Below are 60,948 nucleotides of genomic sequence, written 5' to 3' on the forward strand. Positions count from 1 at the left end.
GGAGCTCTCTTGATGGGATTAGTGCACTAATTAGTAGAGACACCAGAGAGCTTTCTCTCCCTCTCTCTGTCTCTCCCTGTGATATAAGGACAAAACGACTAGGCCTGCAAGCCAGTAAGAGAGGCCTCACAAGATGCTGACCATGCTGGCACCCTGATCTTGGACTTCCAGCCTCCAGAACAGTGAGAAAATAAGTTTCAGTTTTTTAAGCCACCCAGTTTTATGGTATTTTGTTATGGCCGCCAAAGCTGAGTGAGACACTGATGCAAAACCAGATCCACTCAATAAAATTTTGCATTAAAATAGTATTTCCAAATAACCAAGCAATGCAGATATCAGGGCCCAATGTCCATTCTATATGAATGATAGTGAGGAAAAGTGGTCCACAGACTTGTCAGGGGTGCAGAAGACAGAGGATTTTGCCCTCTCATCATGAATACAGTGACCTGGCAATATATTCCCCCACCATGCAGAAAATCTGGAGCAAAATCATTGGTAATCCTTGTAGAGAATGACTTTGTAATAATAATGACAAAAATGTACATAGCACTTACTGTGAACCAGGCACATTCTAAGCACTTTACGAATCTTAGCAGCTCTATGAAGTAGGTACTATAATTCCTCCCATTTTATAAATGAGGAAATTGAGACACAGGGAGAGAGATTAAATAACTTTCTCTGGTTGCAGCAAGGAAGTAATAAAAACCAAGTCCATGCTCTTAATCATTTTTCTATGCTGCCATATAGTAAAGTTTCGTATTCAAGAATCAAAGTACTAATCTCTAAGCAATAATGTTTTTCCTCAGCAATATAATTCTTTTTTATAGTAATACAAATATTCTGGTGTATATTATCTAGAGCATTTTGTGTGTGTGTGTGTGTGTGTGTGTGTGTGTGTGTGTCTGTCAGAAGTCCAATGGCCAAAAAAACATGTCACCAGAAATCATCATAATTCAAACAAATGCTCTGAAACATATCCAATTCACGCAGTATTAATTTCCCGATAGCTTCCTTATATTATTCTTTGGACTTTGATGTGTTGCACAGGGTTATGAACACACCCACTTCCCTTTAAAAACAAAGGTTAGAGGAATAATTAAGTTAGAGCCATATCCCCAACATTTGACAAAAGAAGATTGCTGTAAATATCTTTAAGTTAGAGTTCATGTTCTATTACAAACAGTTATGGATTATTCACATTAAACAAACATTTTAGGGTAGGTCTTTTTCATTAGTGTAATTGACTTAAGGCTTATTACTAGATGATGTAAAAATCTAAGAATTGACAACTGAACCCATCGGAAGCACAGAGTGATAAATTTTTCATATACGCTTTGAAATATTAAGCAGAAAATTTGCCTTTATTTCTTTTTCTAGTAATTTAACAGTGATTACATTGTACTATATAGGTATGCTATTCATGCTATTTAACTACTGAACTATCGACAATGTCTCTATGTATGAGCCGATATATATGTAAATATGTGTATATTTATAAACATATATGTGTGTGTGTATATATATATGTACACGCAGAGATTTGCATACACACATATTTATGAACATTTGTGTTCCTCTTTGAAAAGGCAGAGTTGTGCACACAGTTTCAAGAAGGAATACAGTTGGTGGAGTAATTAGTATCTCTCTTGGGGACTGACATAAACAATCTCACCTCAATGCGCTGCCTGCAAAGACACGTTAAGTGTCTGAAAGAGATAGTACTACAGTCCCTGCTGAGTAGAGACCAGACCAAGAGAAAGTTCCTTGAATCTGCAAAATAGAACACACTGATTTAATATTAATAATATTTAAATCCACTATATTGCCTATGAGTGGTTTTCTTATTATACTATATAGTATCCATTTTGAAGTTTAGGATTCCTGAGAGACATTTAAAGTTATCTCAGCATTCTGTGTGAATGTTTCCAGGATTCTTGCCATTCTGTGTTGAGAGTTCTTCTGCCCAATCCTGACTCCCGGCCTTCTCCAGTATCTACTCTGCCTCTGACGCAGCTCCAAACACCACAGACTTCCAGATGGCAAACTTTAATTCAATTCAGCAAGTATTTATGGACTGCATACTACATGCTCAGCTCTGTGGTAAGTGTTAAGAATATAAACATAAGTAAAATTAGGGACTTACCAATGTGAATTAACCACAGAGCACTCCTCTCGGTTAAGTGAACAAATTGATGTGCTGTGTAGCTTCATTCAACATTGAACACTTACAAATTAGAAAACTACTGCTTTAGATTTTTTGTTAAGTTGTAGAGTTTTTTTGTTTTTTGTTTTTTTTTACAGTTAATGATGATCCCCTTATCTGGCTGATACTAGAAAATTTGTCTTGCAACACTGTGGTTGATTCGTGACAATAGAATTTTGTCAATGTCTACAAGGAAGGACACTCTCATTTGCTATTTGAAGAGAGAAGGTAAATGTTTCTTTCTTGTCATCCAAAAGTGATCCCAAACTATTAACATATACTTTAAAGGAAGTGGCACTGAGATGCATTGTTCATAACCACACTTAAAATAATGTGGTCTGTCAAGAGGCCATTCTGTCCACCCTAGATCTTCAGATGGGACTAGCAGGTAATCTGCTGAAAACATTAATAATGAGAAATCCATGTCACATTCATTTATTCTTGGCCCAGTTGGCTCCTGCTCACCAAATCAAAGTCTGAAGAAAGATGGATAAAAGTGGAAAAAAGTTTTAATTTGCTTTGATATATTTCTTCATGAGATAAAAGAGGTTATAGCTAAATACTCAATAGTAAAATAATTATACCTGAAATCACCATGCTTTTCCTGAAAGGTATTGAATCTGCATTTACAAAGAAGAATGTTGACCTCTGGTTTGGCAGGTCTATCTAGCAACCTATCAGTCTGTTTCCATGAGAATATATAGAGGTTTGATTGATTGTGTAGACCCGCAGTGTCTCATCATTAGCCACTAGGTACATGTGGCTACTAAGCTCTTGAAATGTGGCTAGTCCAAACTCAGATGTGCTCTGAGTGTAAAATGCACACCAGATATTGAAAACCTGTATGAAAAAAAGAATGTAAAATACCTCAATATTTTGTTATATTGATTACATGATAAAATGATAATATTTTGGATATCTTGGTTAAATAAAATATATTTTAAAAATTAATTTCATATGTTTCTTTTTACTTCACTGGAATATTTCATGTTACATTTGTGGCTTGCATTATATTTCTGTTGAACAACACTGTGATCTATAACCTACTTGCAAATACTTTGGGCTGACTGGTTAGCTCAGTTGGTTAGAGTGCAGCCTTATAACACTAAAGTCATAGGGTTTGGATCTCCATAACGGCCAGCCACACACACACACATAATAATAATAATAACAACACCTTCTTCATAGGATTACTATAAGGATTAATAACATGTAAAGTCTTTAGAAAACTGCCAACACACAGTAAGCACTAAAATAAATATTCCTTTCTTAAAAATAAAATAAAATACTGGGCCGGCCCCGTGGCTTACTCGGGAGAGTGCGGCACTGGTAGCGCCAAGGCCGTGGGTTCGGATCCTATATAGGGGTGGCCAGTGCGCTCACTGGCTGAGTGTGGTGCTGACCACACCATGCTGAGGGTTGCGATCCCCTTACTGGTCAAAAATAAATAAATAAATAAAATACTTCCGTACAGCCAGTGTGATACATATGTACGTTTGTCAGTTTTAAGCTTCACTCAAAAAATGGATGTTTGAAAGCCAACATTCTGAAGATTAATCTAACAAACATTTCAAATATCTTCATCTCCAATCATCCCGACAAGGCTTATGAGGTAGACTGTATTATTGTTCCAAATATGTGCAGCAATATTTGCAGACCCTCATTGGAGAACTATTCTCCCACACCATTGGCTTCAGGCTTAGTCATGTGGCTTGCTTTGGCCAATGAAATGTAAGAGGCAATGACGTAAACCACTCTGAGCAGATGCTTTAAAAGCCATCATGTGGTCTGTCAACTTTCCTTTCTCTGTGCCACAAGACCACGTGTCCTGTACAGAACAGATCCTTTAGCCTGGGTACCAGAATGAAGACAACATGGAGCAGAGCCTTTGTTGACCTTTGAAGGGCATGTAATCTGAGTGAGAAGAAAATCTTTCCCAAGAGGGTGCCCAAAAACTGGAAAAAGGAGAAGAGGGGAATTAGCATGTCATCTGCTTTCCCTCTAGACCCAAAACCAAGTTTAAGCTCCTTCAGTTCTGTAGGTAAGGGCCAGAAGTTGATGCAACTCAGGAGAGACTCTGTGGAACTCCAGATAGAAGTTCTATGAGGCAGTCTGAGTCTGATTTGCTCACTGCAGTGTTCCCAGCAAGAATAGGAGTTCAACAAATATTTGCCGAATAAATAAATGAAGACCAAAGGCAGATGCAGATTTTGAGGGTCCTGAAGCTCATACGTATTTGAGGACATTCTTTAAGAAAAATCTGCCACATTATTAATACAAAGTTAGTTTACAAATATGAAAATTTATTTAGAATTAGAAAAAAAAACCTCAAAATTTTACCAGGTTTTAGGACTAACAAATACTATAAATATCATAAAAATCTAGGAAAACAGCGTAGTATGTTTTTTAATTAATTGCCTAACTCCCTTTAATACTTTTTCCCCTACATGTTTTGGCTGCAAACTCTTCGATCTCCTCTTCACAAGACAACAGTTTTACAATCCTATTTTCTATAAAGGGATTAGAAAGATCATTCAGTCTTTCCTTTAGCATAATTAATTTTCAAAAATTATTATTGATAATTTAGAAAATTTCCTTTTAGATTTACATGACATTATTGGTAATTAAATTTTTAGAACTATTGTCAAATTTGGAAAAGCCTCAGCCAAGTTTCTTTTATGTATGAAGTGTAATATTTCAGGGCCATTCAAATAAGTATTCTTATGTGGTAAATACATAATTTTTGAATTGATGAGACTTGTGGTAGTTGAACATTATGAGTTTCATGTTATCTTCATTGATGTCAGTAATACACATCTAAGCAACAAGAAATTTAATGTAAATATTTTTCCAAAGTATTCATATATTTACTTCTCTTCATTAACTAGTTTATCAAATAATTCATGATGGTACATTTTTAATCAATATGCTGCTTTATCAAGTACAATGCTGACTGGAGAGAAATTCCATTTTGACTAGATCTTAACGAAAACCCAATTATCCGCTTACAGTTTTATATATCTGATGACTGGAAAAATTTTCCATAGACCAGCTTCTAGTTCCACACATTTTAAACCTTCTTTCACTGCTAGGTGCTGTAGGTCATGTTCACATCGCCTCTGGTCTTACACCTTCATGTCAAGACACAGGTAAGTCCACACAGCGTATTGCAGAAATATTCTTGGAAGTCATTCCTACACCTGAATGTCTTAATATAACTAAATAACATACCTATACATAACAGTGACTAGGGACCACCTAACTACATCCCACTAAACCTAAACTAAGTGTATTTGCAAATCAACTTCCTTTTTGCTGGATTCCAAAAATTGCTACGGCCACTACAGCTCCTTGACATGAGAGGAAGCATGGTGGAGAGGAAGCTAGAGTAGAAAGATACAGCAGTCTTAATTGGAAAGACACCTTGCAAGCACTTACCAGGGTCTTGGAAAAAACTCATGCAAGTAAAGGAAACTGAAGCTTAATTTTTATTAACTTCACAGTAAATCCATCTCTGATGAAGACAGAGCTGCTTTGCAAAGCTTAGTAACCACATGTGGTCTGAAGTGGGCCCTTTTCCCCCACCTCTGTTCATAGCAGAGCACTGTCTGGCATGTGAGCACTGAAAGGTTTGGGGAGAACTGGAGGTTTGGATGGACAATGTCCTTTGGCACAGACTTCAAAGTCTCTTTGTATTAGAGGTAGTGGCCGGGATGAGGCTTTATCAAAGGGCTCTCAGGCAGAGGATTTGGATGAGGGGCAGCTGCTGTCAGCCAGGAATCCATCCCTGTGATGAATGAAGCTGATAGACTACTTTAATAATAAGACTAAAGATAATAGATATTATTTGAGTGTTTATTTTTATTTTATCCTTGGCAGACAAGGATACCCAGTCCTAGAGCAACTACTACAAGTGAGGTACCCCTCAGAGCACTTTTAGACATAACTGGTGGACCTATTAAGAGCAGGATTTTTAGGATACATGTAACACATATGCATAGAATAAAATTCTAGAAAAATAAATACAGATTGTAGACAGGGATTATCTCTGGATAGATTATGGTAGCTTTAATAACAATTATTATTGCTTATCTATACATGCTGACATTTTTTATATAACATGTACCCTTTTGTATATTTTTATGTTATTTTCAAAAACATGCTAATTGTTGCATATCTCAGAAGAAAGGCATAGGTTTTCCCAAAAAGCATTAGGAAGTGACTATGGAAAGCTGTGGAGCCTTGTGGAAGGCTGAACTGGGAGATGTACCCAGAAATAGCAGGATTACCCTTACTGCAATGTGTGGGAAGATCCAGACCAGAGACCTAAGATCTGCACCTCTAGGATCCGCACTAGATGGCTTTCTACACTAAGCCATCTAGACTTTGTTAAAACAATACCGTTAGCTTTCAGCTTCCTGGAGCAGCTCAGCCAAAACACAGGGGCATTAGACTTAAGAGGAGCTGCTAAACCAGTTTGGGGCCAAGGCATGTACAGGTGATCCTTCCCAAGCCTAATGTAGGACAAGGTGAGACTATGGACCAAAAGAATTTAAGTAGGTTTCCTTTTCCTTCAGCAAAATTTCATTTCCCAAGAGGAGATGTTCTTATTAGTCTACAAGCTGTCCAGAAAAATAGATTTCCCAGGTTTCTGGCTATTAACAAAAATGTTAATGCCCCAGGAAAGGTAATTTGAAAGCTTTGTACTAGGAATGTCTTGGATTTAAGTATTATCTGGTTCCTTCTCTCTCCCACACATGCGTCAGGCCTGTATTTTCAGCTTTTTTTTTTTTTTTAAAGATGACCAGCAAGGGGATCTGAACTCTTGACTCGGTGTCGTCAGCACCATGCTCTCCCAAGTGAGCCATGGGTCGGCCCTCTGTATTTTCAGCTTTAGCTCATGTTCTTCCTCTACACATACCCAACACTAGCCAGGGAACTGCTGCTAGTTGCCACGCATGCCCACAATATGCCCTCAGCCTAGAATGGCCTCCTACCTCATAACCATAAGTCCAAATTCTAAGTATTCCTCAAGTGCTTGCTTAAATGCCATGTATGAAATCCTCCCTGATCTGTCATTTCTTTGAACCTTTCAAAAGCACTTCCCTTGTAATTTCTTATAGCATGTGTTCCTTTCTTGTTTTAATTTCTATGTCACTCTTTGCCTATTAGACTGAAAGGAAGGTTTAGTATTTTTTTATTGCCCCACAGTACCTAATTCTGTATACATATTAGGTGCTCAGTAAATACCATTTGAGGAGCAAAGACTTAAACATAAGAGCTAAAATTGTATAACTCTTAGAAGAAACATGGGAAAAAGTTTCATGGCATTGGATTTGGCAATGATTTGTTGGATATGACACAAAAAGCACAGGCAACAAAAGAAAAAAAGAGATAAATTGGCCTTTATCAAAATTTAAAACTTTTGTGCATTGAAGGACATTATCAACAGATTGAGCAGGCAACCCACAGAATGGGATAAAATATTTTAAAATCATTAATATACACAACATATAAAGAATTCCTACAATTCAACAACCAAAAACAAACAATCCAACTGAAAAATAGACAGAGGACTTGAACAGACGTTCCTCCAAAGAAGGTATACAAATGGCCAATAAGCATTAATCACTGGGGAAATGCAAATCAAAACCACAATGAGATACCACTTCATACCCACTAGGACGTCTATTAGCAAAAACCAAAACAAACCCCAGTGTTGGTGAGGAAGTGGAGAAATTGGAACCTATGAGCATTGCTGGTGGGAAAACAGTGCGGAGGTTCCTCAAAAAACTAAACATAGAGTTACCATATGATCCAGCAATTCCACTTCAGAGTATATATCCAAAAGAATTGAAAGCAGGAACTCTACACCAGTGTTTATAGCAGCATTATTCACCATAGCCAAAAGGTGAAAACAACCTAAATATCCCTGGATGAATGAATGGATAAAGAAAACGTGGTATATACATACAGTGGAATATTACTCAGCCTTAAAAAGGAATGAAATTCTGACATGTGTTAAAACAGATGAATCTTGAAGACATGATGGTAAGTGGAATAAGTCAAATACAAAAGGACAAATATTGTACGATTCCATTCATATGAGGGGCCTAGTGTAGTCAAATTCATAGAGACAGAAAGAAGAATGGTGGACTGGGGAAAGTAGGAATAGGGGAGTTATTGTTTAATTTAATAGGCATAGAGTTTCTGCTTGGGAAGATGAAGTTCTGGAGACAGATGGTGGTGATGGTTGCACAACAACGTGAATATACTTAATGCCACTCTAATGTACACTTAAAAATGGCTTAAATGGCAAATTTCATGTTATGTATATTTTACCACAATAAGAAAAGAAACCATTTGGTTAGACAGAATCACGGAACCATAGGTCCTTGGAGAGAGCCTCTGTAATTCACATGCGGCACTTTCAGGCAGAGTACACCTAAGCCATCCTTAAAAACCAGGATTTATCGAGTTCGAGAAAACATGCCAGAAATAATTTACTTTTGTTAACCCAGGACATTCTTCCTGAGAGCTAACTTACATTCTTCACAGTTTCCTTCATTTCCTCTTTCCTTTTTCTTTCTTTCAAAACGTATTTGCTGAGGACCTCTATTGCGTACGGTACTGTGTATGTGTATGGAGATATCACGGAGAAAAAAAATAGGGGCGTTATAGATAGAAATTAAACACACAGACTCTGGACTTAAATGCCGACTTTGTCCCCTGTTATCTATGGGCTTGTTTCTTACCCTCTCTGTAGCTCAATTTTCACGTCTATAAAATGAGCACAATAATACTGCCCATCTCATAGGGTTTGTGCTGAATAGCCTGTTCGCCTCTACAGATGCATTCTCTACACTTCTCCACCCCGTTCTCAACCCTGGGAATTTGACCTGCTTGGGCTGCATCAATGGACCCACTTGCTCTACAGCTTCAATTTGGATTTGGCCAATGGGGATCCCTGGTAGGAGATCAGAGGGAGATAGGAATAAAAAGGTTGGGTTTTGGGGTTTTTTTTCTTTTGTAATCCCTGGCTTCCTCCCTGTGGGATTGCTGCAGATTGGCCTCCCTGACCAAAGGTTACAGCTGCCTTTTTCTGAGGTTTCATACACATTCCCTCCCTTTACAACATCAGTCCTAGGGTGGTCATGCTTGCACTAACTAGCTACCATGTAGGAACACAAGTGCTGAGAGAGGAGCAGTGCCTACCATAACTCCGCATGTGGTTTTCTTCACTAATGGTAGATTATAGAAAAGTAAGGGTAAAAATTATTTCTCTGGACTTTAATCAAAAGTATAAATACATTTAAATACCACTCAGCACCAAAATTGACTTTTTCAGGTTTCCAACAAGCCTGCAAATTTCATTATGTGATACTCATATTCTTCTTCTTTATTATTACTTATTCACATTTTTATTTTACTAATATTTTGTTATGATTAAAGCACAGCTAGATTGCCACAATTTTGAATTACAGAGCTGCTCTTCAGCTTCTCTGTGACAAAGTAACAAAAAAGATTTGGGATTGGTAACATAGAAGTGTCAAGTTCACTGTCTCCTATTTCCTTGTTGTTCTAGACTAATGGCAATTTGTATTTATTTGGTAGTTGTGTTTTGATAGGTAGGGTAAAGTTTGTAGCAAGTTATTCTGTCAGGGTGAGTTGAGGTATTTGAGGTGGAAGAGAACAGAGCTAGGGTCATGCTAGATCTCCTTTCCAATGTCCTTCTGAAGAGTAACTGGATACTTAACATTTTTAAGTAGAAGCACTTAAAAAATTTCATTTAATCTTGCAAAATACTATTTGTTTGTCAATGATTAAAGGGAGTAAGGTAGCTACTTTTCAGCTTTCTTTTTAAGAAGTAGATTGTAAAATTTCTCTAGGATCCAGTTAAAGTAATGAACAGGTGATTTTAAACAATTCTCTTAAATCGATTGTGGCACAAAGTTGAGTTTCAAGTGTTAGGGAGAAGTAACCTGACCCTCTGACTTTCAACCAGTAGCCATTTACAGTTCCAGCCAGGTTCATCTCCTGTGCATGTTGAAGTTTATAAAAAGATGGAAGAGAGTCGGGGATAACCTCAATTTCTAGAGATTATCCTAGGATATAGAAGCCTTAGAATATACCCATAGTGTATATATATATTTTCTATCTCTAGTAGCTAAGTCCCTGATAACTTTTTTAAAAAGTAAAATTATAAATATATAGTATACATACGTAATATTTATAAAATTAAAAGCATTTTTATATTATATGCAAAATAAATGCATGTCAAAGATTTTATATAGAGCATTAACTAGTGAAGGAACTGAGAAAGTTGTTAAAACTGGTTCAAGGGAGAAATCAAAAACTACAAATTTATATGGAGTGAAGGAATACTGAAGTGAATTTACAAATGGAAGCAAAACTTGATTTTCATACAGGAGTACGTAGGTAGAAAAGTGAAGTCAGCCTTCAGCAGGCAGAATTTATTTGCATGTCTATAGATATGGTAAGCAGAATAATGCTGCCTCCCCCCCCCACCACCCCAAGAAGTCTACATCCTAAGGGGAATTAAGATTGCTCATCAATTGACTTTATCATAAGGAGTTTATCCTGGATTATCTAGGTGGGCCCAATGTAATCACAAAGGTTCTTAAAAGTGGAAGAGGGTGGCAGAAGAGAGGCAGATGTAGCTGTGACTATGGAAGAATGGTCAGAAAGATGCAACATAGCCGGCCAAAAAGATGGAAGGGGTCCAAGAATGAAAGAATAGGGTGGCCTCTAAAAGCTGGAAATGGCAAGGAAATGAATTCTCCCCTTGAGCCTCCAGAAAGGAATGAAGTCCTGCAGATAGCTTGATCTTAGCCCAGTGACACTTGTGTGTAACTTCTGATCTCCAGAACTCTAAGATAATAAATTTGTGTTTTTTTAAGCTACCAGATTTGTGGCAATTTGTTACAGGAGCAATAGAAAACTAACATAATAGACAAGAATTAGTTGTATTCCTTTCAATTATCTACAATTCACAGAGTTTTAAAAAGTAGCCTAGTCAAAGATAGAGGCTCATATATACAGGATCAGATAATCCCCAGAGTCTTCAGCATTCCATTGGAAGTATGCTCATTCCAAAGTCTTGCATTTTCCCTTACATTACCAAATTTGAAAAGTAATGATGCTTTATTTCTTAATTAAGACCTCATACTCAAGCCATATCTGCAGAGCTTATAGGGCTTACTTTTTAAGCAGCAAATAAAAGTAGAAATGTACTCCTAATGAGATGAATGACTCAGCACTTTACAATTCCAAAGATGCCCTGTCCAACCACAAGATTATTCATCACTGATGGAAGTAGAAATGAGCAAATTCATGACTTGATGGTTCAGTAGCATCCCCTTGAAAACTGGGGAGAGCCAAGTCATCAATGACTCTGGAGTCAATTCTTGCTTTATCAGCCAATTTCTAGCCAAGGTAGTAATGACCTCTTGGTAGCCAACTGCGTCAGCTTGAGGTCTGTTGTTACATCACAATTTTCTTACCTTCAGTTTAAATGAGTTGGATAACACTTAGGAATTGACCCTGACCCTATGGAAATTCTCACAAGTAGAAATTAATTGACAAGCACTTAAAAAAAATACAAAAATATAAAAAATATCAGTTAAAAAGTGATAATTGTAGTAGAATTACATTGTTTTCTTTTCCCTGGCATCCATACCTTATTCTCATCTTATTCTCATAACAATGTGCTTACGTGTCAGATGAGGCTAATTCCACAAACAGTACCCTCAGTAATCCCCATCCAAAGAAGAGTGGGCGAATGACGCAAGCCTGGCCTATCTGTCTCTTGAACCAAATGATTGGTTTAAAAAATTTTATTTGACCAAATTTGATCCAATGAGAATCAAGCCTGGATCACTATTTGAAAGTATTGGGAGGCTGGCCCATTAGAGTCCTGTGTTATAACACTAAGGTCAAGGGTTCTCATCCCTGTGCTGGCCAGCTGCCAAAAAAAGAAGGAAAGTATTGGGCAAGGGGCACTTTCTACAGGACTGGTTTTGCTAACCTGATAGAGTATGGACAAAAGTTGAGGGAGAATCAGCTTGACAATAGAGCCAACTCAGAGGGAAGCAGAGATGAGAACACAGATTTCTTCGATGGCATTTGTACTCTTGAATCCAGTCATGCCTATTAAAAGATCATCTATCTGTGGTCTTTTCACAGTAGTCAAATTACGTTGCCTTTTATTCCCCACAAGACTGTTTGGGCTTAATTTCTGTTACTTGCAATCAAGAAAATCTTGACTGAAACAACAATGTTTATTTGAGAAATTATCTTACTACCAAACAGAATGATCAAGAAAGTAAAGAAATATGCTAGGAAAAAAAGAAGACAAATTCCAACTGTTAAAAAATAAAAATGAAGCAGGAGATTCAAATAACTTCATACATTAAATATAACACAAACATAACATGAAACATAAATCTATTCATGATACTTTTTGCAGAGGAAAAATAATAGATGTTACTGCATTCAATAGTTGAAACTAACTACTGAAATCTCTTAGCAGAACCAAACATTTTGGCAAAGTGGCTTCAACTTCTTCCACTACTGCCTCAGTATATTTCACATTGTCCCTAAATTGCCTGAAGCACTGTCCTGTAATCTACATCAGCATTTATTGTTTTGTTTGAAGACTGAAGGAATGACACAGAAATGGAGAAAATATATTCTGCCTCTGAGATGTGATGCTCTACAGGGAGACAACAAAAAAAGAAAATCTAACTGGTACTAAAAGTGAGCACTGTTTGTAAGAATAAGTATAGTACAAATCTGATAAGCTATCCTCTGATTTTTATCCATTCAAAACAAATAATTTCTTCATAGAAGCCTCTCTAGAGGCTTAATTGTAGGTCTACATCTGTGGGGTTTTTTTGTCTATATTCAGACATCTGAGAATGGAGAAGTAAAGAGTGAAATCTAAAGAACTCAATTATTAGATTAATCCAATAAAGTTGGTTCAGTCAGTAAAAATAAGTCAACCTATTAAAAAGAGTTTTAGTGAGGAGTATCATCTTTCATAAATCATGCAAGGAAATCATGAACCATTTGGAAAGCAACCTGGTTTGTGCCCCGTTTTCATTTATCTTAATTTAGCAGCTTCACAGAGCCATGGCCTAGCCCTTTCTAGTTCAGCCTGGGGTCTAAGGTTGCAGGACAGATTGTTCCTCCATCCTTCATTTAGTATTTTTATTTAGCTTTGAAAAGGAAGGAAAATTTTCAACTCATATAGCAAAGGACTAATATCAAAACTTAATTTTAACAAAAATTTGTAAAATTCCAATAAATCAATAATAATGGGTAATAATAAAAGACAAACAAGCCCAAAGAAAAAGACAACAGAAGAGAAAAACTGAGTGGCCAATAAAGTTGTGAAAAGATGGTCAACCTCATTACTATTTGGAAAATGCGAATTGAAACAATAATGGCACCATTTTAGACACCTAAGATTGGTAAAAACTAAATATAACCAATACTGGCAGGGATTAGGGCTAGTCTCATACACTAAGCACAACCATTTAAGACAGTAAATTTGCAATGATTTTGTTGGGAAAATAGAATAATTTAACCAGGCCCCCTCACCATAGGTCTGGTTGGGGTGGTGCAGCACATTCTGTGTAAGCAAATTGTGTGTGTGTGGGGGGTGGAGTTAGTGCACATGCATGGCGCTGCAACCTGGCTGGCATTGATTGCCTCAGACATCTGCCCCACACAGCCATGCTCTCCGATGGCTTCCAAGGACCTGTTTGCCTGTTACCTAGCTCATAGACCTGCATGTGAGGGGTCTGGTCACCCAGCCTGGAGTGTGAGGAGTCTGGGGACCCAGCCTGGCATGTGAAGGGTTTGTGACCTAGTCTGGACAATGGACTTGAGGGGTCTGTGAGCTCCAGACTCAGCCCTAGCCTGACAATTGGTCCAGTCAGCAGGATTACGGGCAGGTAAAAGAGCTTGACAGATTTTAATACACAAAGTTGAAGATACCCTGTGGCCTACCCATTCCACTTCTAAATACTTACTTTATCATGCATAGCAGTTCATTGCAGAATTGATTTTAAAGGTGAAAAACTAAATGTCCATTGTTAAGATAATGAATAAATTCATTTTGGTAATTCATAAATAGAATTGTTAGAATAAATAAACTGAACCTATGTGTGCTAACCTGGATACATCTTGAAGACACAATGGTGACTGAAAAAAGCAGGTTGCAAGACAATACATAAAGTATAATACCATCTATTAAAAATGCAAAAGGATACAAGACTATACTGTATGTTGCTTATTGTACATGTATATAAGTATGTAATAAAAGTATTAAAACATGAATAGGAAGAATACAGTAACTTCAGTGAGTGGTAGCTCTAGATAGTAAAATGGAATGGGGATGAGTTTCAACGGTTTATGTATTATTTTATGTATAAAAAAAATCTAAAGCAAATATAGTACGTCTGTGACACAAGTACCCCTGGGAGTATAAAAAGATTTCCTAAAAGATGTACTGGCATTGATATTTTTAATGGAATGAAACAACAAATAACTCCCCTGTATTTGCATTCCTAAAAGTTAACTATTTGAGAATTTGTCACACTGGTTCTTTCCCACATACTTTTTCACATTTTGAAAGGAATCTCTCTCAATCTTCTAACTCTTTGTGGCTGTCAAAATATCCAGGGTGCCAAAACAGAGACCATTTGAAATATCAGTTTAGATGCTGGGAAAAAATATGACTCTAAAAACTGTGTAACAAATCATTTTGCAATCTTGGCAACTTTTAATTGTTTTCAACAACATCGGAGGACCAGAAGAGGGTGACAGTTAGGAACACAGGCCCTGGCACCCCCTACACCCCTGCACCAGCCGTGTGACCTTGAACAGTTCTCTTGGCTCCTGGAAGTCAGTTTCCCCATCTCTACCAGAGGGAAGCCTCAAGGCAAGGATGCAGGTGAAGAGTGCAGCTCAGTGCCCAGCGCTCATGACAGTTATGGCAGTGGTGACTCTGGAGCACAGACTTGTTGCTACAACTTTCTGCCATGCAAACAGTGGCCCTGGCCGTGTCCCATGTCCCTGCCTCTGATCCCCTTCCCTTGCTCCTGCCTTCAGCATTCAGTCTCAGAACCATCCTGGGCACAAAGTGGCATCCTAAGGAAAGCAGAAGCAGAGAGGCAGAACCAGAAAGAGCAAATAATGAGCGGACAGTGGTCGGGAGAGCATGGAGGCAATGGGCAGCTCGTGGGGAGGGAGGGCTGAGTGTCTGGCGGCTCAGGCATGGAACAACCTACAGTTGAGGGATGTATTAGTCCATTTCTGTTGCTTATAACAAAATACATGGAACTGGGTGATTTATAAGAAAACGAAATTTATTGCTTACAGTTTCTGAGGCTGGGAAGACAAAAGTCCAGGGAACATAGCTGGTAGTGGCAACAGTGACCCCTCACATTGCAAGATGGTTGAAGCAGAGAGAGCAGAGAGACTAACCTCCTCATTGGCTCTCCTTTTAGAGCCCTCAGAGCCATGCCGATGGTCACCATTTTTAATCCATTCATTATGGCACTGTTCTGCAATCTAATCACCTCTTCAAGGCCCCACCTTGCAATTACCATAACAGGATTTCCCACCCTCTTAACACTATCACAGTGGGGACTAAGTTTTGGGGGGACATTCAACCCAAGGCAGGGGGCAAGCAGGGAGGGGCCAGCAAAACCCACCAGTCCTGACTCAGCTGAGCCCTGACTACTAAAGGGTATTTACAGATGAGGGAGCTACATGAGGGGATGGGCTGGCCTCCCTCCTGAGGCACCCAGGAATGGCTGTGGGAGTGGACAACAGGCTGACCCAGAAACTCCTTTGGGTGAAGCAGAGAGATTAACCAGGAGAGGATATGGGAAACCTGGTGCTCAGGTTCCCTGGATTCCTGCCCCAGCTCTGCTGTATGACCTTGAGCAGGCCCCCTCCTCTCTTTGACCCTCAACCTCTGCAGGCCAGGTTAAATTACTGTCCCACGGATGCTCAATCCAGGGACCCCTGGAGTCAGTACCTGACTCAAGGACATGGAGCCACATCATTGGAAGGGTCTTAACCACCCTAGGACCCCTCACTGCCTTCCTGGTGTGTAGGAGATGCTGCCACATGTCTGCTGAGCTGATGAGTATCAGGGACCAAAAACGACCCCAGAACTCTCTGGAAAACTCTAGAACCATACCAGGAAGGCAAAGACACCAAGTCTAGGACAGGGAAACCAAGCCCCAGACCACAGACCTTGGTGGCTGTAGACATCTGAGGCTCCCCAGCATGGCCTCCACAGGGCAGAAAGGAGCATTTAAAATCTACCACCAGGAGGAAAGGAGGTTTGTCCAGGAGAGAGCATGAGGTAGGCATGGACTTTGTGTTTGCTGGACTGAATCTTGATTTTATAAGCTAATGGGGGTGTGGGGTGGGAAGCAGAGATGCAAAGCCTCCTTGTCTCCAGCCTCAGTTTCCCCTTATGTAAAGTACACCTGTATTCTGACTTCTCAGAGCCCCTCCAGCTAAAACCGTCTCAAGTTTCAGGACTCTAAGTGGCCCCACAAGAGCTAGGATGCCTGGTTTTGCCCACTGCTGTATTCCACAGGCCCAGGGCTTCAGCTCCCTGAATAAGGCTGAGTTGATCAGAAACTGGAGATCCAAGCACCTTGGGCCTGGCTTTTAAGGCCATTCTCTCCTTGACTCTTTGCTCCTCCCTCCCAGCACTGCTCACGCCTCCCCACTGTGGAGTTTTGATGACATCCACATGGAATTGCATCCCTGGGCAAGCACTGGAGTTCTGGACACGGGCAGGAGCCTGGATGGCTGAGAGGAAGCAGCCCAGCCTAAGCTGAAATGTCTAAATACGGATTCAAAGGCTAAGAGGAGCAGCACAGGCCCAGAAAGTGCTGCCCAATGAGGACTGCTCTCAGGAAGAGGACTGCTCTCAGGAAGAGGACTGCTCTCAGGAAGAGGCATGCTGGTTATGCCTTCGCCGCTGGGGGGTGCCAGGCAGGCGCCCTCCCTTCTCCAGGCTTGGCATCTCCTACTGGCAGAAGTCCCGTGATTTTCATTATGCTGCATTGTGGGCAAGGCCCAGGGCCGGCAGATGGTCGTGAACTGTCGGTCAATCAAATGCTCTGGCCAGGCGCTCTGCTCTGAGACCCGCACTTGCTCTGCTGCCAAGACCAGGAAGGGTTTGGAGAAACAGAAGGCCCGGCGGGGTCTGGCTGGGCCACAGTTGCTGGCCAGGCCCAGCTAGGCAGACTCCCACCCTGCAGGGGAGTCCGGCCCATTTTTTTTATATAGATACATATAAAAAGATGACCGATAAGGGGATCTTAACCCTTCACTTGGTGTTGTCAGCACCACGCTCAGCCAGTGAACTAAACGGCCATCCCTATATAGGATCCCAACCTGTGGCTTTGGTGTTATCAGCACCACACTCTCCCTAGTGAGCCACGGGCCGGCCCTCTGCCCTTTTCTTTTTAATCTGGAAGAGAAATAATACTTGTCGAGCACAGAAGTCAATGGCAATCTGGCCTGGCCCGCGATGACTTTCTGGTCACACTCCTGCAGCTCTCGCAGCTGCTGGTTGTGCTGGCGCTGGCCTTGTTCACCGACGGGAAGTCACTGAGGATCAGGAACCACCTGAGGCCGGACACAAGCTTCAGCAGGGACTCAGTGGCTGGGATGATGCTCGTGCCTCTCGTAATTGTCCTGTTGACCCTGAGTGGCCCGCAACACCCACATCTCGTCCTCAGTCTTGGCGGTCTTGATGATCTCGGTGAAGTTGTCTATGATGGCCTGATGTCATCCCTGAGCTGCTTGTACAACTGCAGAGCATCTCCTTGCTCTGGGGAGGGCTCTCTGTGGGGCCACGGCAGGACCTAACAGCACAGGGGTGGAGATCGGTGCCTCTCTCCGCCCTGGACCAAGCCCTCCCCACCTCACCGCTGTCTGCAAAACTCCATCTTATTTCTTAACAAAAATATCAAGCGATATTCATAGAATTATACTCATTCATCAATTGCAACTGTATGTGCCATGGATTCAAGAGTTCAGCAAACATAAACAACAAAAAAATTCTGTGAGCATTTGCATTAGAGAACATTTAATATTTTTGTAATAAGAGGATCCTTTAAATCAGTAAAACTTATACAAGAGTATTTTTTAAAGTTTGAGGAAAAATAGAATTAAAATATGATACCAAAACCTCCTGTGAATTTTTTTTGTGTATTGCTATGGACTGAACTGTGTTCCTCCAAAATTCCTACTTTGAAGCCCTAACCCCTAATGTGACGGCATTTGGAGATAGGGTCTTCAGGAAGTTATCAAGGTTAAATGAAGTTTAAGAGTGGGGTCCTAATCCAATAGGACTGGTGGCCTTATAAGAAGGGAAAGAAAAATATCAAATTATTCCCCTCATCCCCCCACACAGCAAAAATGGCATCTGCCTACAAGCCAAGAGGAGAGGCCTCAGAATGAAACCTATCTTGCTGACACCTTGATCCTGAACTTCCTAGCCTCCAGAATTGTGAGAAAATAAATCTGTGTTTAAGCTACCCAGTCTATGGTATTTGGTTATGGCAGCCCAAACTCAGATACACACACACACACATATACACACACACACACACACACACACACACACACACACACACGCAGGTAGAAGCACAGAGGCGGTGGCTTTTTAGCTCAGTTAGGAGGATAGGTAACCCAGGCTGGAGATCTTGAGGACCTGAATTAAGGTGGTGGCCAGAAAGAGAGAATTTTACACCATTTCAAGAGAGCACCACTTGACTTCTCTGCTGCAGCTGACTAGCACCCGGACTGCCCATGGATACTGGAAGATAACCATACATCGGAGATAGAAGGAGCATTACAGGTTCATGGTTTTCCAAATGGGGTACCAGTTGTCCTCTAGGTCTCCAGTCAGCTCCCTCTCCCCAACTCCTTCATATTTGATTCTCAATCCACTGGTCTTCTAACTCATTCTTCTCTACACCTCTTCTCTAGGTCTCAGCAGATGACCTTCCCTCTTCCCTCTCCTGCACACCTATACCTGGGCAGTCACCAAATCTTAGAAGCCACCCCCAAGTCATCCTCTTCTCTTCCTCCACAACACTGCCTCAATCCAGAATCATATCTGGTTGGCAATGAGATAGGAGGTGCTCAGTTTCCCTGGGTTCAGGTTTCAGACACACCTCCAGGTTTCAAGCCCCTCCCCAAGGTCTCAAACCCCTCCTCTAGGCACTTCCCTAGTGGAGAGTTACTGTTGCTTATTGGACCTATTTTTGGCACCAACACAGGAAGATTGAGACCACAAGGGGCTAATTTACACATACCCAGTAGCTGAGTGTGCTCAGTAAAAGGAATTTATACAGGCTTATGTGACCCCAGTGACCAAGCACGCTCAGTGGAAGAGAGTTGTCTTTTGAATGACCTTCCACTAGGGGTGCTAAAGAGAACAGAATATTCTTGAATATGTCCGGTGCATGTGATAGAATTTGACCAATGAAAATGTCAACTGAGTATGTGCAAGACTATGTTACATAACTGGGAACCACCCCCTTAGTTGAATATTCATTAGACAGCATGAATATGTATTAGACAATGAAACTATAAAAGCTAAATCCTGGCAGAAGGTGGGGATTCACTTTCCTGAGGCCAGCCTGCACTTTGCTGGCTGAGGTGTGCATGCTTTACTTTGGCATTAAGCTTATTTTTAGCAGGTGGCTGCTCACTCTCTTGAGCCAGGCTGCACTCTGTACCAAACTTTAAGTGTTTCTTTTGTGTTAAACTTGGAGTGGGCCCTGCTCAATCTTAGGAGCTAGGCCACACTCTCTGTGAAATCTGTATCTCCTAGTTGTTACATTGAAATGTGTTCTCACTTTCTACTGTGACTCTGCTCTTGAATTCTTTCCCATGGCAGATTGAAGAACCTGGTAATGGGTGGGTTGAGGCTGGCTATTAGGCCTCCCCAGACCCTCTCCTCCATTATCAGTAATAGCCTCCCAACTAATCTCCTGTCTTTTAGTTTGCCCCTCTGATCATCACCTACCCTGCTGTCACAGTGATCTTTCTAAATCTCATGATGACACACTTCTGCTGATTATTGTCCCATGGTTCTCTGAATTTCAGGGTCAAGTTCAGATCTTTTCCTTAGCACATCCCTGTTGGCCTCTGCTGTGGATTGTTGGAAATGTGTCCCCAAAGTTCATACATTAGAAGCTTAATTTTCACTGTAATTGTTGAGGGTGGGAAATCCTATTATGGAAATTGAAAGGTAGGGTCTTGAAGAGGTGATTAGATTGTAGGACCATGCATAGTGAATGGATTAATAATGGTGGTCAGGGACATGGTTCTGAGGGCTTTAAAAGAAGAGCACACAAGAGGCTAGTCTCTCTCTGCTTCACCATTTTCTGCTATGTGAGACTCCTGGGTCACTGTCACCACCACCAAGGCCCTCACCAATGTGTTTCCTGGACTTTGGACTTCCCAACCTCTGAAATTGTAAGAAAAAAATTTCATTTTCTTACAAAATACCAAGTTCCAGGTATTTTGTTATAAGCAACAGAAATGGATTAATATAGCTTCTCTAGCCCAAATTTTTCACATACACTCCTCCCCCCTTACACACATACTTCATTCTGGTTATACTAAACTAGTCCTCTGACTGTCCTGTTATTTTGTGCACTTTCTGTTCCTCACTTTGGAATCCCCTTCCCCTTTCAGTCAACTTTTTGTCCTTCAAGATTTACAGTCAGAATTATCTTTCCCAAGAAACCTCCCCAGACCCCTTCTGATTTAGGTACCCTCCTCTGTATTCCCTGTGATTAACTCTGCCCCTGCCCATGTTACACAAGCACTATGCTGTGATTTTGGTTTACTTGTCTGTCTCTCCTGCAGTCTGTGTCATATTCATTTTTTCATCCTCCATGCCAAGCATGGAGCCTGTCACATAGCAGGTCTCATAACTGCATGTTGAAAGATTAATTTTAGAAGTAGAACCACAGGGCTTAGTGAGCCCCTGGAGGGAGACATCAAAGAAGATGTTGCTGAGGCCTTATATTAGGGAGTAGAGATTTCGTGGTTTGGACATGGGCAGGGGGGAATCATCTGTGAGCTGGAGATGAGGCAAAAGCTGGTCTGCCACTCTCACTTTTCAGCTCACTGAGCCAATTGGCTTGTAAACCAGGTAGAGTCGAAACGAGGAGGAAAACTACACTTCCCGTCATGCCTCAGGGCACCGCTCCTATTTCCCGTCCCTTCATCACCTCCTCTTCCCCACGGAAATGAAGGAGCACTTCCGGGTTCGGCAATAACCTGGACCCGGCAGCGTCAGGCTGGCCCAGTAGGTCTTCTCTCCGAAGCTCCTCCTTCGCTCCGGTTTTTCCGGGAATCCGGCTTTGATCTAGGCAGTGTGGGACAGGTTTTCCCAGCTGCTGCGGGTGCCCTCCGGTCAGTCTGCCGCACCGGAGCAGGCGAGGTCCTTTCCCTGTGGAGGCTCAGAGTTCCGGTAGGGCGCAGCGGGCCGACGTGGTGCTTTGGCGCTGACCTTTTGCCCCTTCTTTCTTCTTTTCGCGATTCCAGCGTCCCAGAAGCGTGTGCGAGTCCCCCATGGCGGATACGACCTCAAACGGCCCCCAAGGGGCGGGCGCTGTGGTAAGTGAGTGGGAAGGATCATCTGGCTTGATTAGCAAGAGTTAGGAAGGAGCAGGAAGTGTTGCGAGCGGGTCCCGAGGCGTTCCAGAAGCTCGATGCTTGCAGGACTGGGATTAGGGTTGGGGTGGGGGTGGAGAGGAGAGTCGTGAGCGAAGATGTAGAAGGAGCTACAAGTTTGTTTCCAAAGCTACAGCCGACCGGCCTGGATGCTGCGGAAATTGGGTCTTCTTCCCTCTACCCACACCTCGGTCTCCGAATGTCCTAGGCCCCAAGGATGCCACCCGAGGTTGCGTCGCGACACACACTCATGACGCACACGCGTGCTGGTAGAGAACATTTCTCCCGCATAATGCCATTGTGTAGAAATTACGCAAAGGGAGGAGAGCGGTCTTTTTCTTCACTTTGTCCTTCTTTTTGAAAAGAAATATTATTACGCTTTTGTAAAAAAAAAAAAAAAAGTGTATTTGAAATGCTGATCTGGAACTGACTGGTTGATTGTACCCGAAGCATTATTACTGTCCTCTAGTTTTTTAAACCCTGTGAGTTTGAATTGTGCGAGTCTCTTTTTTAAGCAACATTTTGCAAAATCTCTATATACACACTTTTAAACTTTTTCTTTTGATACCCCATTTGAGAATTAGTCATGATGGTTAGCCAATAAATACTTAAGTATTCTACATGACCACAATGCAGTTATCACATTTGGAAAACTTAACATTGATATATCTTATTACGTAACATACAAGCCATGCTCAAATTTCCTTAATTGTTCTTTAAAGCTGTTTTCTCTTCTTCCAGGATCCAATCAGAAAGCATTCACTGCATTTATTGGTCATATCTCTTAATCTAGAAGAGTTCCCCTGCACTCTTCCCTTTTTTGTCTTTCCAGACACTGATAGTTTTCAAGAGTCCAGACCTGTTGTTTTGCAGAATGCTCCTCAAATTGGAGTCTGATTTTTTCCCCCTCATGAATAGATTCAGGTTAAACATCTTGTGAGGAATAACGCATAAGTGATACTGTGGCCTTCTCATTTGTGCATTTCTTACACATATACAGTAAATCAGTAAAACTTATAGAGGATACTTCAAAAAGTTTGTGGAAAAATAGAAGATAATATGAACTTTTCCATGAAATTTTTGAAAACCTCGTGTGTGTGTGTGTATGTGTGTGTGTGTGTAAGTGTAAGTATTTTTTGTTGATTTATCCCATCATCGGATAATTTAGGTCTGATTATTTGGTTAAGGTGGTGCCGACCAGAGTCTCCATTGCCAGGATACCTTTTTTTCCCCCTTTGTAATTAAAAGATGTTTTTTGGCATGGTACTTTGAAACTGTGTGAATGTCTTGCTCCTCAACAGTTTTTTTTTTTTTAATCCAAAGATCCTTTGTTGTTTTTTGCCTGAACTACTTATTAGGATGATGGTTGGGCAGTTCAGTCTTAAAAATGTAAACCAATACACTGTTTTTAACTTTTTAAATTGTGTAATAAGCTATACATAAATTGTACAAAATGAAATGCATAGCTCAATGCTGTGTTGCAAAATAAACACTCTAAGCAAAAAGATTTTAAAGAGAATGTTCTAAAATTAAACTGCTACTAATCTACTGCTAATCACTTAAATTTAGAGAAGTCACAGTATGCTAGGTCTGGATAAACAGGAGTCATATTTCATATTTCTGAAATTATCTGCATGTGGTTAAAAAGACATGCAGTAAAATATCTTTGAATTTTAAAATGTACTTGCATTTTTTTCCAAAAATTTTTAATATCTTTTTTTCAATAGATAGTAAGTTACATTGCTTAGAGGAGTTTTTTTTTCAGACTTAGATAGACCTGTTAGTGAGTTTTGAAGTCAGTTTGGTGGAAACACCAACTACTTTTCAAAAATCAAATAGAAATGTCAAAATTCATCACACACAATAAGGGTAAATATCGTCTGTGAAGCTTCTGTTTACTTTATATGCCCACATATGTTTGTATTGAATCTTGGTGTTAAAATTATTTATTTAGATCCTAGTCAAAAAATGTAAAAGCCACTTTCGAATTGGAATATAAGATACATTTTTTAAATTTTATTTATTTATTTATATATTTTTTAAAAGGTGTCTGACGGGCCGACCCCGTGGCGCACTCGGGAGAGTGCGGCGCTGGGACTGCTGCAGCGCTTCCGCCGCGGGTTCGGATCCCATATAGGGATGGCCGGTGCGCTCGGTGCGGCCAGTCACAAAAAATAAATAAATTAAATAAATAAATAAATAAATAAAAGGTGAATGAATGAGAAGGGGATTTTAACCCTTGACTTGGTGTTGTCAGCACCACGCTCTCCCGAGTGAGCTGACTAGCCATGCCTATATAGGGATCCGAACCCATGGCCTTGGTGTTATCAGCACCACACTCTCCCAAGTGAGCCACAGACCGGCCCTAGAATATAAGATACATTTTAATGAAAAAACAGATCTTAAGTTATTGCTTTAGTGGTAATGAATGTACATTTTGGGGGGAAAAGCAGCAAAGGGAAAGATAGAATGAGAAAAAAAAAGAGAAGAAATTGGTATATGGAAGTTTAATCTATGGCCACTGAAACTAAGGTAAGACTTGTGAGGGAGCCTGGAGGAGATGAAGAGAGGCAAGTGCCATTTAACCTGACGGCCATATTTTGAGCACCTGCAGTATATCAGGCCCTTGTATACTTAGGCAAATCATGGGCTGAGTTCAGTACCATGATTTTACGTTTCTCCTTTAAAAGGTTTATTTAATCCATACAGGCTTTGTGTGATGCCTTCTCATTCAGCTCTGAGATCTATCTGTTCAGATTTGAGATTTTTCTAAGACTAGGCATTATGGTTCTCTTGAGAGCAATTAGTTCTTATTTAACGCTCTTTAAAAATAGATGAAGCCGGGCCGGCCCTGTGGCTCACTCGGGAGAGTGCGGCGCTGGTAGCGCTGAGGCCGCGGGTTCGGATCCTATATAGGGATGGCCGGTGCGCTTACTGGCTGAGTGTGATGCGGCCCACACCGTGCAGAGAGTTGTGATCCCCTTACCGTTAAAAAAAAAAAAAAAAAAAGATGAAGCCAGTATTACAGGTGTTGAAGAGACACAGGAAATAGTAGTTAAATTCTGTTCAGATTATTTTTCCTAATTAATCTTTTTATCTTTAAATGTCAACTGGTATTTTTCTATTTATTTCTATTTAAGTATTTCCTGTGCTTTCCACATCAAAACTATAAGCTGGTTATACTTGTCATTAAGCATACAGGTGAAATAGTCAGTTGCCTTCGTTTTCACTTAATGATTAAAAAACAAATATTACAAAGTTAAAGCATTTTGAATGGGGATAAAACAATAGTATGCAGCTTTAATTTACTAAAATATTTTTCTTTTTAAATTTAGCAATTCATGATGACAAATAAACTGGACACAGCAATGTGGCTTTCTCGCTTATTCACAGTTTACTGCTCTGCTTTGTTTGTTCTGCCTCTTCTTGGGTATGTATTATACATATTTATGGTTTGATATTCAATTGTTCAGTCAGTTTTAATGGAATACCTTTTTAAGTCTAAGACTTGTTAAACTGTAAAGGGTTTAGGGACAAATAAAATACAGGTCCCGTACATAAGGCGCTAATAACCTGGTAATGTTATCAACTGGAGCGATATTTTATATCTTGTGCCTTGTGAAACTAGCATCAAGTTGAAAATCCAAGGAAACATGGGTGTTTGGGGATGAGATGAGTTCGTGGTTTTTTTTCCATTTTTGACTTCTTTTTTAACTTGATGGGAAGAATCACTGCTTTATAAATTTTGGTTGGGTATATATGAACCAATGCTTCTAAGAAGGTAGAATAGATTCAAGTAATATTTTCTTTTGACAATTAAGTGATTTAGGTGTTGTGTAATTATGATGCAATTCACAAAGGAGGAAGAGACATGATAGTTGTTTATGTCTCATGATAACCTTTCCCCTGGTAATTTGCAGGTTGCACGAAGCAGCAAGCTTTTACCAACGTGCTTTGCTGGCCAATGCTCTTACCAGTGCTCTAAGGCTGCATCAAAGATTGCCGCATTTCCAGTTAAGCAGAGCATTCCTGGCCCAGGCTTTGTTAGAAGACAGCTGCCACTACCTGTTGTATTCACTTATCTTTGTCAATTCCTACCCTGTTACAAGTATCCTTTTCTACCTGTTTGACGATGAAATTGCCAACTAAGCGCGTAGGAGATTCCTTCTGATTATTTCAGCAATGAGGACATTCCATGAAACCTGAGTTTGTTTGTATTTTGGCACTTCATTTAAATGGAGATATGTTTGGTTTAAGAATTTCTGACTCTAAAATTGTGAAGTCAGGGCTGTCTGGTTAGCTCAGTTGGTTAGAGTGTGGTGCTGATAAAACCAGGGTCCAGGGTTTGATCCCTGTACTAGTGAGCTGCAAAAATAAAACAAAACAAAAAATAATTAAAGAAGTTAAAAAATAAATAAAATGTGAAATCTGAACTTTAAAGAGCTGATTTGGGAATTTTAAACTTTGTTTCTTTGTTCTTGTCTCTTATAAGCCTCTCTATTAACAGTGGATATTTTAAAGTTCAGATTCAAAGCAGAAGCTTATCAGGACTTATTTTAATATTTAAAAATTTCTTTCATTTAATTCACTTTTTGGGGAAGGTGTCCAGATGTCTGTCTTTAAAAAGAGAAATCCTGGGGCTGACTGGTTAGTTCAGCTGGTTAGACCATGGTGCTAATAACAGGGTTCAGGGTTCTGTCTCTGTACTGGCCAGTCACCCCCCCAAAAAAGAGAGATCCTCAGCTCTTTCCCAATTAGCTAGAAACAAATGGAAGTTAATCAAGAAATAACTTGTTTAAGCAGGGAATGGGATAATTGATAAAAGGAAATTAATATTTGCTGTGGATAGAGTAGAAAATAAGGGCACATGGATAATCCCTAAAGCTAATAAGAATTAGATTTGGAATTTGTATGTTTTTACATTTCATAAGTGTTGTGAGATAATGGGTATTACTTCAAAAAGGAGGGAGAGAGATGGGGGAGAAGTTCTACAGTCCAGTATGTTTTGACAGCACTGGGTTAAACATTTTTAAATAGGGTTCTTTACTAGAGGACCTTTGATACACTCGAGTGCTTTGTGAGACCAAAAGAGTTAGAGACTAAAGGAGTTCAGTGAATTTTAAACTTAATGTTTTGTTTTTTCCTGTAGATCATCACTCAGTAAATTATTTTGTGCTTTGAGAAGTGCTGCTCTAAGAGTTTTGAATATTTATGATGGAACTAGACATAATAGAAAATGCAATAAAATATTTCTCTAAAGACTAAATATTATCTATTAAAAATATCTATTATATATCTGTTATCTATTAAGATAATATCTGTGTGCGTGAAGTTTTAATTGTTAAACAGATTTTTGTAAGTCTAAAGGAAGAGAACAGGAGGAAACTGAAATTTCTTGAGTACCTGTTTTGCCAGTGTATAGGAACTTCATATGTTTAATCCTTGCAGCGCTCTGTAAAAATTATTTTGTCATATTATTTGATAAGGATACTGAGGCTCAGTATTTTTACCAACAATATGACACTCAGTTGCTAATAAGTAGTAATGTGGACAAGGTCTTTCTGATGTGAAGGCCCTGCCTAATCTATAGTTAATGGGTGAGTAACAGCTAAGTGTAGATTTACAGTATTTCTGTCTATGCCGGGGTAAAGCCGATAACTCCACTTCTATGTATAGTATGTGGAGATTCTGTTTAAATTCCTTGTTTTACCAAGATAACATAAGTAGTTCGGAACATTCAGATAAAGTTTTTCATGTTTCAGTGCATGGGTCTGTAATGCCCCATCTTATTTTGTGTTTGTTCATTTTTAGGTAAAATTCACTAAATTATTGTAGTACTACAACAATTACATTTGTTTGGCATATCATTAGATTGAGCAGCTTTTGTTAGTCACCTTCATTGAGGTGCTTTGTAATCACAAATATTAAAATGCTTGCCTTTCTGAGGTATAATGGGGACATTAGAGTTCTTTGGTTATGCTTTCTGATAGCTTAAAATTTCTTTGGAAAGAGAAATAGAAAGAAAGAAAATGTGTTTTTTAGATAATTAGTATAGAGTAAACTGAATACATCAATACTGAACTTTGAGACAGTACCTGGCACAAGTTAGGGCTCAGTAAGTTTTGTTGAGTGAATCCTGAGGTCATGCCAGATGAGACTCATGACCAGTGAAAACACCTCTCTACCTTTTCTGTGCAATTGATTATTTGCTAGCCCTTTTTTTCATGGCAGTGTTGAAGACTGAGGATTTCATATTCCTTAAATTTTTACATGGGGAAAGCAGTGAGCAGTGGGAATAAAACTAATAATTGGCAAGAAATATTAATCTGATTCCTAGGATAGTTGGGTGTTGTAATAAATAAAGGTGGACCTAAAGTGATATTACAAACATAGGTTCTGATCCTTGTTCTTACAAGGGTGGTATATTGTCCTTGTTCTATCAGTGACAAGTACTTAGGGTTTGTTTATTTTGGGGGGGGTACTTTATTTTATTTATTTATTTATTTTTATTTTAGCTTATCAATGTACAATGTAGTAGATATTTGTGTCCCTTTACCAATTCCTCCTCCTCCCCCCTTACCCCTCCCATCAACATAATTTCTGTTCACTTGTCTTAACAGTACTTGAATTATAGACTTTTCACCTCTTTTCTAAGTAGTTTAAAAGTGTCATTGAAGGGCTGGCCTGTGGCTCACTTGGGAGAATGCGGTGCTGATAACACCAAGGCCACAAGTTTGGATCCCTATATAGGGATGGCCAGTTAGCTCACTTGGGAGAGTGTGGTGCTGACAGCACCAAGTCAAGGGGTTAAGATCCCTTTACCAGTTGTCTTTAAAAAAAAAAAAAAGTGTCGTTGAAAGCTAAGATTATAAGTCTCTTATCAAGGGTTTGTGAACTATAGAATGTAAGAGATAAAAGACTCATTAGAAATCTCTAGCGCTGATCTCTACATATTCATTTGACAGAGGATAAAACTTGGCCTAGGAAAATGAGGTTAGTGACAGAGACAGAAGTTGAACTGAGGTGTCTTGACTCCAGTTCAGGGTTCTGTTTTCAGTATCCAACGTTTCCTATTTTTTGAAATCAGACTTTGAGTCTGCATGTGTGTCAAAGTTTAAATTATTTATGCAGCAACAGAGTTTTACAGTGAACTCAGAAAGGAGAGGGTTGTACTTTTCATCAGTTTTAAGGGTTTCTGACTCATTAAAAAGTTTAAAACTATTTGTCTTTACTGAGGAAGTTGGCATTTTACTTAATTCTTGTGAGTAGTGGGAAAGAATTGGTCAGGATATCTGGAGAACTATTACATTATTAGAGAATTAAGGTTCTTCTAATACTTTGGTATAGGTCAGTGTCTTGATCACCAGTTGGAAATTAGGAGCCTTTGGGTCCTAAATGAGTTATGTTTATAATGAATTTGATACTTATATTGTGTTATAGCAGTTACTGTCTTCTGTCATATCAAGCCTTCAGCATAAAGCCAAGCAGTTGGGCTCTCAAATATAAGGATTCTCTGCTTATGTCTGTAATTAAACTGATGAGACTTTCACTTTTGACTATAGCAAACCCTTGAATGACATGGGTTTGACCTGCATGGGTCTACTTATATGGATTTTTTTCAATAAGTATATTGGAAAATTTTGGGTTATGTATGACATACCTAACCAAATAGCCTACCTAACAGTAGCCTATTAGTAGCTAAGTACTTAACTACTACTTAAGTAATGAGGCCCCCTTCCCACCCCTGGCCTGTGGGGCTCAGGGTGCAGTCAAGACAGGAGAAACTGGGTGGGGGCAGGGGGTGCCCCTAACCACCTGTTAGTTAAGGGTAAACTGTGTATACAAAGCCAAATATACACTGTCTTTTTTATTTTGACAAAGAGAACATAATTGTAACAGTTGGATAGGTACAGTATCTCAAAATAATAGGATCTTTGTAGGAAAGAAATAATAAGAGATCTTTAGTTGAGGAGAATTGGAGAACTACTCTTTAAACCATTACCTCAGGGTCTCTCAGTGGTTGAGATATGTGAAAGCACTATAAAAAAACTACCTCTGTGTTTGAAGGCTAAGTTAGAGTGGCCAGGGTGGTCAATGTGGGGTTAAGAGCTGTATTTAACACTTTCAGGTGGCCTGTATTTCAGTTTAATTTAGTAAATGTTTATGATGATAAATAGAAATAAATTTTTAAAACTTTTAAAAATCATTTTCATTAAAAAACTGAATTTTTAAAAATGAAATAGTTTATTTTCATCTCTACCAATAACAAAACTTGATTTGGTTTACTCTGTATCAGTAAAACAAAAGCCATTCCACTGAACTCATTTTAACAGATGTCTTTTCAGTATATTTGGATATAATACGTAGGCTGTTTTGCAGAGTACTTGATTTTTAAATGTTTTCCTTAATTGTTTTCTTCAGTGAGTATTTTCCCAGTCTTATTATTTTCTTTGCTTCATGCTGCCACATATACGAAAAAGGTCCTTGATGTAAGTAAAACTGTGCTATTCTTTCACCCGTGGATTATGGAAAGTCGACATGAATTTGAGTTCTAAGACATTTTGGCATTTGTCACAAAAAGTTCTCTATTCCTTACAAACTTATTATAAATTATTTAGCGATTTGAAAGTTTTAAATTTAGAAGTTTTTGTTATTGAAGTTTAACAAACTAGTACATTTTGGCAGATAAAGGATTGCACTTAAAATTACCCCCCAGATCCCAGAGGAATTTTTTAAGTTTGAAATAGATCTTACTTTTTAAAAAAAATTAAATTTGATGAGTTGTTAGAGATGTCTTGTTCTGTCAAAGTTTAATTCTAACATACCAGATAAGTAGAGTGTACTGAGTCTCTTTTATGCTAATGCTCAGAACTGCTACTTTCCTGAAGTTTTTTTCTTACTTCTGGGTTGGAACGTTAAGCCTGACTTAAATGTGCTAGGCAGATTTACTGCTCATTCACTGACATTTGAATTAAAATATCCAGATTTATGCCTTGTGTTGACCTTTTTCTTTATCCCTATAATTCTGTGGTCACAACAGTAATTAGGCTTTGTAATTGCTACCATTAATTAGCTAAGGATCACAGATATTTTAACTGTATTACTTGGGTAGTCAGATTTTGTTAAGGTTGGAGAGAAATAATCACAATTTTTGGCAAAAATAATGTTTCTTAAGAAAAATAAAACATCTAAGAAGGAAAAGTACTTTTACTAAAGTATTTTTTTCTGTTAAGTCTTCAAATACACAAAATAAAGCAGGAAAATAAACTAATGTTTGTCCTTAAATAGTTGGTAGACTTTTATGCCATCATTTTCAAATAATTGGCTTTGGGTTGTATTGCCTGGTGGATATGCTATCTATCTGAAGAATGTTAATAATTGAGTTATAAAAAATGCTTTATTATTTCTAATTTTTGTTTTCTATTTTAGGCGAAGGGTTCAAATAGTTTACCTCTGCTCAGATCTGTCTTGGATAAATTAAGTGCTAATCAACAAAATATTCTGAAATTCATTGCTTGTAATGAAATATTCTTGATGCCTGCTACAGTTTTTATGCTTTTTAGGTAAGACTAAAAATACATTTGTTTTGGAAGACTGATGACTTAAATGAACATAACTCAAATTTTATCCTGCTTAAATATGTTGAATAAAAAAAAATCTGTTGTTAAATCTATCTACCTGTAGAGCTAGATGAATCTTAGCAATCACCTAATCTAACCCTTTTCACTTTATAATAGAGAAGCAGACATAGTAAAGCTAAGAATTTGTCTTATACAACATTCCTTGTAATTTATTGTTTAACATTTTGAACAATTTCAAAATTAATTACTGCCTCCGAAAGAATCTTGGGAAGTCTAGTTTAGTCCATTCTGCCATTACTGAGGTGATTTTTCTTATACTAGAGAAAAATCTTAAAATTATTATCACCTCCTTATTTTATTTTGTTTGTATCTTTGTTACAGAAGTAATGCATGAATAAAGAAAGCCGTCCTAAAAAAAATTAGAACATTGCAATAGTGTTGACCTCTCCATTGGTATTCTTGCATTTAAGTTTTAAAACAGTGTACATTTCTACCTGGATGATTGCTTTTTCAATTTTTCTTTTTTTTTTATGGATATAAAAAGATACATTTAATAGTTATGGATATTAAGTTATGAAGTTTATAATAAGTAGCATAAGTTATAAAGTGTAATAACAAAGTGAATATATGTGAACCTACCACCCAACTTAAAAGAGTAGAACATTATTAATCTTGTTGAAACTACTTGTGTGTCTCCTCTCCAATCACTTCTCTCTTCATTCTCCAGAACTTTATGTTTATAGTTCCCTTGATTTGGCTCTACTTTTATTTATTTATTTATTTATTTATTAAATTTATTTTATTTATTGAATCAAAATCGATAATGCATATTTTTGGGGTTGAACATTGAGATATGTTGATTAAATCAATATTACTAGCATATACATTGTTACAAATCGTAGTTATTCTTTAGGCCCCTTGTCCAATCCCTCTCCTTCCCCATTCCCTCCCCCTCCATCCTCTAATTGCCCTACATTTCTTCTCTCCTTCTGAAAGAATAATGGTTACTCTGTTAATTTGTTGCCTAGATGATCTGTCCAATGCTGAGAGATATGATCAGGTCCCCCAATATTATCATAGAGCAGATGCTTCTTCTGTCACTCTGAAATGGGTTTTGTGGAAAGAAACATCCTCTTCTTTTCTTTATCTCTGCTTGTGACTCTTCTTGTGTCAATGCACTCCAGTGGTTGGCGGACCATCTGCATGGTGGTTGTGGCGTTCTAGCCGCTTTTGCATCAGCCATGTTTATTGTGGTGGCTGTGGTGGGCCACCCACGTGGAGATGCTGTTTTTGGTTTGCTTCTTGGCACTGGTGGTATGCTTGATTGTGGGGTGTGTTTGGTCCCCTTCTCCATGTCCAGGTCCCTGGACGAGCCCCAAAGCACTGGCGCCATGTGCCTGGTTGTGGGAGGAGGGTCTGGTCCCCTTCTCCATGCCTCGGGTACCCAGGTGGGCCCTGAAGTGCTGGCCTTCTGTGCCTGTTGTGGGAGGAGGGTCCAGTCCCTGGCTCCATACTTCAGGTCACTGGGCAGAACCTGAGGCAATGGCTTGGTGTACCTGGTTGTGGGAGACAGGACCAGTCCCCTTCTGCATACCTCTGGGCCATTCGGGCCCCGAGGTGCTGACACAGTGTCCATGGTTGTGGGAGAGAGGTCCAGTCCCCTTATCGTTGCCTCGGCTCCCCAGGCAGGCCCCAAGGTGCTGGCATGTTGTGCCTGGTGTGGGAGGGTGGTCTGGTCCCCAACTCCATACCCCAGGTCCCTGGGTGAGCCCCAAGGTGCTGGCTCAGTGTGCCTGGTTGTCGGAGAGATGTCCGGTCCCCTTCTCCCTGCCTCGGGTCCCTGGGCAGGCCCCAAGTTGCTGGTGGTATGCCTGGGCCAGAACAAATTTTTTGTCCTTTGCTTCTAACACGGGGGAACTTCCTGTGGGAACCAGTACTTGAGCTGTGTGGTTGTTTAAATTGCTACTTTGCTGCTGTTTCCCTAGGGAAGGCTTTTTGTGCAGCTCAGGGTTTAATGGTCTTATAGGTATTTCTGGCTCTCCAGAGACCCAGTGGATCTGTGTTCTGTGGAATCTCTGATCTGGGCCTGAGTTTTTTCATCAAACTTCACCCCATGCAATTCTGCATTCCCGACCAGTCTCCTCCAAGTGGTCCTGTGCTGATTGGGGGGCAGATCAGCTGTCCTTGCCGTGTCCAGTGATCCCCTGGTGGCCCCGTCTTCCCCACCGCCCATGCTCCAAACACTTCCCATGGGACGGGCCCTGCGCTGGTCGCTTGCAATGACTCACCGGCCTATTAACGGCTCCCTTTTTTCAGTTGTTCTGGTTCCTTGCTCCTGTGTGGGTCCATGGGAACGCTATTAATGGTCTTGCTGTCCTGGGGACCGCCAAGGCCCTCTTCTCTCCTGCTGCCTCCAAGTAACTCCATCTGAAGGGCACAGCTGCAGCTTCTGCTGGCTTCTGCTCCATGTGCTCATCAGCTCGAGCCTTAAAGCAGCTGCGGCCCAAAATGCTCAGAGCAGCTTTTTCTTTCTCTCATCGTAGTTTCTCCCGCCTTCATGAACTCCGTAAGTCTCTCCTCCTCTTCCCCTGAGCTCCAGCTGCCCGGGCCTGGCTGATGTTACATTTTTACAGTTGTAAATTTGGTTGATTTGTGGAAGAGAGTGACGCTGGAAACCGTCTATTCTGCCATCTTGATTGGATCAGAAACTGTTACTTCTTAGGAACCAGCTCCTGAGGTTAAGTTTTTGAGGTTGGGAAGTCCAAAGTCCATCTGATGGTGGCAACAGTGATGACCCAGGGGTCTCACATTGCAAGATGATGGAAGCAGAAAGAGCAAGCTTTCAATTTTTAGTTTTATAAGTAATAGGACATTACAGATAAAACTAAAATATTACTTGACTGTGAATCCTAGTTGTAGTTCTGCTTTCTCCTTCCCAGAGGTAAGGAATTTGATATGTGTACATGTGTGTATTCCTTTAAAAACATTTAGAAAATATATATTATTATATTATGGGTGTGGGGTTTAGTTTGGTTATTTGTTTAGTTTTTATTTTGCATCAAAGTTATCATAATTATCTGCACCTTGTTTTTTCCCACTCATACAATGTTTTTGTGACCTATTTGTGTTAGCATATACAGTCTGGTTTGTTTCATTTAATGGCTTTAGTGTTTTATCCTATCAGTGTGGTACATTTTATTACCCATTCCCCTGATGATGGACATTTGTTTCCAAATTTTTACTTTTTCAAATATTGATACAGTAAAAATCGTTTTACCTGATTATACTTATGTGCCAGTATTTTCTTTAACATAGATACCAGCTCAGCATAAGCTTGATAGCTTGTGTGTTTAATAGACCACGCCAAATTGTCCTTTAAAATGCCTATTACCTGTTTTCCATAGTCTTGTTAATTTGTAACAAGCTATTATTATGATTATAAAATTATATTTTATAATTTTTAATATTCATTGCCTGATTAACCAATGATTACTGACAATAATTACTCCTTCCTTTGGCAGTCTCTTTTCAAACTGAGAACAGAGTTATATAGGTTTCCATATAAGTGCATTTTTTCCATCCTTTTAAGTATTGCTTTTCTCTGTGGACTACAGGATTGCCACATGTTGCTTAAGTTGTGGGGTCCCCAATCAGATAATATAATCTAAATAAAGTTCTGAAATAATACAATGGAAAGATTTCTTACTGGGTTTTATAGACCTGGATTCTAGTTGATTTGATCATTAACTTAGCCTTTTTAACCTTGATTTTCCTCATTTAAAAACTAAAAAAATTGAAATAGGTACATGCCTAAAATCCTTTCACCTGTTACATTCCATGAATGCTAAATATAGGATTTGATAAGCTGTACTCATAAATTAGTCAACTCTAAAACTTTTACCCTAAAGTTTAGTAAAAGGCTTCTTATCCTAGAAGTTGAGGTTACATAAAAGAAAAGGGTAATGTAATCTGGGGCAACGGAAAAAGGGACAAGATCAAAATTCTAGTATTTTCCTCATGATTTTATAGGTCTTACTTTTCATCTCTCCCTTTTATGATCCTGTTCAGATACTTAAACACTTTAATTAGTGAAAGGAACTTTTTGTCGTTTTACTTTCTCACTCATTTTGTTTCTTGGGTCACCTAATCCATTTCTTAGGTCACACCAGATTCTATTATTTGTTTCATGTAACTGAATGAAAGTTAAAATGGTAGATACCAAAACTAGATTTTTACATGGATATAATTGATAGCCACATTCCAAAATTTCCAGATACTGTTTAATAAGCTAAATCATTTATTATGTTCCTCTTAAATCAGATTATGTTGTAATTATGCATTTAAATCAAGAACAATAATTAGTATAGGCTGTGTAGATTTACTAGTGAGCCAGTGTAATTTTATTTGGGTTTGTTTATATAAAATAAACCATTTTTTATTTAAATATTTATGAACTTTAAAAGTTTGATTTTATGAATTTTGGTAATTATGGAAGCATTTATGTAACATTTTCTGATTTATTTAGTATTTAAAACTTCAAAAGTAATACATACATGAATATGTTTATAAAAATTTAAACAATTACATTTTACTCTTTACTGATCATATTCATTTCCTTTTTAAGAATAACCTGGATTTAGATATGATAGATATTACTATGACTATTTGATGAATGAAGATGCACACGTTCTGTAGTTGAATTGCCTTTAGTTTTGAGAGTATATGTATAAATTGGTAACGTATGTTTGTCACCCTTGTATTTGTTTATTTCAGTGGTCAAGGAAGTTTGCTCCAGCCTTTTATATATTATAGATTTCTTACTCTTCGATATTCCTCACGAAGAAATCCATATTGTCGGTAAGCTGATGACTAATTTAAATGTTTTCTTAGTTAAGATTGTTGTGAAAATGTAGTATTTGTAACTCTTAAGAGTTATTTAGCTAATATGTTAGAATTTAGAAGCAAGCAGTGTTCTTATAAATTTAAGTTCTAGGCCTTAGGACTGATTGGGATTGATGAGGAAGTGGTTGTATTTCTTTTCAGAAACTGAGACTGGAGTTACCTTGACCACCACTAAAATACTGCTAAAACTTAGGGAATTTAAAAATGTGTAAGACACAAGTCCCATTCTCAAGGAACTTTCCTAAGTATATAAACAAACACACATGTCAGATAAAGAAAGAAACAATAGTTCAGGATACAGTATTCACAAGTCAATATATAATGAATTGCCATATGTTTGCCTTATTGTAGTCCACAGATGAGAGAGATCATTGGGCCAGAAGATAGATAGATGAGCCTAGGAAGGTTTTATAAAATAGCGATCTAGAATTTGTTCTGGAAGGAGTAAGGTAAAGCCTTTGAATAGACAGTAAGAATAGAGAAAATCATTTTAGGTAGGGAGACAGTAGGTACATGAGTTCAGAAGCAAGAAGGTACAAGCCCATTTGAGGAACATTGAATAGACCTCTTTGACTATAGTGGAGATTCTGAATGATGAGTTGCTGGAGCTAAGAAAGGTATATTGGAGCCATATCATAAAACTTCTTGAGTTTTAGGGCAAAAAGTATGGAATTTATCTTTTAGATGTATGGGAATGATGGTTTTCACATGATCAGAATATTCTTCTGATAGCCTTGTGCAGAATAGTTTGGAACAGAAAAATGGGGAAGCTGAGAAATATTTTAGGGAATTGCTATAGTTTTCAGGAATGGAGGCTTAAATTAATATATATTGAAATTGTACGTTCTGATCTTAAAAGTTAGAGTAAAACTAAAATACATAGCTGTTTTTAATAGCTTTTAAAATGTTACTCATGTAATAGAATTCAGCGAGAAATCCAGTGAGTGTATTAGAACGATCTCTATTATATTTTCACAAGTACAGTAAAAACTGAATTTGAATGCTGACCCATGTGACTTTAGGCAAGTTATTTAAATTTGAATTTTTCATTGGCAGAGGAGAAAACTTCCTTCTGGGAGTGAAATGAAATAATGTTTTAAAAGTACTTAGACTAGGGCTGACTGGTTAGCTCAGTTGGTTAGAGGGCAGCCTTATAACACCAAGGTCACAGGTTTGGATTCCCATACCAACCAGCTGCCAAAAAAAAAAAAAAAAATACTTTATTAGATTCTTATAAATAGTTTATTTTCCTTATTCTATGCTCAGGGTTTTTTTGTGACCTTTTAGGCAATGTCTTTTTTATAATACTTCCTGAAATAGAGCTTACTTATTTTAGACATAGGTTCTTAATGAGTCCCTGGTAGCAAATAAACCTTCGTTTTTACTTGATTCCATGGGTTTTTGCCTTTTTTCTTTCTGATATGTGTATTCATTTCAGACTTAACCGTCGGGTATTCTGCCCAGACATCCGTTTTTCATCAGCAGATTTTTTTCTGTTCTTTATACTTTTTTCTCAACTCCCATTTTCCCCATATACCCTTAAATCATGTCAGTACAACTAGACATTTAGTTTTCAGTGACGGAAAAGGAAAGGATAGCAGTGAGTGAAGAAAACACAAGTATGTGCTAGTAAACACCTTTAAAGGTCTCATAAGTACTCATTTTAATCAAAACAGTGGAAAGATAATGGAAAATATTTGAAGTTATAAATATCTATAAACAGACTATAAAACTACATTTTCTACATGACACTTTTTTTTTGTTAAGGGGTTTGAGACCATCTATATTGACACTCTGTACCATATTCACCTATCGTGGTATTTACTCTTTTAAGTTGGTGGTAGTCCTTCTTTGTAAATGTCTAGTATAGATTGTCTATAGCTGTACTGTCCAACATAGCAGCTACTGGTTGCATCTAACCATTTAAATTAAAATTTACAAAATTTTAAACTCAGTTTCTGAGTCCCATTAACCATAGTTCTAGTCCTGAAAACCCATGTGTTGCTGGTGGCCACTGTATTGGACAGCACAGATATACAATATTTTCATCATTGCCAAAAGTTCTGTTGTCAGCACAACTCTAAAGGAACTCTGTGACTTGGTCTATGCCACTGATAGAGCCAGGAATCAAAGAACTAGCCATGTGACTTTAGACAAGCCTGTGACCTCATTAGGTCTCATGCCTTCTAGCTTTATTCATTTGCCTGATTCATTCAGAAAATAGGGATTGTGTGTTGACAATGATAAATTTATGTAGAATTAAAATTTCTGCTTTGGAGGGACTTATTCCTGAATAAATTAGACAGCTGTGTAAGTCAATATGATGATGAAGGTGCCATGAATACGTAGACAAACAGAGGGAGACAAATGGGAAGTCACTGAGGAGGTGTGAAAATAAGCCAAATCTTTTAAAGAATGGGTCTGAGTTCTGAGATATGGGTGCTTGAAAGTGCTCAGCATAACAGTAGTTACATGTTACTTGATGTGTTAGTCCGTTTCTGTGGCTTATAATAAAAAGTACCTGAAACTGGGTAATTTATAAAGAAACATTTATTGCTTACAGTTTTGGCTGGGAAATCCAAAGTCCAGGGAGTATATCTGGAAAGGGCCTTGTTCTTGGTGGCTCTAAAGGGATGCAGGATGTCACACGGAGAATATGGCTTGAGCAAGAGAGAGGGAGAAAGAGCTTCTCATGTGCTCTCCTTTTAAAGCCATCAGAGCCATGCCTATGACAAACCTTAAACCATCAGTAGATGAATACACTCACTAGGGCATGGTCTTCACAATGTAATCACCTCTTCAAGGCCCTACCTTTCAATTACCATAATAGGAGTTCCCACCCTCTAACACTGTCAGTGGGAGTTAAGTTTCTAATACTTGGAACTTGGGGGACACAATTCAATCCATAGCAATAGTGAAGTGATAAAGCTCTGCACCCAAAAGGTGTAGATGATAGAAAGGACTAGATCATGAAAGGATTTGAATTTTATTTTGAGGTAGAGAGAACCTTTGAAGTTTGTAACTCAGAGGGGTTGGGAACCTCCATAGTGAGATCTGATTTAGAAATATTCCAGAAGATGGATTGCACCCTCACCAAGAGGAGAAGAAGACCAATCAGGAGACTGTTAGAATAATCCAGAGCCCGAACTAATCCAGTGGTAAGAGGAAAAGGGAACAAATTTGAAAGATACTTAGGAGGTAGGATCTTAGGACTTGGGGAAGAATGAGATGAAGATGACCGCCAGGTTTCTGGCCTGGAAACCTAAGAGAGTTGTGAGTAATGGTGCTGTCACAAAGATAGGAGAAGGGCAGGTTTTCAGATAAATGTTCATCTTTCCAAATTTTATTCCTGTTTTTGTGTGAGAACATATTACTGTTTTAAAAAAGCAGACTTATTGCCTTTTTAAACCACAAAAGTAACAGAGGATACAGAAAGGTAGAACAAGAGTTGTGTCTTTATGCAGGATGAGTCAGCACGTAGGGTGGAAATTGTGAATAGTCAAAATTGCCCTTGATGAGCCTTCAGATCACTTATAGATTACAGTACGTATATGTGATTTTGTGTACTAGCCTGTATGTGTGATGTGTGCAGTGTGTAATAAAGAGTGCTATGTAGGCAACAAGCACAGTTCAAGCAAAGGCAGAGTCCACATACTGTTTCTTTTTGTTTTTTTTTTTTTAAGTTTTTTTTTTTATGTTTTATTTTTTATTTTTTATTTTTTTATTTTTTTATTTTTTTTTTAAATTTTATTTTGTCGATAAGAGTCCACATACTGTTTTGAGTACAAACATGAAACAACTTGATCATAGGAGTCATGGCGGGAGAGGAGGCAGAAAATTGGATTGAGACGAGATCGTTGAGGGTTTTGGATGTCATGTTGAGAAGTGGGGCTTTAGTCTGAAGGCAAAAAAGATACAGTTTGATCAGTGGAAAGATCCAGCTGGGAAGTTATATTTATTGAGCATCTTATATGTTGTCTCCTTTAAACTTTACCACAATTCTGTGTAGTACATGTTCTTATTTTACAGATGAAGAAATGTCTGAGAGATAATATGTTCATTTAAGAAAATGGTGGGATGGCCCATGTTATATAATTTTTCCCACTCTTTTTTATTTTGTTGTTTTATTTTATTTTTTATTAGCATATTCATTGTTACAAATCATACTTACTCTTTATGCCCCTTATTCAATCTCTCCCCTTCTCCTTCCCTCATTCTCCCTCCCCTTCCCCCTTCCTTCCCCCCCTTTCCTCTCTGCTCCCTCCTTTCCCCTTCCCCCCCTTTCCCCTTCCTCCCTTTCCCTTTCACCTCCCCTTCCCCCATCGCTCTCCGCACCTACTCTCTTTTTTTAAAGAAGTTGAATTTCCCTAAATTAAATGTGAAAATGTTGTGACTCTGCGGTAAACATAAAAATATAAATTATTCCCAACCTCAGTGTTCAGAGATAGGAGTTTATTAAATGCCTTTGTTAAATGAATTTTTTCACCCAAAAAAGACACAGAAGTTGATTTTGAGAATTTCATTGTATGTATGTTGTGTGTTCCCTACAATGCATTGTAATTATTTCTTTTACTTTTTCAAATTCTTTAATTGCTTTGGTAAATTCCTTTATCAGCATTTGCTTAGCATTATACTGCTTTTTCCTTGTGTTTCTGAAAGAAAACTATTTTATCTTGCAGGACCTTGTTTAATGAACTGAGGATTGTTGTTGAACACATTATAATGAAACCTGCTTGCCCACTGTTTGTGAGAAGACTTTGTCTCCAGAGCATTGCCTTTATAAGCAGATTGGCACCAACAGTCGCATAGTTTAACATCCAGTTAAGCTATATATGAGTACATAATATAAGCATTTTTAGCAGCTGGTACTTCTGCTAGGGGGTTGTAAATTCCAGGTGTTACACTGACCTCAATCAAACTTACATAATTTATAAAAATGCATCTCAATGGAAAAATAATCATTTTCCTGACATGTTAAATCAAGCCTTTTAAAAAGTTTCTGAGAAAATTTTACTGTGTAGTGTTGCTGATGGTTAAGGAAGCTTGTATTTAGTGATAAAACTACCATAGTTTTTTGATGCTGTTGTACCTATGTCATGAAGTACATTTATTTCTCTTGTAAAAATAGCTCTAAAATTTATTTCAAACTAATTAGTAACCCAAATTTATATATGGCATGAGTTCATTATGGAAATATTAACATGTGAATTCAGTATATTTTGAGACAGTATTTTGCCATTCAGTAATTTTGGTTGATGTTTTAACAGAAGCACTTCCCACTGGGTTTAGTTTCAAATCGTTACTGAATTGATTTTGTACTACTTTGTTAGAACAGATTTATTTTGGGTGTAACATTATAAGAGAAATTCTATATGTACGAATATCTTATGCTTCTAAATATCTTATGGCCTTCTTAAATTTTATTTCTATAAATACTTCTGTGGCTTTGAATATTTTTTTAAAAGGCTCGAGTGTAAGCCTTTTAGCCAATTGGATGAATACTTAGGGTCACTTAACCATTTTACATCAGAAAGCAGTAGTGACGCAGATATCCTTTCAGACCCATCGAGCAACATTTCTCAGATAGAAAATCTTTCTTTTACAGATGTGGACACATAGGTATTATAGTTTGTAGAACTATGTAGTTTAGATTCTTGAACTGCCAATTTTCTCAGTTTCTTAGGCTTGAATTTTCATAGACAGTTGCAGCAGTTTGGATGCCTTTTGAAAGGAATGTAACTGAAGATTGAGCATATGACTACACTGTCTGTTCTGAAATAATGACGATGAGTATCCTGTAGATTACATATTTACCCATCAAATCTGATTTAAAATGTTAAGTTGAAAGGTTTATAGATAAGGTAATTGATTGGGAATGGGGCCAGGGGAGGAGTTGTGGTGGAATAGTGTGCATTTCAATCTTGTAATGCATAGATAAATTTGGGGGAATAGGATGTATTATGCAACTGTGATTTGGGTTGTATAATATGTTAAATCCTGTTCGTTGAGCTCCCATCAACTCCTTTATAAAATTCATACTGATCCTTCTTACTATTGCATGATTGGAAATGTTTGAAACATTGCACAATTTTAGTATAGAATAGTGTGGTGGTTTTTGTAACCAATTTTCTTCTGTCTGCATGTAATTTGGATTTCTCAAATATATTCATTAGTAACTTACCAGTAACATCAGTTTTCTTTCTGTTCAACTTCCTAATCTATAGAAAAAAGATGATATTCTTCGGTAGATTACAAGAAAAGTTCTGCTTGATAGCTTAACTGCAATCTGCTATTTTTGTATTTTTGTAATATTTATCTGCTAAGCTGGAGAAGCAGCCTCATAATATTCAGTTAATTTGTGTGTGTGTGTGTGTTGTGTGTGTGGGGTTAGCCTCATTATCACTATATATGTAATCTGATGGTTTTAAAAACTAAACTTTCTAGAGCAATAAAGTGACTATAATGTTAAGTAAACATTGATTTCTAATGATGTTTTTAAAAATTAAGTCTTGAATTTTATCAAGAAATTTTGGCAGCTTGAAGGCATATTTATTTTGAGGTTGTTAGGTTTTTCCCTACAATTTTATAAAATCTTGATATAATTTTAGGTTTATAGAAGAGTTTCAGAAATAATACAGAGTTCATGTATACCCTTTACTGAGCTTGCTCTTATATAACTGTGGAACATTTATCCAAAGTAAGAAATTAATCCTGGAACAATACTGTTAACTAAAGTACAGAATTTATTTGAGATTCACCAGTTTTTCCATTTTTACTTTCTTTTTGTGTGCTCTGTTTTTACCATGATTATATTTTACTTTTAAAGATCTGTAAGTATCTCTGTTTTGAGTTTTCCCTCCTTATTTTGAGAATTACTAGTGGTCAGAAGAATTTCCCTAAAGGAAATAATTCGTGTTGGTTTTAACAAAAAGAATTTTAACATTAAAACTACTACAATTTAAAACACTCTGCTTTAAATTGAGCAGGATTATATTTCTGATATACTTACGTTTGACTGAATGGAAATGTAGATTTGTTCCTTAAAGGAAGGTTTAAACTCATAAAAAGGTAAATTTTACATTTGAGCAATACTAGATGTTTAGTTTACATGAACTTGCACTTAGAAATTCTGCAATATGAAGATCTACAACCTGCTGGTTTGGCATCTGAAATTATAGTGTTACATGTACATTTATCAGATTAAAATTAAAGAAATACAATAGCAGTATATAGAATGAATGCAGCAAGAGAAATGAACTCTTACTGCATAGCTGAACTTACTTTTACTTACAGGTTTAAAAGAAGTTTCTTTAACAACCAGAATATCTAATGCTACAGGAAGTAGTGTATTGCCATTGTTCTTCTAGCACTGTTAAATATTAAACCCTCTTGGACAAGTGGAAGCCTCATACAAAACCTAATTTATTTTAGCAAGGATTCTATATTCCTTTTGTGTACCTGATTTCTTATTAATGTAAACTATTTAACATCAGTTCATAGGGAAATTTCTTAAATACAATTTGTATTTATGTTTCCTTGGAATAAAATTCACCAAAGTAGGTACTCCTGGAAGAAAACAAGAAGAAAGCAAGCTAACTTTTTTAAAAAAAATTAAATTTGGATATTTAAGAATATACCTTACAGAGATTAATGACTTTTGTTATATAGAAATTTCAAAGCTATCAGTATTTCCTTTCTTCCTAAAGATCAGGATCAAAAAATTTTAGGACGTGATTATCCTGGAAAGGAAAATGAGCATATATGTAATAAGACAAGCAAAACTGAGAGATAGAGTTTTTTTAAAAGTTTCAGATCAGAATGAATGAAAATATTTTTGAGGGATGTGACGAAGACTCTTAACTAATGCTATGGAATTTATTTTGATTAATATAGTTATTCTAACTCCCCATCTCTACCCCACAAATCTCCTTTGCTAGCCTCAAAACTGTCACCCAAGTTAGGCTAATTTTGATACTCAGAAATGTAAACCTCAAGAGAAAAAGTAGCCTCAGACAGTTATGTTTGTAATCAGTAGGTGGCACTCTTTCCTCAAATAGCCCTCCGTTTTTACAATATGTGTTGGAATGTTAAATGCCACTAAAAGTGCTGTGTTGGACATATAATTAAGGATCTAAATTCCATGACTCTTTTTTAAAAATGTGTATAATCATTCAATATTGAACAAATATTTAGTAAGCACCTACTATGAGTACATTTTTTTTTAATATTGAGATGTTCAAAGGAACTACTCTGTCAGTGTGCTTCTAGGAAATCAGTAATATAGGCCACAGTTGGGAGTGGCATCATTCAGATCGTGGTCACTGGTTATTTCCATTTCATTCCAAATGCCTACGTCACCTAGACATGCCAATATAAAATTGTTCTTTCTTTCTTTCTTTCTTTTTTTTTTTTTTTTTTAAAGGATCCGAACCCGGGGCCTTGGTGTTATCAGCACCGCACTCTCCCGAGTGAGCCACGGGCCGGCCCTAAAATTGTTCTTTTTCCTTCATTTTCAGATGTGTAGAAAAATGGTACTCAAATTTTTTTGTCATGATTTTGTAGGGGTAGCGAGTCCAGCCCCTTTTAAAACTTAAAGTTTTCACAGTAATATAAAAGTGTATTGAAATGTTTGGATATTGTATCAGGAATGGGACCTAGATTTGGAAATTAAGTTTGGGTTTCAGAGATAACTAGTTTCTCTTAACACCTCATTGGCATTCTCTGGGTTTAGGAGAATTCCAGAGATTATGTGATAGTATAGCTCAGCAGATAGTAGGCATACCTTTATAAGTCCAGGAGTTATTTCCAGAGATTGTTTTAATGAGCAGTCCTTATATTATGGATGGAAAGTTGTTATTGGATGTGATATTAATGATAAGAAAGGAGCTGCTAAAATCTTGGGAGGTTTCCTGATAGTAATTATTCTAGAAAATGTTTATGTTCTGAAGTGCTATTCAGGTGGGTTCTTTAAAAGAAATGTTCCTGTGTGAGGAATTAACTCTAATGTAGTCTTTCCAGTCTTGTGTATATAAGAAATCTGATTACATTGAGTTTGAGTTGATGTGACAAGAGATAAAGAAGGTGCAGTATTTTAAAAATCTAAAGTGGATTCTTTTTCTTAGAAAATGATAGGAAAAAATTATAAGTGGATATCTTTGCTGGAATCGAACAATTAGTTTATATTCCAAGAGAAAGAAGGGCCCAAGAATAATCATTTCACTTTTTCTTTCATAGCCTTTTTTTTTTTCTTTCTTCATAGCTTTCTGAAGCTACTTTTTTGATATACTCAGCACTTTGAAACTAACCTTTTTTTCTTGGTTCATGACAGTTTAATTCCAAACTTTTACTATTTTTCTTTGTAACTTTTAGATAGAACAATTTCTTTTGACATTAATCTTTGCCTATGTATATATATATTCATAAGTTAAGACCAAATGAGCAGAGTCTTGGGTGGGTAATATGATAATATATATTGGAGCAAATGTAAAAGGGTCACTAAGATTAGAAATAGAGTCATAAAAAACTGCTTGATTTATAAATGCATTACCTCTGGTGCTCCATATAATGGGATATATTGAACTACAAAATTTGTATATACAGTATGTCGGCATCTCTTAGTAACTTCTCTTGAATCCATTTTTAATATCTAATATTGTACAGGTTGGGGAATTACACTTCAGGCCAATACTGTTCAGACTATAAATTTATAAAATAAATTGAAAAATTCATCATTCCCCTGTATTCAAGACCAAAGCACATAAATGCTAATGTGGGGCTTAGAGGGGAAATACAGTTCTCCTGCATATTTGAGAAAATGTGAAGTCCTTTCAAGAAAATCTAATAAACGTAATACTCATAGCCTGCTGACACCAAGGAAAAAGGACCTCATTCGCTCTTTCTTTTATGCAGCAATTTACTGGTCCCTACTGATTTCCAAATTGGATCACTATAGTAAATTATCCATGCTGGTACCTGTGAAAGGAAGCCCTGGGTTCCATATTCGTTTTGTGTTCTGCTTAAATCATCAAGAATGGTAAATTTGATGGTGTGAAATTGGAAGTATCAAGGGCTTTCTTTGGTGATTGAGCAAAATAATGTCTCTACTTGTAATTTATCATGACCTTTTTTCACTGTATGTGTTTTGTATGTCAAATATTTATTTCAATACAAATTAAATTGTTGTTCCTTCATCAGTATTATGTCTTAAGATTTTATTGATGTAAAAATCAAATTGTGTAGTAAAAACCTCTCTGGATTTAAACAGATTTAAAAATACTATGTTGCAAAAGAACATTTATAATTAAAATTCAGCTTTCCTTTGAGCTTAACTGCTTATTGTTAGAATAAGGTGAATTTGAACATACTTGTATTGTCCTCAGCTTGTCACAAATGATTTTGAGGTCTAATGTGAAACTGGAAAAAAGTGGCCTAAGGTAAAACTGGAAAAAAAGAATTATATTGGCTGTCTCAGCTGTTTCCTTCTGTACTTTATTGTCTAGTGAAATTTATAGTCTAGTGGATGAGTTATTTATAACCAAAAATGACTCACAATATACATCAGTCAGCACAGGATAACAGAGGAATATATATCTCTCTGAAATGTTTAGAGTTGGCAAATATTTTCTGTGGCAATTTAACAACTTGTACTAAGCGATACACTGTACAAACAAGTTAAACATTTCCCCCCTTCTCACTACTGCACTTGACTATAAAAAAAAAACAAAACAAAAACAGGTTAAATCCTTGTAAACTTGGAGATTATAATCTAAGAGGCATTATGGAAATCAGTTGTATAAAGGTATTTCTGATATGTGAACAACTCAAAAAGTGTTTCTGTATGAATTTTAAATTTCCTGAGGACAGTACTCAATTTCAAAAGAAAAGCAAAAGAAACATTTCTTTTTTTTTTTTTTAATTTTATTTTATTTTGTCAATATACAATGTAGTTGAGTGTTGTGGCCCATTACTGAAACCTCCCTCCCTCCTCCCTCCCAACAACCTCATATCTGTTCACTTGTCATATCAACTTCAAGAAATTGTAATTGTTGTCTTCTTCCCTCCCCCCCTGTTTGTGTATTTATTTATTTTTTGCTCCCACAAATAAGCAAGAACGTGATATTTATCTTTCTGTGCCTGACTTGTTTCACTTAATATAATTCTCTCTAGGTCCATCCATGTTGCAAATGGCAGTATTTCATTCTTTTTTATATCACAGTAGTATTCTATCATGTAGATATACCACATTTTCTGTGTCCGCTCATCTGATGATGGACATTTGGGCTGGTTCCAACTCTTAGCTATTGTAAATAGTGCTGGAGTGAACATTGGAGAACAGGTATACCTTTGACTTGATGATTTCCATTCCTCTGGGTATATTCCCAGCAGTGGGATAGCTGGGTCATATGGTAGATCTATCTGCAATTGTTTGAGGAACCTCCATACCATTTTCCATAGAGGCTGCACCATTTTGCAGTCCCACCAACAATGTACGAGGGTACCTTTTTCTCCACAGCCTCACCAGCATTTATCACTCACAGTCTTTTGGATATTAGACATCCTAACTGGGGTGAGACGGTATCTCAGTGTGATTTTGATTTGCATTTCCCGAATGCTGAGTGATGTTGAGCACTTTTTCATGTCTGTTGGCCATTCGTATGTCTTCCTTTGAGAAATGCCTATTTAGCTCTTTTGCCCATTTTTTCATTCAGTTACTTGTTTTTTTGTTGTAAAGTTGTTTGAGTTCCTTGTATATTCTGGATATTAATCCTTTGTCAGATGTATATTTTGCAAATATTTTCTCCCACTCTGTTGGTTGTCTTTTCACTCTGTTAATTGTTTCTTTTGCTGTGCAGAAGCTTTTTAGTTTGATATAATCCCATTTGTTTATTTTTCCTTTGGTTGCCTGTGCTTTTGGGGTCATATTCATGAAGTCTGTGCCCAGTCCTACTTCCTGAAGTGTTTCTCGTATGTTTTCTTTAAGGAGTTTTATTGTTTCAGGGTGTATATTTAATTTTTTAACCCATTTTGAGTTGATTTTAGTATATGGTGAGAGGTATGGGTCTAGTTTCAGTCTCCTGCATATTGATATCCAGTTCTCCCAGCACCATTTGCTGAAGAGGCAGTCTTTTCCCCAGTGTATAGGCTTGGTGCCTTTGTCAAAGATCAGATGGCTGTAGGTGTGTGGGTTGATTTCTGGGTTCTCTATTCTATTCCATTGATCAGTGTGTCTGTTTTTATGCCAGTACCATGCTGTTTTGGTTATTATAGCTTTGTAGTACAATTTAAAGTCAGGTAGTGTTATGCCTCCAACTTTATTTTTTTGCTCAGAATTGCTTTGGCTATGCGTGGTCTTTTATTATTCCATACAAATGTCTGGATAGTTTTTTCCATTTCTGAGAAAAATACCATTGGAATTTTGGTAGCGATTGCATTGAATCTGTAGATCACTTTTGATAATATGGACATTTTTACAGTGTTAATTCTTCCAATTCAAGAGCATGGGATATCTTTCCATCTTTTTGTGTCCTCTTCAGTTTCTGTCAACAGTGGTTTATAGTTCTCTTCATAGAAATTTTTCACATCCTTGGTTAACTCAGTTCCTAAGTATTTTATTTTTTTGGTGGCTATTGTAAGTGGGCAAGCTTTCTTGATTTCTCTTTCTGCATGTTCACTTTTGGAGAATAGAAATGCTACTGATTTTTGTGTGTTGATTTTGTATCCTGCAACTTTGCTGAGATCATTTAGCAACTCCAAGAGTTTTTTTTGTAGAGTCTTTAGGCTGTTTGATATATAGGATCATGTCATCTGCAAACAGGGACAGTTTGATTTCATCTTTTCCAATCTGGATGCCCTTTCTTTCCTTCTCTGATTGCTCTGGCTAGTACTTCCTACACTGTGTTACAAAAAAATTAGAACATTTTTAGGAAAATATTTTAATTTGGGCTCTTTTATAGTTTTAGTTATATGGATATATTGCTGTAAATAAATATTTTTTCAAAGTAAGTAAGCATTTATCTTAACCTACCAGAGTGTTTTTTTTTTTTTTTTCTTTGCCTCTTAATATTTTGGCAAAGTCACAGTGTCTGTAAGGAGACTTATTACAACTTTATTTTGGTTTTTATGTTCATTATACTTGCTCTAAAATGGTTTTGTGGCAGCTATAATTAACTATGTCTGTTTATATAGTACTAAGATACTTTCAGTAATATCACTTTTAGCCCTTTGACATTAAAATGCTCAAATAACCCTGAAGCAGGTTTATAAAATCATTCTTTGTCTATTTTCTGTATACTGGTAATTATCAATTTCTCAAATTTTTAAACATTAGAATCTTAATCACAAGCAAACTGCCCCCTGGTGACAAGGTTTCTGAAAAATAATTATAGTGGCTCTCATTTTGTGCATAGTAAAAAAAAAAAAAAGGAGAAAAAAGGAAACATGCCTTGACTCCTGATTTTATTTCCAGTTGTTTTTTACACTAAACTATGTAATCAAAGTTAAAAACGGCTTCTTAGTCATGACTGCAATATTTTAATGTTATAAAAAGTTTTTAGACCATTATAATTGGTTAATAATTATTATTAGTTTTCAAGATGCCTAAGTGAATAATAAATTTTTTCATTATATTTATGTGACAAGTAGAGGGACTTCTGTTTGGTCTCAAGACTGAGAAACCAAAATTCCACAGACAAGTCAGTGGGAATTTCTTACTGATAGTTGGGAAGTCATTAGAGTCCAGTCCTCATTCAGATCATGTTCTTTGTGCATTTTTATACTCTGACAGTCTCAGAAAATAGCAGCCCATGGATATTCTTTGGGATACTTTCATAATTTGGGTATACATGTGATTAGTTCTTTTTTAAAAATTGTGGAATAAATAATTCAGGACTTAGGAGATACCTCCATACGTTTGCAGATTGTCTAGCCTCCGAAGGGTGGTCTTAGATACACTTGCACATGTCTTTAAAGTTTTGAGCAAGGATAAGAGGAGATACTCTCTTGTAAGTGAACATTTTTGGCAGTCAGTAATGGTTCTCTTATAAATAGATCTCCTAACTGCCATGCCAAGAAAAAGTATTGTACAACCAATAAAATATTATATTTCTTTTGCCTTGAAATAATACATTATTAAAGACATCAGTAGAACTTAACACTGGTTAATTATTTTAGTTTTATTTCTGTATAGGTTCTAATTCACAGACTGTCTAGCCCATCCCCTTTCCCCTGTATTTTCACTTTTTTGTCTCAACTTTAAATAGAATATACAAAAAGCCTTTTTGAAGAGTGCAAGTTTACGTTACTGTAATTAACTACTTAGTAAATCTGGTTGTAAATCATGGTTCAAATTCACAGAATCTTGAGAAATTTTTTTTATTGTTGCTATTGAATATTGATCAAAGCTCTTAAGAAGAAACAGATGGCCTGGACCCTAAGTTTTCAACTAGGTATTTACAATTTTGTGTTTTTTTAATTGAAACATAATTGTACATATCTGTGGGGTACCGGGTTGAATATCAAGGTATCTATTGCCCAAGGATAGTAAAGTATAGCGTCACATATGTATTTGGGGACCCTAACAAAAGTATGTGAATTGGCCAGTGACAAGACTGTTAGTACTAGTGGGAAGACTGAACTGAGCTGGAAAGTACATGGTTCACTTAAAGGCATTCACATTTAAAAAATTTTAAAACACTGGGTCCAATTTAGCAGCCCAAATATTAAAACATTATCAAGGTTTTAACAAGGAAGATAATGTTGGCTTCGTTTAATGAGGAGGATACATGTTAGACAATTTTGTCATTGTGCGAACTTATTTAGACTGTACTTACACAAACCCAGATGGTATAGCCTACTACACACTTAGGCTATATAATATAGCCTGCTGCTCTGACCACTGTTATATGTGTGCTGCCCTGTTGACCGAAAGGTCGTTATGTGGCACATGACTGTAATAGTATCAGGAGTAATATCAGAAAGTCCACAAATAATGGTTCCAATCTTTGGACCTTCTCTTAGTTTTCCTGGGCCTCAATTTCCTCATTTGTAGAATGTGGCTAATAGAATTATTTTGAGAATTGTTTGAGGTGTGTGTGAAAGTATTTGTACACTGTAAAGATTTGTACAGATAGCTACATTTTACATTATGTTATGCTTATCATTTTACCTTTGGGGATTCTGGGACTATTGGAATTTAAAGAACTTCCCTCAAGTTCGTACTTGATGAGTCAGTGTTGATTGAAGTTTGTGTCATCATGTTTTAAGTCAACACTTTTCTTTTTTTTAAATTTTATTTATTTATTTATTTTTTTAAAAAGATGACCAGTAAGGGGATCTTAACCCTTGACTTGGTGTTGTCAGCACCAGGCTCTCTGAAGTGAGCTAACCGGCCATCCCTACATAGGGATCCGAACCCATGGCCTTGGTGTTATCAGCACCACACTCTCCCAAGTGAACCACAGGCTGGCCCAAGTTAACACTTTTCTGGTCAAAAAAGAAACGACCTGTTATCATAATTTTTTTCTTTCTTTTTCTCTCAAAGTACAAAGCCTTGTGTGAACAATTGGGTTTTTTCCTCTTAGAATTCCAGGGCTCATGCAAGGGACAGAAAGTAGAAATGCTATTACATAGCAAAATCAGATCCACCTCTGTAACTGTAAGAGCTCTCCAGAGGTACATCTTCAAAATCAGTAAATGACTAAAAATCATCTGAAACGTTCTTTTGAGACTATCCCAAGTGAATACATAAGGATGTAAAAATAGCCTATGATATGCTCAAAACTAAATTTATCTGCAATGTGCAGAGAATAGGCCCAGAATTACAATTCTGTCTTCATTAGAGAATATGCCAGAAATTGGGAGTGACTTTTGTCCTAAGTGAGGCACCTAGGAAGCTTAACGGCAGGACCCCTATAATTGATCCTCTGATCCTTCTCCCTGGGGCTGAAGCAGGCCTGTGTGTTTGCAAGGCAAGCTTGCTAGCTGAATCCCCAGAAAAAGGAGTACACGTGTGTAGCAGAATATAAGATAAGCATAAAGGCTAGATTAGCATGCATTTCTCTGAGCTCCTTCTTTTCCCATGGTTATTTGATATTTTGAACCTTGGTTACAGGGCCAGATGACTTTACATAAGTGTAGCGCTGTTTTCTAGACAACCTGGAGCTGCAGCCTTGCTATGAGGCACGTACTATCCACACTCTGAGAAACCAAGAAAGACATCGATCAAGCTCTGCTGATTGCACTGTGAGCCAGTTAAAATCCAGCATGGCTCCCAGACCCCCTACTCTTAAAATTTCCTCTATAAGTGCTTGTGATTCTGAGCTTTCAGGGAATTCAGGTACAGCATTGGCTGGCTTGTTCTTGGTTGGCACCCTCTAATAAATGCTAATCTTTCCTACTACAAATCTTGGTGTACAGATTTATTGGCTGGACTGCACGTGGGTGGGTGAACTTTCTGTTTGATAACAAGTAGAGGTAAGACCATTATTATCGAAAGGCAGCATAACCTGGCCAAGCACTAAGGCTCTGAAGTGTGACACCTGGTTTTCAGTCACTTTTTAGCTGTGTAACCTGTTTCTCCTCTAAAATGAGAATAACAATACCCCATACTTTGTGAATTGATAAAATGAGCTCGAACACAGTGGTTTAAGCACAGTGTTTTACACATGAGGCTCAGTAAATTTTGGCTGTCATCATCACCATCTGTAATTTAGAAAAATTCTGCGGATTGCTTTATTGAATAAATTGAGTAGTTAACATAATTTCCCACTTATGCAGAAAGTGTGAAGTTTTTTTCAGTTATTTCAGTCAGAAAATAACTATAATTATTCTCCAGATACTGTATAGTAATAATTGATGTTTTAATGATGGCAACCACCTACGCAGGTACTGTAATACTCTGAATTGTCAAAGGCAGTTTAAATTTTGGAGATTACCTGATGTTGTGATGCATGTTAAGAGCATGGAACAAGGGTCAGAACCCAGGTTTCAATAGTAACTACTTCATACAGCTTTGTGACCTTGGTTAATGCATTAACCCACTCTGAACATCTGTTTTCTCTTGTAAAATAGGGAGAATAATATAGGATCAAAATCATTAATGTATATATGATGGGGTGGGTTTTTTCCCCTGCCACACACTCTTCCATTTTGTAGAATGTTGAATCTCTAAAGGATACCTTAATAAAGGCATCATGGTTTTTTTATAGTTTACCTAAGATAGTGAAGGAGAAAAGTAATGCAATGAGGAAAAATCTAATTGCATTAGATATCTGAACTGCGGGCCAGACTCCCTTGAGAACTTTCCTCCCCTGCCTCTTGCACACTGAAGTTCTGAAACGCGCCCACTATCAATAGCATAGCCTGTTAACAACATCCTCTGGAGGCAAGACACAAGAAGCACTGGTGCTGGTAGTTTAAGGAAGTAGTGAGTGTATCAAAAGAAGTAAGAGACTGTGTGTGTGTGTGTGTGTTTATGGAGCAGCACTGTCCAACAGAAATATAATGCAAAGCACAAGTGTGAGCCACGTGTAATTTTAAGTTTTCTAGTATCTACACTAAAAATAGTGAAAAGAAACAGGTGTTCATTTTTATAATTTATTTAACCCATGTCCAAAATATCATTTCAAGCAATTAAAAATATATTTCATATTCTTTTTTTGTATACGAAGTCTTCAAAATCTGGTATGTATTTTATTGTTACAGCAGTGTGCTATATGTCAAGTGCTCCATATCCACATATGGCTAGCGTATTGGACAGTGCAGGTATTGAGGGTATGAAAGGGATTGATGGAGATTCTCTGGTGCTGTGGCGTCAACACGTTGTTCCCCCAGAGCCTAGGACTGAGAGCTGTGGCTGTGAATGGAGCTTAGGGACACGTTGAATAGATAAAAACAGTGACTCTAGACTCAATGGTTTGTGGACTTAGTGTGGTTTGGATTATATGGGCTGAAATTGAAATCAGGATTGAACATTCTTGGGATCTTGTGTGTATATTTAATTGGCCAACATTAAGACTTCTGCTATAGATTAAAGCACTTTTTCTTTCCATAATGTGGAGTCAGCTTGGGCTGCCATAACAAAATACCACAGTCTGGGTGGCTTAAGTGACGGAAATTTATTTTCCCACAGTTCTAGAGCCTTGGAAGTCTAAGATCAAGGTGTCCAGAGAAGTAGGTATTCTGAGGCCTCTTCTCTTGGTTTGTAGGTAGCCACCATCACTGTGTGCTTACATGGCCTTTCCTCTCTGCGTGTGTGTGGAGGAAGAGACGAGTTATCTTTCCTCTTCTTGTAAGGCTACCAGTTCTATTGGATTAGGGTGCTTTTATGACCTCATTTAATCTTAACTACCTCCTAAAGGCCCTATCTCCAAATATAGTCATATTGGGGGTTAGGGCTTTCACATATAAATTTTGGGGGAACACAATTCAGTCCATAGCATATGGGCTTAGTGTTCAAAATACATATGTAGAAAGTATTTTATAACTAAGAAATATAAAAGTGAAACTTAGGAGATGGTAGAATGCCACTTTAGAGTGTAGCTGTGGTGTAGCACTTCAACCTGTGAGAGGATCTGGCTGTGTTCAAGGCTGGCTCTTCCACTTAATAGGTGACCTGAGGTGAGTCACTTACTTTTCTGGGTCTCAGTTTCCTTATTGTAGCAGAGGTAATGCCTATATCACTTGATTGTTACGAGTTAAACAATGGACGTTAAAAGGCTTTATGACTTAAGCATAGTAAATATGATATATTTTATTACATGCATCAGATAGATGGTGTTAACTTCAAAGTTGTATATCAGTGTGAGAGGGTTTATATACCACTACTAATAATGTTGAGCACATATTTCTGCCTTTTGATTCTTAGAAAACATATTGAATTACATACGCTAATTCTAATTTTCAGAAGAATTGTCATCAGAATGTCTCAAAACCAATCTGTCAACAAATTGTATCAGTTATACCTTCAAAATAAATCCAGAATCAGAGTATTGCTCTTAAGCCACCTCAATTACCACTATGGACTAAAATCCGTCTTCATCTCTCACCTAGATTATTATAATAGCTTCCTCACTTTTCTCTTCTGAGCCCTTTTTGCCTGACCCCTTCCCCAATTTCTGTTCTTGATGCAGCCATCACAATTCTGTTAAATCACACATCAGAACGTCTCCTCTGCACACAATCCTTTAGTTGCTTTCACTCTCAGAGCCCTTCTCTCTCTCTCCTTGGTCCTCATTTCCTACTACTTTCCCCTTTTGTTCACTGTGTTCCAGCCACACTGGCTTCCTTGCTTTTCCTTGAATGTGCCAAGTGCACTCCTGCCTCAAGCACATAAGTACTCTTTCTACCTAGAATGTTGTCCTAGATATCCATTTGACTTATTCTTGTACCTTCTTCAGATCTTTATTAAAATGTCACTTTGGTGAGACCTTTCCTTTTCACCCTATTCAAATACACTATACCCCACCTCTATACTGGCATTTCTTCTTCTTCCCTGCTATAGTTTTCTCTGTAGTACTTATCATGTCTTATAGTGCTTATCATATAGCACATAGCATTATCATATATTTGTTCATCATCTGTCTCCCCCACCAGAGTGTAAGCTTCATTAGGACAAGAATCATTTTCTGTTTTGTTCATTGCTAAAAGCCTGGAACATAGTAGGCATTCAATACATTCTGAATGCTCGAGACAAAACACACCCTAGTTAAACAGGAGAAGAATTTTCAATAGAGGACATTGGGTAGTTAACGAACTCTGCAAGGAGTGGACATTCAGGCTTGGAAGCTATATAACTAGATGTATTTTGTCTTGTACCTCTTGCCCTGCCAGAATACATTCCATGAGATGCCTTGCTTTTCCCATTACTTTCTTTCAAATTGAAGCTTCTCACAGATGTTCTTCTGATGGTTGATTGGAGCCTCTGTCACGTGCATGGGCCTTAGCTGCAAAAGAGCCTGGGAAAGCAGGTTCCAACCTTCTGCTTTGGGGAGGTGGACTCATACGGTAAGAAATTCCTCAGATATTGGAAGTACAAGGGTACATCAAAAACTTGTATTATCTTTCAATGCTATTTTTCCACGAATTTTCTGCAGTACACTTGTATGTTCAAAATATGCTAGGAAGCCACAAAATAAAATAAATGTCCATCACTGGTAATGAGTTCTATCATTATTTTAAAAATTCCATCTCAGGAGATCTGAATTTAGCTAAAAATTTTGTTTAATCCATAATTTGTTTCCAATAGCAACTGTTAAGAAATATATCTGCTTTCAAATTTATTTTTCTTCTTTTTGACCTTGCTTCTAAGCCTTACCAGTTGCATATTTTCTCATTTGACATCCTAGTAAATAATAGCCAAAACCCATTGTCTGGAGTATGGTTTCCATTATGGACTGGCACTTCTTGGCTGAGGGTGGGGTGAGCAAAGGACTGAATACTTTATTTATGGAAAAGGAATAAGGGTGTGAGCCCATTATCAGAAAAAGCAGCAAAATGTAACATATAGGGCTATCATTTCAGAGCTTCTCATCTGTTGCCATAAAAACTACTATATTCAGGGCCGAGCCCGTGGCGCACTTGGTAGAGTGCTGCGCTGGCAGCGCGGCGACGCTCCCGCCGCAGGTTCGGATCCTATATAGGACTGACCGGTGCACTCACTGGCTGAGTGCCGGTCACGAAAAAACGACAAAAAAAAAAAAAAAAAAAAAAAAACTACTATATTCAGTAGCTAGGTCAATGGGAAGCCTGTTGCCCAGTTCAAATGGTATATTGAATTCTGTGACTAGTCTTGACATCAGTTTACCATTTTTTCTATAAACTTTATTTTTCTTTCTCTTCTTTTCCTTTTCAAGTAGGGAGCAGGAATGACTCTTAAATTATTAGATATTCAAATTTAGAATTCACTGTCACTACTGCACAATTCAATTGCTGAAATAAAACATAGCAGATGCTACCGTGTAAGTTAATGAATAATTTTTTTTTTTTTTAAAGATGACCAGTAAGGGGATCTTAACCCTTGACTTGGTGTCAGCACCACGCTCAGCCAGCGAGCTAACCAGCCATCCCTATATGGGATCCGAACCCGTGGCCTTGGTGTTATCAGCACCACACTCTCCCTGTCCTACGTGAGCCACGGGCCGGCCCCATGAATAATTCTTTTTTGTACTGTGGCCTCTGATTGCAATTCATTTGTCACAGACATGTGGTCTTAGTAATTATTCTTTTGACACTTTCTAAAATGTTCTTAGCTTTTTAAAAAGCATTTTGCTTCTTTTTTATTTCTTTTTGTTTAGTTCTTTTCTATTTATTAAATTCTTCTATTTATCCCAATTCTTTGTAAGGTCTCATGTCTCTTTATGGTTTACTTCTGTTTGAGAGTGAAAGGAATGTGAAATACTTCAATCGATTATTTCCTTATTGTAAATAAGCCAAATTCATAGTCAGGCTTGTCTACCACTTCACAGACACAGCTGAGGTCTCAGTTTTTAAGTGTATATTTTCAGCCTGTTACAAACCATGCTTTGGCCTCCCTTTTCCAAAGTCTCTTCCTTTCTAACCAGGAAATAGGGCAGGGACAGGTTTTTCTTCCCATTCTAGTTTCTCTATAGCTGCTCATGTCCATAAGTAGATATGGCATAGTTAAAATTAATACCAGAATTACTTAATTCAACCTCCTTCTTGAAAAAAAAAATAGGTTAGAAAGTAAAGGCCTGGATATTTTTAGAGATAGCAAATGGTTTGTGTAAAATTTCACAGAAATCTGATACATTTAGATTGATGTCAGACAGAACTATTTCCAGCAAGCTACCCAAAGACAAGAAGAGGAATTCTGGAGGTGTCAGGAAAAAGTGTTAGCAAGATGGGAGGTACAAAGAAGCTGTAATGAAGCGTGTCCATGCTGTTGAAATATGTGGAAGATGACTTTGTAAGAGACTGAGAGTAGAATAGAGTAAGAGTCTGTTTATCTTTTTACCTTCCTGTCTCCACTTGTATAGATATTTGAGGTAAGAAGATGAGGATTATTGGCCCCTATTCCTCAGTAGTGCTGAAGTGGGGAAGTAGCTTCAGACATGGACACAGCTGGTGGATGGGAAAAACTCAGTATTCAGATGCATATGTGAGGATTTATGAATTAAAAAAATACACATATATATAGTTGCTGGAAGCTGGTGAGCATTGCCTTTAATATGCAGTTCTGAACTGTAACTCTGAGAGAAGCAAGGTTTCTCAGCAGTGGCACTATTGACATTTCAATGGGGTGTAATTCTTTGCTGTGAGAGACTGCCCTGTGCATTGTAGGTGTTTAGCAGTATCTCCAGCCTCTACCCACTAAATGCCAGTAGTATCTAGTTGTGTCAATCAAAAATGTCTCCAGACATTGCCAAGAGTTGCCCCCAGTTGAGAACACTGCTGCAAAGACAACTGATATGATTGGGCAGGGGGAATATGGGACCCTGAGCTGGGGCAGGGAGGCTGGTAAAAGCCTGAAGGGCAGAATTATGAGGGTTGTAAGGGTACTTATGGAGAAATGGGAGGAGATGGTGCATGAGGGAAATTGAGTGGAATGCTGGAGGCAGAGCATGTAGATTCTTAAACGAGAAGGAAAGGATCCTAAAGGCTGAAAGAGTCTTTGAGGAATGGAGGTCAAAAGTCGTTTGACGTTTAAAGGGAAAGCCTTGTTTCTCCTTGCGGGTTTATTTATATGTTTATTGAGAGGGAAGGAGAGTTGATCAGAAAAAGAAGTGGAAGTGAATTGAAAGCTCTCTGTAGAACAGAAGTTGGATAGATTTGCATAAATAACCTTAATATTTTATCCTTCTTAATGAAGGAGACTATGGAATGAAGAAGAATCAAAACAGTTATGCAGTTCTCATAATATTCATTCCTTTATTCATTCACTCACTCACATACCTCCTATGTCCCATGTACTATATTATACAGTACACTAAGGATATGAAGATGAATAAGAAACAATTCTGTCTAAAGATGTTCACAGTATACTAGGGGAGACAGAGATGTGTAACCAGTTTGATGGAGAATCTCAACTCGAGGTGTAAGCATCTAAGTCACATATTTTCTGTGATTGGTACTTTGTCAAACTTCATTGCCTCTAGGTATCAGCCTCTTTAGTTATTAAAACTTTCATTCCAGGTATTGAGATTTAGTTCTACTCATTTAAAACATCAGTCTCACATTTAATTCAAAAACATATTACCCTCAGGGACAGACAAGACCTGTGGTTCCAATTCTCTTTACACACTCCTCTCTTCCACGTATTTGCTCTTCTGATGGAGGAGTCATGAGGATCAAGAAGGAAAATAAGTAGTATCTTAAGTGCCTAACTGTGGTATGGTTGCTGTCCCCTTTCTGTATGTCAGTGTGGCTTATCTAGTTCATTGTCAGATGCATGGGTATCCCAACAGGCTCCGCTGAGGAGAAACTCAATCCCAAGCAGCCCCGTCTGCTTTGGTAGCCCCTTGTAAGACTTCCTGTATCTGTCAGCTGACTCCCAGCTGGCAGTGGTGAACCACATTCTCCTTGTGCATATGTACTTCTTGCCCCATGTTATGTTTTATGGCAAGTCTATAGGCGTCAATCTCATTTACTCTCCATGATTCCAACTCTGAGGTCTGTATGATTAGACAGGATCCATAGTCCCTATATCATAAGAATCCTCTGTAGTCCCTGTACCATCTCTCCCCAGTGCTCAAAAATTCCTCTAAATTCATAGCATAGGGGCAGGCCAGCAAGCTTGGTGGCTAAGCAAATATCCAAATGGGGATGGAGATATCAGTCTCCTCTTCTTTAAGACATCCCACAACTTACTAATATCACGAAATAGGTATAAATTTCCTAAACAGAACACAAAAGATATTGACCATTAATGAAACAAATTGATAATTTGGGCAAATTGATAATTAATGTTAAGAGTAAGAACTTCCTTTCATCAGGACACATTGAGAGGACAAGACAACACCAGAGTGGGAAAAGATATTTGTAATACATACATCCAATAAAGGACTTATTTCTTGCATATTTAAAGAGCTCATACAAATCCATAAGAAAAACAGACACCTAAAAGAATGGGCAATAGTCTTGAGTAGGATATGAAAAGGAGATTCAAATGGTCAATATACATTTGAAAAGGTGTTCAACTTCATTTATCACCAAAGAATTGCAAAGTTAAATCACAATGCCTTACCACTCCATACCCACCACAACAGCTAAAATTAAAAAAAGATAGAAGCAAATGTTGGTGCAGTTGTTAGCAAACAGAACTTTCACACACTGCTACTGTGAGTGTGTACTGGTACAAATACTTTGGAAAACTGCTAGTAACTGCTAAAGCTGGAAGTTTGCATACCCCATGATCCAGTAATTTCAGTCCTAGGCTTATATCCATCAGAAATGCATACATGTGTTCACCATAATTTGTAATATGTTAGCCCAAATGCTTATCAACAGTAGAATGGAAAAATTGTGGAATATTCACACAATGGA

The 60,948-nt window shown here is 37.8% G+C and overlaps 1 protein-coding gene across 2 annotated transcripts; it reads left to right on the forward strand.

Annotated features, from left to right (window-relative positions):
* The first annotated feature begins 21,569 nt into the window (after positions 1-21,569).
* TMEM33 (transmembrane protein 33) lies at positions 21,570-42,924 on the forward strand. 2 transcript variants are annotated; one of them, XM_063108110.1, is made up of 8 exons: positions 21,570-21,706; positions 21,839-21,910; positions 25,303-25,397; positions 25,888-26,075; positions 30,389-30,456; positions 31,397-31,530; positions 36,322-36,405; positions 41,130-42,924. In XM_063108110.1, exons 2-8 carry the CDS (start codon positions 21,866-21,868, stop codon positions 41,257-41,259), a joined length of 744 nt encoding a protein of 247 aa, XP_062964180.1. In that variant the 5' UTR covers positions 21,570-21,706; positions 21,839-21,865; the 3' UTR covers positions 41,260-42,924. The 2 variants fall into 2 exon arrangements, with proteins under 2 accessions (XP_062964180.1, XP_062964179.1); XM_063108109.1 differs by having other exon boundaries at positions 21,570-21,910.
* The last annotated feature ends 18,024 nt before the right edge of the window (positions 42,925-60,948 follow it).

The sequence above is a fragment of the Cynocephalus volans genome, chromosome 9 (genome assembly GCF_027409185.1).
Source record: "Cynocephalus volans isolate mCynVol1 chromosome 9, mCynVol1.pri, whole genome shotgun sequence".
NCBI lineage: Eukaryota > Metazoa > Chordata > Mammalia > Dermoptera > Cynocephalidae > Cynocephalus > Cynocephalus volans.

Bases quoted from the DNA above. Each gene is read 5' to 3' on its own strand.
- TMEM33 (XM_063108109.1), top strand. From the start codon at position 21,866: ATGGCGGATACGACCTCAAACGGCCCCCAAGGGGCGGGCGCTGTG. The intron at 21,911-25,302 runs GTAAGTGAGTGG...TTTTAAATTTAG, and splicing joins CCCAAGGGGCGGGCGCTGTG to CAATTCATGATGACAAATAA. The intron at 26,076-30,388 runs GTATCCTTTTCT...TGTTTTCTTCAG, and splicing joins CAATTCCTACCCTGTTACAA to TGAGTATTTTCCCAGTCTTA.